We start from the raw sequence: 70,265 nt of genomic DNA on the forward strand, positions 1-70,265 counted from the left end.
GCTGACCTCGCACCCCTCCAAGCCTCAGCTCTCCCGCTGTGCCTCGTTCTGCCCAATGCAAACCCCAGCATCATGTTATTTATCATAAATATTTCAGGACATTCTCTTAAAAAGGGGGCTCTGGAAAGAGGTGCACTTCACCTAAGTGAACAATATTCATCTATATCTCACATCTGTTCATGTTTAAAGTTTCTGTTGTCATGCTGTGTATCTGTGCATGTTCAAGTTGTGTGAATTAGAATCCAAACAAGCCCAAACACTGGGATTGGCTGACATGCTTGTCTTCAAACTGCGCCGCGTGCACTATGCTCCATCTCTCTGGCTTTTCCTGAGAACTACCTTTTGAAGGAACCAGGGTGTCTCTCCGAGTCTCTGGCAGCCTGCCTTCGTTGGTTATTGGTGAAGAGACACAGAGGAGACATATGTGCGTGCCACTAAGTGAAAGAAGGCAATCTGAAAAGGCTGCCCTGTGTGTCCAACGTCCAACCACAGGACGTTCTGGAGAAACTATGGACACAGTCATATGGAGCAGGTCAGTAGTCTAGGGGCCAGGGAGGGAGGGATGAACAGGGGGGCATAGAGGATTTTTAGGGCAGTGAAAGCCTCTGAATGACCCCATCGTGATGGATACGTGTCATTACACATCTGTCCAAACCCACAGAACGTACAACATCCAGAGGGAATTTTAACATGAGCCGTGGACTTGGGTGACGATGTACTGATGTCCATCAGTTGTACAAACGTCCTGTCTGCTGGGAAAGCAGAGGCGGGGGAGGCTGTGTGCAGGGGAGATGCACAGGAAACCTCTGAACCTTCCCCTCAGCTGTCCTCTAGGCTTAAAACTGCTCTAAAAATTAATTCTATAAAAACATTATGTTTAAGAAACTAAAAAAAAAAAAAAGAAAAAAACCACTTTGAAATGTTATTGCGGGTGCACTCAGTGGACTGAAGCCATTTTCCTTCTCCGTCTTTCATGGTCGATGTTGTCATTGTTCTAGTGGCCAAGGTGTGTCTGACTCTTTGTGACCCCATGGCGTCCCAGACCCTCACCATCTCCCAGAGTTTGTCCAAGTTCATGTCCACTGAACTGGTGACGCCATCCAACCATCTCATCCTCTGCCGCCCTCTTCTCCTTCTGCCCTCAGTGTCAATGTTAAAAGGTCACAATCAGATTTATCTTAAAAAGCCAGGCACATGACCACAGGAAAGCGCCGTAAGTGCTGACTGTGACTGTTACCCTGCGTGTCTTTTGTTTCCTTTTTCTACTTGAAAAATTTTCCACCTGGGCAGCATTTTTTTTAAAGCAGGATTTTTAGTATTTACTTATTGTTGGCTGTGCTGGGTCTTCGTTGCCGTAAGTGGGCTTTTCATTGCGATGGCTTCATTGTTGCAGAGCACAGGCTCCTGAATGCACCGGCTCAGGAGTTCTGGCACATGGGATTAGTTGCCCCAAGGCACGTGGGATCATCCCAGACCAGGGACAGAACCTGTTGTCCATTGCACTGGCAGGTGGACAATTAACTACTGGACCACCAGGGAAGTAATGGGCAGCAGTTTCAAAATGGAAACACTTTATTTAGAGACCAGGCTGTGCCTCTGAATGTGTCTGTGCAGGATGAACCACTGGGAGGTGTCAGGATCCAGGAGAGAGAACCGCGGGGAGGGAGTGAGGATCCAGGAGAGAGAACCGCGGGGAGGGAGTGAGGTTCCAGGAGAGAGAACCGCGGGGAGGGAGTGAGGTTCCAGGAGAGAGAACCGCGGGGAGGGAGTGAGGTTCCAGGAGAGGACGAACCATGGAGAGGCAGTCAGGATCCCGGACACCTGAGCACCTGGTGGACTTTTGGATCCAGCTGTACCTGAAGCTACACCTTACTTCTTAGACAAGCGAGTCAATAGAGGAAGACAAGCCCAGTGGAGCGGTGACTGTTACTTACAACTGTTGCACGTGAGGATACAGCCATAGCCAACCCTCGCCTTTAACTGGCGATTACCCCAGGAAATGGGAAGAGAAAGGTCTGCTCTGCCTGCTGACTTAGAGGTGAAGCGGGCATGCTTTCTACGTCTGGTGGCTCAACAGTGCCGGCACTCATCCATGCCTCAGACCGGCTCAGCTGACGCCCCAGGCCCGGCTCTGCCCCACACACCAGGCTGCAGGCTCCTCAGGCCTTCCCGGGCTCTGTGCCTCCACCTGCAGGCCAACCTGGGGTCACCAGGAAGGGCCAGAGGGCTGTCTCAGGGGAGGCCCGAAGGGGAAATCGCCCTCATACTGCCCTGCGTGCGGAGGCTGAAGGCGAAGCGCCCGGGGTCTCGTGTCAGCGGTCCCAGGGGGCTCTGACTGGGGCCATCTGAACACACAGGCCTGCGGGTGAGACCCAAGATCCCGGGGACAGGACCACGCTGTCCATGCTGCTGGCTGACAAGCCGTACGTGACGAATTTTACAACCCTGTCAGCTCTGAGCTCCTAGGATCAGAATTGCTCTGCTTTCCTTCGGTGTTAGATCTAATTTTCATAAATCTATTAGAAATAGCAGCAGTCCTTAGCTTTTCTAAAGCTTTGGTGTGTATGGAACAAGCAACAGCCATGGGCAAGCTTAGGAGGACCCTGCTTCTCCATTCCAATGCCCAAGGCCCCGCTCACTCACCCATGAACCTCCCCACGTATCTGCCCACAACCTCCCTGACAGGCGCTGGGGTGGGGCGGCGGGTGGCTGGACTCTGAGAGGAGGGAACAGGGCAGAGAAGAAGGCTTACAAAAAAGAGTTTTATTAAATGAAAGAAAAATCTGTTCGGTGGGTCACATATGAAATAGATATACAAAACTTTACATCTGATCTCACGAAGGAGCCGAAGGCGGTGGCCTTTGTCCCGATGCCCGTGGGAGTGAGGAGGCGGCTTGGGTGCGGAGCCATGGGACCTGGTGTCAGGGCCCCCACAGGCCACAGCATGCTGGGCACCCCCTGGCCCATCCACGCTCTGCACAGGTGTGTGCGTGCCGCATAGCCTCACTCAAACCCTGCACACGCCGCCGCTTCCGTCAGGAGAGCCAGGACGCCGCCGGACTCCCACGCACCATCCCGAGTCTTGTCGGGGCCCCAGGCCTCACCCTAAGTGACGTGCTGCAGCACTGACATCACAAGCGCCCCCCAGCTCTGATGACAGACCCCACGCTCCAGCCCACACCCCTCCTCTGATGACAGACCCCATGCTCGGCCCTGCCGTGTGGCCCGGCTGACCTCAACGACGGTCTCTGGTGTGGCCCGCGCTCCCCACAATGCTGTCCTTAACAAGTTGGCCTTCCTGTGGTAACTTCTAAAAACATCTATTTCTGCAAAATAATGTTTCTGCAGGTGGAGCTCTGCAAACAGACACATCCTTCTGTGGGTGAGCTGCGGGCCGTCCCAGGTCACATGAGGTCACCCAGCTCGGCCTCCAGCGCAGCCGCCATCTCGTCCGCCTCTGAGCTGCCCCCCTCCTCATCCTCGCAGCTGGATGCCCCGCTAGACTCGCTGGCTGCGTCCTCTTCGTTCAGCTTCCTCTTGTGGCCCCTGCAACGGAAGCAGACACGCTGTGAGATGCTCCCAGCCCTGACGGCCAGGGCCCACAGCAGGTGACACAGTGCCTGTGACGCCTGAGGACAGGAGAGGGCAGGGCACGACAAGGCGCCGGAAAGGGACACGGCGACAGTCACCAAAAGACAGGTTCATGGTTCAGGCCTATAATCTACTTTGAGTCAATTTCTGGGTAAATTTCAGACTGTGGCCAAGATTATCTTACATTTGGACATCTAATTGTTGCAGCACCATTTATTGAAAAGGAAACTTCAGTTATATAAGAGTATGTACATCCCGACACACACCTCTGGTTTGGGAAAACCTTCCAAAGAGAAGAAAACCCCCAAAAGTGAAACTCTTAGAGACACAAAAGGCACTGTCAGCAGCCACACACACAAGGTGATGTCATCTATTACTCAAGCTCTATCACAAAGATGCTTCTACAACAGACAATAAACGATCTAATCGTGAGAAACACTCCCCAAACAGAAAACAACTGGCCCCCAAAAATTGAAAATTCAAAAAGGACAATAAACACTGAAAAAATAGTGCGACTTAACTAGAAAGTGAAACAGAAGTGCAGTTACGAAGCACCTCACCCCTCAGGCTGGCAGGAGCCAAGGGGAGGCCCTGGGCCCTGCGTGGGAGTGGGACTGGCTCTGGGAAGCGAGTCCCGGAGCCGGGATGTGCAGCAGGCACGTCTCTCCGTGAGAAGACATGTCCCCGGACGGCCGCCCAGCCGCGTCCAGCAAGGTGCCATGGGGTGGGCGCTGGACGGGAGCCTGGTGCCCTCAGCTCCTTGATCCGTCGACGCGCTCACGGCTTGGCGCCTGGAACCGCCCCCCACCCTGAGGTCACACTCCCCCACACCAAGCTCAGAGGCTGACGGTCCCCCACATCCTGCGCCTCCAGCCCCACCCAGAGGGACACATCCCAGAAAAGGAGCGGGCACTGGACACATGTGTCCAAATCACGGACTTTCATCTGCACCAGGTAAGCGGAGCATCACTCTGGACACTCTACTGTTGTCATGGTTACAAGAGCTGCAGGCAGAGCAGCCTTGGGGTGAGGCGCATCTCCGTTTAAAAAACCACTCTGTTTTACGCCGTCACTTATAGAGAAACGTGAGGTGGCGGGATGAGGAGACACGTGAACTGTAGGTCTCTGGGGCCTGAGCTCAGAGGCCGCGTGGAGCAGCCAGGTCTGGGAGGGCAGTGGGCCCCCAGGGCATCCTGCCTCATCCTAGAAACAGCCCTGCAGCAGCCGCACCCACCTCAGACAGGCTGACACGGGACAGGGCACAGCCACAGGCCACAGCCGCCTTTCCCCTCCGTGCCCACAGCGGGAACTGGGCGCTGGGCCCCATGGGGCGGGGGACAGGGAAGGGCAAGTCAACCGGAAAGAGCCCGTCCTCTCAGGACCCGGTCACACCTTGAGGGGGCTGGGCTGGGAAGAGGGGAGGGTGCCAGCGTCTGGACACGAGGATGGGGCTGAGTGGGTCCCTGCAATGCTTCCAGCAAAGGTGCCAGCCAGGCTGGGGTCCGGCGCCGGGTGGGGGGAGGTGTGGATGCAGGGCCGCAGCTCTCAAACCAAATCAGAGCAGATGCAGGGCCCTGGGCTGGCACCCCACACTGCAGCACTGACTCTGGATGTGCAGAGATGGTTGAACAGAAGTTGTTACTAAGTGTAATTAATCTGAGGCACGCAGATTATTTCTCTTTGTCAAGTGGTGAACATGCAGATACATTTAGAAATAACATGTAGAGACAGTTTTGAAAGACTTCTTTATCGTTCAAACCACTGCAAACAACCCTATTAACCACATTCCTCCCAGGGACAGAACTGGAGGTCGTGTGTGTGTGCGCACGTGTGCACAGCAATAACACATGTGCAGTGAACAGATGGCCCCAGGCAAGTCCTGCTCAACTGTGGATGCTGGCTCCCAGGCCCCACCCCTGGCTGCATGGCCTCAGCCGCAGCGAGACCGTGGGGACACCGGCTGTTCCTCCAGATCCTTCTCGGCCACCTTCCACTGTGTGTGCTGGGAGACCCTCAGTGAGTCACTGGGGAGGGGGCAACCTTCCCGGAAGTAAGAAACATGAGGTGCAGAGACCCTCACGTGCCCCAAGGTGTTTCGACAAGGAGCTGAGGCCATCAGTGGTGAGCCCCCTGGGGTGGGGGTGGGGCCGGGCAGGGCCCCGGGGCAGAAGCACAGGTCCCCACGAGGGGCACTCTGGGCCACTTGTCAATAAAACCTTCTGAAGTGCATCTGGAGACACTGCTGCCCCTCCCCTCTCAGGGCAACAGACCCTGTGGACCTCAGAGCTGGGAAGATGCAAGCCCCACGGAGACACCCGCAGCCAGCCAGGCGGGGGGACCCCGCAACCTACTGTAGCCTCCGCACAGAAATGAACGTCAACTTGCTGAACCCCGGGGGGGGGGTCCACAGGAGAAAGGCTCTGGGGGACCTTGGGGTCTAGTGGGAGGGCTTGCCAGGGACGAAGGTCAGAGGCCACAGAGGCAGTGCCCGCTGGTGGAACAGGCAAGCCTTCAGTCCCGGTTACACAATGTTTGGAGTAATCTCACATCCAACACAATTGAGTTTTAGTGCTTAAATTACCTCAAAGCCTGGAAACAGCTGCAAGCCATGGTTAATAAAGGCCTGTAATTGAGACCAGCTTCCTCTCCTCCCAGCAGAACAAGCAATATTTGTGTTTTGTTTCCACAACCAGCTGCACAGTTCCCTAGGGAAACGCTAACAGATTTAATTTGGAGAAAATTTAAGGCCTGAGAGTCATCTCAGATTTGATGTGGAATAAAGCAACAATGTGAACAGAACACAAACACACATGCAAATTTCCTCCCCTACAGTCCAGTGTCTGAGCACTTTGCTGAAGAAAAGCATGTAGACCCACATCTGAAGTCTGCTACTTAGTAAATACTAAATAAAAAACTATTATTTTGTATCAACACCTAACCCAGATTAGATAAAACCCATAAAGCACGTATGTTTGAACTGCTAGTTACAACCCACTGGGTATTTTTGGCAAAAAGAAAAGGGCAGCACTGCACATGGTAAGGTCACTAGTTTACCCATCAGGCCACGTCAGGTGCATGTGTGTGCATGCGTGTGTGTGTGAACAGGTCTGTATTCCACTGTCCCAGCTGCACTCATGGTGGAGTAGATGGTCATTTCCGTGCATGTGTGCATTAAATGGAGGTTATGATGGGGGCAGGGGGGTGCAGGGCAGTGTGCCGGGAACAGGGCATCGGGACGGATAGGCGACCTGGTGCCACCAGGACACGAAAGGACCTGAAAAGAATGTCTCTCTCATTTGGAAACATGGCCGTTATTACAAAAATGAGGAAACACCTCATCTGATTCAGCAGTTTTGGCAAACCCTGAGCTGAGCACCCCAGGAGCGCCTGCCCTGTGGTGTGGAAAGCCGCTGGGGCCCTGAGGCCGAGCAGATGCTGCTCCTGGGTGGGCTCCCGCCCAGTCCGGCCCGGCCACAATGGAGGCTCTGCGTGTCTTCAGGGACACACGTGTGGGGCGCGTAACATGGCACCGGGGCCCCACGGCATGTGATCCAAGGAAGGACCGCGGGGTGAGAGGGCACGCTCCAAGAAAAGCTTATCTAGACTTCATCTGCTCGATCGCTTCTGAAAAGTCCGAGTGCATTTCATGACAAAAGCAGCTTTCTGAGCCCTTGTGGGACGGAGCACTGGGCTCCCCTGCCCCCCACGCCCGGCGCAGATGCAGGGCCCAGGACGCCTGCACCCCCATACCCTCCGCCCTGATGGCAGAATTCCCCATGTGTGAGAACATGGAGTCAAACCATCCTGTGTGGCTGATCACCCAGAACAGAATTCACAGTTCTTGCCTTGACCCACGGAACAGTGTTTCTATGAAGCGGGGAAGCGCAGGGCGCCGAGGGGGCTCCTGCACACGGAGGGCGTGGTCCCGCGCCTCTGCCTGCTGTGGGGCTCTGGCAGGGCCCTGCTCTGTGCCTGCCTGAAGGGGCCGTACTTTCTCAGCTGGTCAGTTCACCCACAGGCCGGCCTGCGAGTCAGACCAGACGGCCCAGAGGACACAGATGCAGACACCCACAGGCGCTCACACAGCGAGCCTGGACCTAGCCGCCTGCTCAAAGAGCAGGGGGAGGCCTCTGCCCTCTGGGGACCCCCTCAAGGTTCCCCCCTCCCATCAGGGTCCCCGCCACCGGGAAGACCCAACAGGATGGTGTGCTCACCTGAGCCCCCGGCCATCTGCAGCGCTTCTCTCCAGTCGACGCCCCCGCGGCGCCCCCAGGGCCTCAGGCGATAGGCCGTGCCCCGGCTCCTCCTCCTCCGGCGGCTTCTTCTCACTGTCGCTGTCGTCGCTGCCCTCGCCCAGGATGTCGTCCACCTGACAAGGGGCCGAGCGTCAGCACAGACGCAGCACCTTCCTAAGGAACCTGCCCGGCGGCCCCTCCCCAAGGGCGGGTCTCAGTGTCGCCCGCTCCCCGGGAGGACAGGCAGCAGCTCCCTGCAGCTCTGATGTGGGGTCGGCCCCGGGCGGGAAGGGGCAGCCTGGGCTGTGCCCCCGCCCCCATGGAGAACTCCAAAGCCCAACAAAGCACCATTTCTGCCTGAGCCCTGAGTCAGGGAGGCCCAGAGCCCAGGATGACGGCCAGTGCCCCTGGAGCCCCGCCCCGGGTGTGTACCCCGCATGGCTCTATGGGGCCCACTTCCCTGCGCAAGTCGTGGACGCACAGTGGATGGTGGGGATGCCTTGGAGGAAAGCCCTGGAACCAGGCCTGGCCAGGATTAAAAACCCTCTGATGAAATTTGGGTGAGGGGGGACACCCCACCCCACCCCCAAGTAGAGCAGCTCTGAGCAGGGACCACCGCCACGGCGGAGGGCTCAGACCAGCGACGTCTCCAGTTGCAAACCCACACGTACAGCTGAGAAGGGACAAGGCACGTGCACCCGCGAGTTAAAGCGCGCACGCTGAGGCGACAGTTCAAGGCCTGGCTTTGTTGTTGGGCCCACAGGGTCTTCCAGGCGGCCCTGGTGGCGCAGATGGTAAAGAATCTGCCTCCAACGCAGGAGACCTGGGTTTGATCCCTGGGTCAGGAAGACTCCCCTGGAGAAGGGAATGGCTACCCACTCCAGTATGCTTGCCTGGAGGATTCCAGGGACAGAGGAGCCTGGTGGGCTATGGTCCATAGATCACAAACAGTCAGACATGACTGACCGACTACCACTTTCACAAGGCCTTCACACGTAATCCACCCTCTTCGGTTAAGCTGAAGGCCTCCATTTCTCCCATGAAACGTGAGAACACCCACAACAGGCGGTGAGGCAGGACGCCTGTGCTGACAGATGGCACTCACTGCCCCAAACAGACCCACACGTCCACAGACATGGAGCACCCGAACTACAAGAGAGTCTACCATCTCCTCTGAGAGGCTGCCTGCAGCGCACAGGCGAGCGCCGTGGTCCCCGGGTGGGGTCAGAAACCTGCCTCCTGCGCTGCCCAAACACTGACCAGTCACGTCCCGCCAAGCCGCCCCCAGGTGGACAGAGGGCAGTGCGGGCTCACCTCCTTGTCCATGCTCTCTAAGTCCTCCTTGCACAGCGTGTACAGTGGCATGGTTTCCGACATGCTGGGCTGGCGCTTCCTCCGGGAAGGACCAGGCTGCTCCCCATCCTGACTGTCGGGCAGGTCGTCACCAAACACCTGCTGGGGGCGTGGCTGCACCGCCCTGGAAGGGAAGTCACAGACCGTGAGAACAGCCGGCCTGAGCCCGCCTCTCAGGACAAGTACACATGCACACACACACACGGTATACATACACCCAGGGTGCACATACACCCAGGGCACACTTACACATACAGAGTATACATACACAGGTTATACACACACCTGGGGTAAACACACACACAGACGGTATACACACACACACACACAGGGCACACACACACCCGGGGTACACACACACACACACACAGAGAATATACACATACCCGGGGCACACACACACACACACACAGGGTATACACACACCCGGGGTACACACACACACAGAGAAAATATACACATACCCGGGGTACACACACACACAGAGAAAATATACACATACCCGGGGTACACACACACACAGACGGTATACATACATCCAGGGTACACACACACCTGGGGTACACACACACACAGACGGTATACATACATCCAGGGTGTACACACATACAGGGCATACACACACCCAGAGCACACACGCACACACAGAATATACACACACCCGGGGTATACACACACATACAGACGGTATACATACATCCAGGGTGCACACACACACATGGCACACACACACTTGGGGTACACACACACACACAGATGGTATACATACATCCAGGGTACACACACACACACAGGGCACACACACACCCGGGGTACACACACACACAGAGAATATACACACACCTGGGGTACACACACACACAGAGAATATACACACACCCGGGGTACATACACACATACAGACGGTATACATACATCCAGGGTATACACACACAGGGCATACACACACCCGGGGTACACACACACACACACACACACACAGATATACACATACCCAGGGTACACACACACACAGACAGTATACATACATCCAGGGTACACACACACAGGGCACACACACACCTGGGGTACGCACACACAGACAGTATACATACATCCAGGGTGTACACACACACACAGGGCATACACACACCCAGAGTACACACACACATACACAGATGGTATACATACATCCAGGGTACACACACACACACACAGGGCACACACACACCCGGGGTACACACACACAGAATATACACACACCCGGGGTACACACACACATACAGACGGTATACATACATCCAGGGTGCACATACACCTGGGGCACACTTACACATACAGAGCATACATACACAGGTTATACACACACCTGGGGTAAACACACACAGATGGTATACATACATCCAAGGTACACATACACACACACAGGGCATACACATACCCGGCGTACACACACACACAGAGAATATATACACACAGGTATATACACACCCCCCCTCAGGGTACACACACAGCATATAAATATACCTGAGATAAACACACCCACACCCACAGCATACACAGCGTGTATACACACCCGGGGTACACACACAGGGCAAACCTGAGCTGTGAAGACACATGCTGCCTCGTGGGTGGTGCCTACTCAGGTTTCATCAGTCTTTATTTATGAAACCAAAGCCCAGCAGGTCCAGCCAGAATGCGGTAGGTCAGGCTCTGCTGTCCTCGGGCTGAAAGCAGACACTGACCTCCTCTCTCATCAAAAAACCACACTACTCAGCGCTGGTCTGGTGGGGTGGACAGGGAGGGTTTGCCCAGAAGCCAGCGCGGGGGGATCTGCCCTCCACGTGAGGCCAAGCAGCCACAAGATCTCTGTACGGCTCCAAGTCAGCTCCCAACAGCCACAGCTCTTACCAGGGTGGAAAAAAGGCAACAGTATCTTTTTACTGAAAACATGCCTGTTAAGCCTCCCTCCAGATCGAGAAAGGGAAAGGAGGGAACACGAGCACCCTCCACGCAAGGCGGAGGCCCAGGGCTCCACTGGGGCGGCTCCCTCAGGTGCAGACTCCGCCCGGCGCACACGAGCACCTGCCCCTCACTGCCTCAGGCTGGGGCTCCCTGGACCCTGCAGGCACCACCAAGACGCTCCCTCCTCCAGGGACAGGACTGGCTCGGCCACCACTCCCCTTCATGGCCTCCCCTGCCAGAAGGCAGTCACGCCGGGTGGGCGAGCGGCACCCACCCTTCATCAGCCAGAGATTCCCCAAAACGCAAACAAGCCATGCTTCTCAGTACGTTTCTTTTCTACTTGGAAAACAGTCGTGTGTGACCCCATGGAGTGTAGCCCTCCAGGCTCCTCTGTCCATGGGATTCTTCAGGCAAGAACACTGGAGTGGGTTGCCATTTCCTTCTCCAGGGGATCTTCCTGACCCAAGGCTAGAACCTGGGTCTCCAACACTGCAGCCAGATTCTTTACTATCTGAGGCACCAGGGAACTGGAAAATAGTTGCTCTTCATTAAGGTGGTGTTAACATGCAGAAGTTTGCTATTTTAAGAAGAATGAAAAATGAGTATTTTAAAGACTTCTCCACTTTGTCTCCTAATGTGGCGACCACCAGTCACCAAAGCCCCACCACTCCCGCCAGCTCTTGGCATCCCACACTGCCTGCACGGCTCCCCAGGTGGGAACACCCGCACCACCTACAGAGACTGGGGGGGCGTGGGTCACATGGCCACAGACCACTCCCTGCCCCGGTGTGAGCAAGCCCACAGCAGCCTCCATGGTCGACCCGGGAGAAACAGAGACACACATGTTTACAGCAGCCCTGTCGGTCAGAGTGCAGAGCTGGACATGCCCCCGGTGTCCTCAGTGGGTAGACAGTCACAGAAGCTGCCACGGCTCACACCACGACGCCCTCTGAGCAGTCAGCACAGCGACGCTGGGGCAGTGTCTCCAGGGAGCGGAGCCGGGCAGAGCTGCGAGCCATCAGACCACCAGCCCGCGCTCCCGGACGACAGGACAGGGATGGGCACAGACTGGGGGGGAGTGTGCTGCGGGAGTCTGGGGGGCAAGGAGGGGTGGGGGTGGGGCAGGGAGGCTGGGGGGTGGCAAGGGGCCTGGAGTGGGTGGCCGCTCTGGGTCTGGACCGTTGGGGCGGGCATCTCGGCTTGACACGGGCTGCAGGTCTGGAGATGTGGTCACTGGGGGGAGATGGTTAAAGGGTCCCTGGGTGCTCTGCCATTTCTGTTAACTGCCTGTTCCCATACAACCATCTCCAAAGAAAACCTATACTTAAAAAAACAAGACATTCACAACCCGCAGCACACAGCTAACAGAGGGCACAGGAGAAGCTGTTTCAGAGGCTGACCCACTGGGAGACGCATGTGAGGTGTGCTGCTGCGGCCTTGACCTCGCACCCTGCTCTCCAGACACGGCCCTAGGCCAGCGACCCCGCGGAGCTGCGCCTGCCACATGGGCAGCCTGGACCTGGGCCCCAGCCCAGGGGCTCTGAACGGCAGCTGCTCTCCCCTCCACGGTCCCTGCGGCGACCTGCACGTGGGGATCCCGCATGAGACGTGCTCCGCCCATGTTCCCCAAGGACCTCTGACTCCAGGCCCCTTGTGGGCTGGCACCTTAGCCCAGAACCAGAACATCAAGGCAGGAGCTCCCGAGACTTACGACTCCCAAACAAGTATCAGACGGAAGCAACTGCCCAACGGCTGCGGTGTTTGGTCACAATCGGGTCTGCCCTGGGGTTCCGGCTCAGAACATGGCCAGCATGCTGCCCCCGGGAGTGCAGCCCACCCTGCCCTCCACACACACGTGGGCGAGGCGCCACCTCCAGCAAACAGGACCAGAAAGGGCGGATGACCCAGGGGGTGGCCTGGGCCGGGCGCTCGGAGGTTGAGTCCTGCACCCCGTCGGGCTCACCCTCACAAGGAGGAACCTCAGAGACGGAGCTCACTGCAATACTTTGGAGAACAGCTCGGTGTAAGGATGCACGCACAGTGAGCATGCACCACGCGGCGACAAGCAGGACGTCCCACACACGCGCGTGGGCAAGGAGCGACAAGATCAGCTCCACAGAAGGAGAGCCCCATGAAGCTTCTTGGATGACAGAATACAGAGCTGCACCCCAAAACCCAAACGCTGTTTAGGATAACCTGCACGAGTTACTCTAGAAACACTGGGCCGCTTTTGTCCAGATAGCGCAACCTCCACAAACACGTGCCGAGGCCAGCGCAGCTCCAGGGCCCCCCTCAACGTGCCACCCAAACACCTGCTCTCCGTCAGGAAGGACCTGAGAGAACACGACGATCACCGTAAAGAAAACCCCGGCAGGCCACATGTCCACGTGGACGAGGGGCCAGCACTGCTCGGCTGCCAGCACAGGGCCAGCACGTCCTGCACCCAGGCAGTGACGCAGCCTTCTGACAGTGACCGCCACCCTGGGGGACCAGGGCAGAGCTCCCAGAAGGCAGCCAGGAAGAAGCATCATCTCAGGATGCAAGACGACAGCCAGCGAAGTGGAGGCGGGTCCACAGGGCTGCAGAGGCCGGAGGTGCGTCAGAGCGCAGCCGTGTGTCTGAGACAGGCCAGGGCCGGGAGGCAGGGGGCCAGAGCCTGCCGGGTGGGACCACGGAGCTCAACAAGCCTTTGGCGAAACAACTAACTCCCCCATTTATCAAAGATGTCCATGACCTTTAACCCAGCTAGAAAGCAACTCCACGGGAACAAAAGCAGCACACAGGGTCACAATGCATCTATTTAAATGATTAAATATGTCGTCATGAAAAAAAAAAAATCAAAGCTCTATCAGTGACCACACTCTTAGTTTCAAATAACAAAACCGCCAACCAACACCCAACTGAAACTGGCCTCAACCACTGAGTGCGTCTGTCTGTCCACACCTGGAGCCCAGCATCAGGACAGACACACAGCCTACAGTCTCCAGGGCCCGTGTGTCTGCACAGGGTGGGAGCTGCTCCCGACAGGCCCACCCCGTGTCCTGGGGATGTAGTTGGCAGGGCAAAGCGGGAGGGCCAGGGCTGCCTCCTGCTCCCTTGCTGGCCCTGGGCAGAGGAAGGCTGCGTACCCGTCCAGGCAGAACCATGCCTCCTCCAGCCCAGCCCTGCACCCGAGACAGACGGGAGACAGTGCAGAAGGCCTGGCCCCAGCCTGCCCCACATGCAGCCTGCTCCTCGCGGCCGGCCGCGGCCCAGGGATACCTCCCCACAAGTGGGTGCAAGTACCTGAAGGAAGAGAGCCCCGCGTGGGGCAGGGCGCCGGGTGGCCCGGGGCCTGAGGCAGCTGTGCGGATGAGCTTGCCCGTGCTGGCGTCGTAGATCCGGACTTCAGGACCAGGTGGGGCCTTGGGGTGCACAGGAGTCGGGTGGAATAGGGCGGTGGGGAGCAGGCTCTGCCTGTCGGGGAAGGACGCGGGGCTGTCCTCCCTATGGGCGAGAAAGAGGGCCGTGAGAGGGGCTGGAACCAACAGGACCCCAGCAACCCCTCCTGTCGGGACCGTGACTCTGCACGGGAGCACGTGGTTCCTGGTCAGGCCTGGGGCTCAGCCGTGGCCTCGGACACAGGGCAGCGTTCTCAGCACCGCTGTCTCTTGGGCTGTTTGCAGTCCTGCCTCTAAACCCAGTGCTCGCTCTGACGGAGAGGGGCGCCCACGAGCCTAGTCCCCCTACACCATGGCCCTCGCGCCTCTGCACCCGCCCTCCCCCAGTGACCACCTCCCTCCATGCTGGACTCTGCAGAGACCACGGGACGCGACAGAAGCATTCCCAGCCTCGAAACACCTGCAAACCAGGAATCACGGGGGAACGCCGTCTCGTGTCTTAGAAGCAGTGATTCTGTCCCTGCTCCAGTGGTGCCAGGGAGAAGGGCTCTGGGTGACAACCCGCATGGCGGGGACAGGGGAGACAGGCGGGCGTCTCCGCAGACCGGCGGCCCGCTCACCTCTGCGCCCTGCCCTGGTCGTCGCGCAGCGGGAACAGCTGCTCCTCCACCCTGTCCCAGCGCTCCAGGCAGCTCCACAGCCAGTCGGGGTTGACCACGTGCAGCTGCCCGCACTCCTGGGCCTGGCGCACCTTCTCCGTGCCTGCAGGCAAACTCATCCACTCAGAGCCGCGGGGGGGTGATGCCGGGGTGGAGCCGGAGGGCGGGGCCTGTCCTGGGACGGTCCTGACCTGCCCAGGCTGCCTCTCGGCCCCCAACCAGAGCCTCCGGCCCGGGACTTCAGGACTCGGGGACACCTGGACCCCCCACTCGGCGGCGGGAGGGCTAAGGGTGACTCACCAGCCCGCGCGGCGATGAGGTGGGTGGGCCGGGCAGGGTCCTCGGGGTCGAGCACGAGCTGGGTGAGGATGCGCGCGCCCAGCGCCCGGGCGTGGTAGTGCTCCCGCGTGCGCTCCACGGGGAAGTTGGTGGGGTGCAGCCCGCTGAAGATGATGGCCACATCCGCCAGCACCTTGCTGCGCAGCTCGGGGACGATCTTTCGGATGTCAGGGGCCTCGGAGCTCTCGCCACTGAGGAAGCGGTCGTACTTGGCGTAGTAGTCGGAGTGCACGCGGGCGAGGATCTCCTCCAGGTGCACCAGGTGGTCGTCGTCGTCGGCGTCCTCCTCCTCCTCCTCCTCCATGCTCTGGTCCAGGGACTCGCCCACCGTGATGCCCGACTGCTCGCTGTTCTGGGACTCCGTCTCGGCCTCCTTGCGGTCGGTGCAGCCACCACCCAGCACGCACAGCCCGTCCCGCTCCCCGTCCTCCTGCGCGTCCACCGGCACACCAGTGCCAGGCTCCCCGCAGTGGTTGGTGCCTGTGAGTCGCTCCCCGGCTGGACCTGGGGTGCCTCCCTGCTGCATGGCCTTCCCGGCGTCGCGGGCAGCCTGGGGCTTCCTCCGGGTCCTCCTCTCCCCGCTCTCCCCGTCGGAGGGGGTGGGCGAGGGCTGACCCTCAGACTCGCTGCTGCTCCCGCTGTCGCTGGGCACGTCCGGGTCTGGGTCGGGGCCGGCTGGACCCCGCACAGGCCTCTTCTCTGGCGGCGTCTTTCCACGCAGCTGGGCGCCCGCCGAAGGCCCACGGCCGTCAGTCGAGGGGGTGCGGGTGGTGGGCCGGGCGGCCCTTTCCTCCTCCTGACAGGGCCAGACCCCCCGAGGGCCCAGGCCCCCATTGAGCTCCCGGGTGGGCCTCCCAAGGCCATTACTCTCCACTGCAGATGCTGGCCTTCCTTCCTCGGAGTCCCTGATGGACAGAGGCTGCTCTGCGGCGTCAGCACCTTCAGGAGGATCGACCAGGCGAAGACACAGGAGACAAGGCCACCGTTACTCAGCGAGCGACAGGAAGCCTCCTGTGGACACGCTGCCTGCCCGCGCCTGCGGCTCCAGCCACCTCTGGATGGTGGCACACACCAGGAGGTGGCCGGCAGGCAACCACTCCAGGCTGGCCGCCTCGTTGGTCACTGTGTTAGGGGCTCCACAGGGTCCGAGACATGCGGACCACTCTTGGCTCCCAGGCTGTGGTCAGACGGGCCCTGCCTCAGCTGTGCGGGGCACCCTGGGGCCTCCCTCCCCTTGCCAGGTCTCAAAGTTCTGCTTCAGCCCTGCAGCAATAACTGTATTCTGAAAATAATTTAAAAGCTAAAGATCATCAGAAACACTTTAAACCGAAACTTCAAACTTTCTCCAGACTCTGGGCTCAACTGGCCCGAGCGGCTCTGTGCAGGTCTGGGTAGGGCGCAGCGGCCCTGCCTCTGCAGGAGCCCCCAGACCGCACCCCTGGGCGGAGCTGTTCTTTCCAGGGACAACTAGGAGGAAAGGGAGCGTTCAGATGCATTAAATCAAGCAGCATTCTTCACTCTTGACTCAACAGGAAAAAACGCTCAGGCTAATACTGTTACACTGAAAGTAAATACTATCAGTGTAACAAACAAACCCACACAACCTCTCTGACACTGAAACACAAGTAACCGAACAAAACCAAATGGAGCCCGAAACGAGCAGCAGCCACAGCTGAGATGGGACCAAGGCTGGCACACTCCCCGACTGCCGGGGACCACCCACCTCTCTTCCTCGCTGGGGGCTCCCGGGGCGCAGATGGGGCATGGATGTCCCCAATGCCCTGGAAGTAGACGTACTTCTTCACGGTTATCAGGTTGGGGGCGAACTTCCAGACATCTTCTCGGTCGTCGATGATGCAAACCATGGAGTCTCCACAGGGAAAGAGGTTTCTGAAAGTAAACATGCATCACTAGCACCTCTTATGAAAGTCACCACCCACCAAACATTTACATCATCTCTCACGTGGAACCAACAGACAGCAGACTACCCAGGACCAGGCGTGAGCCGCATGGAAGGGCTTGTTTAAAACACAAGACTCTCAAGATTTCCAAAGAAAGTGACACTAAGATCGCTAACACTTCTCCACTGTGGCGCTCCTCAGGGCAGGAGCAGGAAGCCCTCTGCCCAGGGGAAGCTGGAGTGGACCAACAGGCCCGGCCGTGTCCCGGCCCAGCAGGCCATCGGCCCACGCCCCGTGAGAGCTACCGGCTCCAGGTGGGATGCAGAGCCCCACTCGCGTCTCACCTGGGCACGTACGTGACATCAGGACAGAACAGTGATGCTGGGGTGCCAGGGGGGCAGACCCGTCACCAAGGATCCAGAAAGCCCGAGGGACACAGGCCCGCTCTGGGGCCTCGTCACCTGGTTTCTGCCCCCAACACCGACATTTAGACAGGCAAGCGTGAAGACAAGAGAGTCAGAGGACGAGTTCTTCCTGCCCGTCTTCCAGGCCCGAGGAACAAACCCAGCAGAAGCGCCTGCCATTGCTCAGGTTTTCTAGCTGCCACTAAAGGCAGGAAAAACGTTTACGTGTCCGAAATGATTTTCTGTGAGTCTGTTTCCACAGGCACAGGGTACCGACAATGATCTACACTGGGGATGCTTTCAGCACGTCTAACTCCAGCGAGACCAGGAACAGCTCGCGGCCAGAAACCTGCCCTGCCAAGCACCCCCGCCTGGAGCTGCCAGGAGCCCTGTCCCTGGACACCCTGTTCTCAGGCAGCTTCTCCCCTGACAAGCATCGCACCTTCCCTGGTCCCTGTATCTGCTCATTCGGATGCTCAACTGGTAAACATGAGCACTGTTTCCGGACGAGTACTCTCAGGCTCTCTTATGTACTACAGACGTGAACAGAATATCCTAAATCTGAATCTTGAAATGTCAGCTAAGGGTGACCAACACTGGCCAAAAGACCACACCAAGACAGCGGTATGTACCCCCTTATCGGGGGGAGGCTGCCTCTCTCTGGGTAGAAACGGGGAAATTCCTTACACAGGGTGAGCAAAAAATTGGCAAAACAGGCCTTCAGTGAGCGGTCAGAGGCCAGGACGGGAGGGGCTCATGGGGTGGAAGGAGGCAAGACACTGATGTCAGGGTCAGCACATGCGAGGCCCTAAAGGAAAGAGGCCCTAGAGGTGGCCGGGGTGCCCCAGGTGCCCCACCCCAGGCGCTTGCCACACACCCCTGCCCCCTGCCCCACGCTCACTCCCACACGTGCGATCCCGGGCTCCAGCCCGAGCCCCCCAGGAGTCATCGCTGCCTGGACATTCAGGGAAAGCAGAGAAGGGAGGGATCTGGTTAGAAGACAGCGGCTGTGCACATGCCAGAGTGGACACTGGGGACCAGGAGAGGAGATATAGAACCAGGGGCCTGATGCTCCAGATGCAGACTTTACGACGGGAAGTACACAGCCAGGTACCTACCTAAGGTTCCCTGTTTTGGAAAACGGGTCAATACATTCGTCCCTTGATAATATTCGATGAGAAAACAGCTTTTTCTCAGGGTCTAAAAAGCCTTTGAAAAGAAAACAGGACAAGGTCACATGTCTGAGACGCGCTGCCGTCCCACCGCATGAGAGACGGGAAGACACGGAGCCCGCCCCCGCTTAGGGGAAGGGGATCGGCCCAGATGCTGACACAGTGCCCCCACTCGGATCCTGCTGGCTCGGCAGGTGGGGTGAGCACAGCTCAGTGCGGCCCTAGGAGCCCAGGGCCTGCTGGTGACCAGCACGGGGACCCCACACGCGCCACGGCTCCCGGGAGGGGCCCATGGCCTCTGTGCGTCCCTGGGCCAGCGAATTCGTACAGCAGAGGGGAGAGCAGGGCGTCCGGGCAGCGCTTTGAAACTCGCTCCCGACAGCAGAACCGCGTGGACATGGACGAGGAAGCACCTAACCAGCTGCATGCAGCACCGCTCAGCTGTTCCTGGGCTCACTGTGCGCCCACCAGACCCCCAGCCCTGTGACAGAACCCCGAGGTCAGACTCGACACCCATGCCGACTGCTGCCTGTGTCAACCGAGATGGATGTGTCCCCGGTGACCAGGCTGGCAGCCCTGAGGGCCTCTGCCTGTATAAGAAAGCCCTTACAGAGAGCTTCTCCTTCCCCACGTGTCTGCGATCCTGACCATCCTCTCCAGGGGCCCGCGGCGTGCAGCTGATGGAGGGACAGGGGCTTGCACTCAGGACTGGAGCGTGACTGCCGACTGGGCGGAGTGCAGGTTCTGGAGGACCAGCCTGCCCGTGCCCCCGCCACCACTGCGGGGCCGAGGCAGAGTCAGGCAGAGCCTCTGACCTTCCCTCCATCTGCAGGGCCCACCATTGAGAAGGAGAGGAGCCACACCCACACGCCGGCCGTGAGTGTCCGGAGCAGGACAGAATACCGTGGGCCGCTCACCTGCGATGGTGTGTGCGTACAGCCGGCTGCCAAACGTGAACACGTGCAGCTCGTACAGCCGGGCCACCTTCTCCAGGAACTCCTTGCAGTGGGGACGCAGGCGCGTGTGCAGCATGGGCTCGCCCCGGCCCAGCTGGAAGTGGAAGATGCCCTGCAGAGCGGAGGTCCGGTCAGAGGGCGGCACTGATGTGCGGCAGGTGACCGCTGCCCGGCCGGGGGCTACAGGGGGAGTCAGGGCAGCACAGCCTGCCGTGCCACACAAACGCCTTCCTCTCTCACGCTCTGTAAGGGGGCTCAGCCCTTTCCTGCAGTAACCGCCCGGGTGAGCACTCCGGACAATCACAGTGACTGCCCAGAACAGCCAGGTGACCTGCGATAGCTTCCTGTGACAACTACGGTGCCTCAGCTGTCTGAGGACCAGGCACCAGGGGCCTCACCAAGTGTCTCAGGACAGTGGTGGACACGCATGTCCTAACCATCTCATGAGCACCCTGAGTGGGTCACTTCACACGGGGCAGGCAGCCAACCACCGCAGACTCCAGGGTCTATCCACAGCGCCTCCCGGAGCCAGAGATGAAGGTAAGTGAAGAGCCCCACACAACTCAGCCTAACTCCCTTACGGCTGTAAGATGCAACTCCACTGACTTACAGCACAAAAACCAGGTCCACATTTAGGAGACAGATGAGATCAGTAACTCCAACCTGCTCACACGTGACCAACATGCACGAGAGCCTACTCTCCTTAGAAAGTTAAACTCTGATCCTTTTAATTCTGTTTATCATTCATTTTCCCAGTAATAATAAACTCAAAAAGGAAATGACCGAGGCATTGTTAAGTTTTGATTGGCTATAACTGTCACACTGTTCACGATGGGGCTACTCTGGTAAAACACTTGGGAGTCGAGATGGTACAACTGCCCCCGCCACCCCAGCCCCACGCTAAGCGGCAAATCGTCTGGACGCTGCAACAGAAAAATCCTCAAATCCCAAGTGAGGGTCTCCGAGGTTAAGGGTTCAACCCACCTCTCTAGGTGCTGCCCGCCAGGTGTCCTGCAGGTCTGGGAGCGGCAGTGGTGGGGGATCAGGGGGACACAGGGAAGCTGCCAGCAGTGGACATGGTCCACGCGGCCCCAGGGACACCTTACTACCACATGTGCTCTCACTGGGTGTGATGCAACCGTTCAAACTCTTACGAAATGAATGGAAATGTCCTGCTCCGCGGCGGACAAGCCCCAAGTGGCTGCAGTCGCCACCGCGGCACCCCATCCCTGCCCACCCAGCTCTGCCGCCCGTGAATGCGGTGGTCATGATGCAGGAAACCCTGAGACACATCCGCAGGTGACGGCACAGCCAACATGGAGACCTGGCAGGGGACAGAAGATCTCACAACGCAGAAACACTAGCCATCGAACCCCGGCGCTGCTCTGTGGGAGAGGGTCCACTCCAGCCCCCGCCAGCTCTCCACTGTCCCCCCGCCGTGGCCACGAGCTCGGGGCAGAGCCTGCTCACTTCCTGAGCCCAACACCCAGGCTGCTTCTGAGGACGCCCGCGGCCGCCCCGCTGGCCGCGCCCGCCCGCGCTCACCTTGTTGGACATCTGCTGGCAGTGCTGCTCCGTGGTGTGGATCAGCGTCTGGTCCAAGTCCACCATGAGCACCAGCTTCCTGTTGCGGTGCAGGCGCTGCTGGTCTTCCCTCCCCAGCTTTTCAGCTTGCTACAGCCGGGGAGGGAAAGAGAAATGACTGAGGAAGGCCGTGTGGAGGCAAGGTGACACTCCGTCTTCTCAGGAAACAGAACAGGAAGCCGGGGGTGCCCACCACACCCATGCGCCCAGCGGCCCGGAGTTGATGCCCTGGTGCCTGCAGCCTGTTCCATTTGCTCAAATGTCCTCAAGCCACTCTGACTGTGACTACTTCTAGTTACGTGTGGACCAGTGATGGGGGCAGACAGGCAAGAGGCTGAGTCTATACAGAGTTGCTCAGGGCGGAGCGCGCGAGGACTGAGATGCCGTTGAGCCGCGGGGCGGCTGCAGCTGTCCTGATGAGCGACAGGAATCCCACCTTGTGTTCCCCACAGAGTTTATGCAGAAAGGCCAAGAGCTACTCTGTTATAGCAGAAACAGCGGAAACACTTCCTTCTCTTTTCTACCTCAGACTTCCTTGTTTTGTCTTAAACACGCTTACGTACTTATGCTTAGATTTCAGTAATTCAGAGAAGGCAAAATCACGTCTCTGGTATTTTGTCTTTTCCACGAAACACAAAGTAGGCACATGTCGTTTACAAGCACAGTGTTTTTACTGACAGCTTACAGAAACGCAGAGCTCCAAGGCTCCTTCAACAAGACAAGAAGCCAGTCCTCACGGGCCCTGTGCTGGTGCCCGGTCCTGGCGATGCTTGCGCCCATGTGGGCCCTGACTCAGCATCAGGAGGCCTCTGGTCAGCATGGCCACATGACTCTCGCAATGTACACGAGGAAGCTTTCTGTTCCCAGACCTCCCCGCAGCACATGCACGTCTGCTCGTGAAAGCATGCACTGGGCCCCCACGCCCATGTGGCCAGCACCACTCAGCTGACACCGCTCACCTCCCGCACAGCCCTGCTCCCAGGCAGGAGCCTTCCGGTGCCCCCAGCTCACGACCCTGCCTGGCCGGGGCTCCCCGCCGAAGGCTGTCTTTCCCTCTGAGCCCAGGCTCCGGCGGCAGCATCCCGGAGACCTCCCAACTCAAAGGCAGGGAGACAACAGGAGAGGCGCAGCCCCCGTCCAGGGCAGGCCGCTTGCTTCACAGACCATGCGTGCACTATGGTCATTCACGACAGTGACAAGAACAGGCCTGCCATCTCCTCCCCCGCCCCCGCCCTGACTGAGGAGTGCCCCCAGGACCGCCTTCCCAGCCCCGGCCTGCCAGGACACCCACCTCGGAGCTCACCATGAGCTCGGGGACGCTGTGCACCATGGACACGGTGGCCGTGGACAGTGGCACCTGCTGCCGCCCGTTCTTGCTCTGCAGCCTGTGGAGAGAGGGGCTCTGAGGCCAGGGCTCTAGCTCGCTAACTCACACGGGGACTTCAGCTTGGTTTAATTCTAGTGGACGTGCACCGCGGGCCTAGTGCTGAAGTGTCTTCCCCATCTGGAAACACAGGAACACTGACGAAGAAACTAAGTCACACTCACAAAGTTCCCCTTGAAAATAAAGGTGGTCCCAGAGACCCCTAGTGTGAGAAACAGACGGGTCCACACTGCTCCACATGCGCCAGGGAACCCTCGACCATGGGAGCAAACCCGCCCAGGCTGGGACACGCCAGGCGGGGAGTCCAGGCCAGGTCCAGGCCGGCCGGCCCGCAGGGACGAGGAGGGCTCGTCACAGCTGCGCGCATCACAACGGGCACGCGCCTCCCCAGGAGGCAGCCCAGCCCGTGTCGTGTGGAGGACAGTGGCGCCGTGGCCTGCACCCCAGCCCTTGGCCCTCACCCCGACAGGCCCCGCTGCTCCCGAGCCGCCAGCACTTACTGGGTCAGGTCCTGGCCACACTCGGCGCACAGGCCCTTCATGACGACGGGGTGACTACATCCTTCTAAGCGTACCAGGACCGCCCTGGAAATGGGGGAGAACAAGCACACATCAGCAAGAGCCGCAACCCCTGGGCTCATCGGTGCCCCAGGACTGCAGGGGGTCACGCCGCCCCCAGGCCGTGTCTCTGGTGATAAAGTGAAGGGCTTTCCCCTCCGTGGGTCCTTCACATGAAACACAGCAAAACTACCTAAGGAACAACAGAAAGGACTCAGGATGTCCAGTCAGATAACAGAAAACTGTCTCAAAATGCATGAGAAGCTTACATGGGATTCTCCTATGGTTTCTGATAAACAGCTTAGAAAAACTGAAACGTTAATACGACAAAAGGAACAACTCATTAAAATACAGACAATAAATGATTCTTGTCTCCCATAGTCATTCCTGGTCTAGAGAAAGGCTGTGATTAATCTAAATTTTTCTGACAGGACTAATATCCCTAGTTTTCATAAACACAGAAATTGCCATTATCTTTGTACATTCACCTCAAGCCCTCGTGGCCTGGCATCGGTCTCTGAAGGGGGCTTCCAGCTCCCCAACCTGACGGCTGTGGGTCAGCGTGCCGCGCAGGTCAGCGTGGTCCTACCTCCCGACCCGGCGGGTGAGGGCCCGGGTGCCCGGCGTGCGGGGCCCTCGGGGTGTCTCCTCACAGACTCTCTGGGGCCTCTCCTGCCTCTCCCCGCCCCATCCCTGCTGTTCATGAGCCCCCCGCCGGGCCACCCCAAGGCCTGTGCCTGGCGGGCAGCATGGCCCCTTCCCTGAGGGCCCACCGTAGGCGCCATCTCAACCCCTCCCTGAAACTGCCCCCTCACCCTGACCCCAGACAGGCTGGGGGAGTGGATGAGCCCCTGCCCTAGCACACGCAGCTCCTCCAGGTGACCCTGCCCGTCAGCAGCGCCGGCTTGGGGTCCTGCCCGCTTCACCCTCGGTTCTGGGGTGAGGCCACTGCTGCCACGGCCCCCGCCCACCTTCCCAGATCCCTTCCTGCCAAGGACCCTCCTGCGCACGAGGGGGGAACGGGTCCAGGACTTGTCTGAGACCGCACAGTGGAGCCGGCAAGTGGACGGAGGTGCTCCGCTCAAGGTCGAGGGTGCCCTCCAGCATCTGCTCACGGGTCGGGGCGCTGTGGGCCCTGTGGCACCTGGGCACAGCCTGCAGCCTGCCTCCTGGGACACCCGCAGGTGGCAGGCGGGGGAGAAACAGTGACTGCTCGTCCACCATGTCACCAACGCTGCTCACGCTGTGGACACAGGCCCCACAGACCTGCTGCCCGTGAGGCCAGAGGAACGCAGCGGCTGGTGGGCTCCCAGGCTGGGGGCCCCCACACGCCGCTCCTCTCGGCAGGCACAGCTCGGGCTGACACTTGCCGGGTAGGTTGCAGGAACGCCCAGCCCACATTAGAGGGAAGCCAACCTGACAGTCACCGGTGTGTATCTGCGGGAGGCTGCTCCCAGGACCCATAGGTACCAGAGTCGGAGAATGCCCTAGTCCCTCACAGAAAACAGCCCGGTGTGTGCACACAACTTCCACACACCCTCCTGTGTACACACACCCTCCTGTGTACATGGACCATCTCCCAGTCACTGGTGACACCCACCACAAGGTCAGCACTATCACAGCTGCTGGTATGTGGCAAATTCAAGCTTTGCTTTTTGGAACTTTCTGAATCCCTACTCTCACTGCTCAGATGTTCTGACCCAAAATCAGCTGAACACACTGGTGGGGAACTCGTGGACAGGGAGGGCCGACTGCATTTGCTGTAAATTACAGGACCACTCAGATCTGCCCTCCAGGGTCAGAGCTGGGTATGACGCTATCTGTCCAGCTGACTTCTGCATCTCTGCTTGGGCTTAAAAAATATCCCCCCAAAGAGATGCAGTCCCCAGAGAGGGAAAGGGGGTCAGACAGGAGCAAGAGCCACGTCCTTTTAGCACGAGATGTCCTCCCTCTTCAACTCTGCAGACCTTGCCACGGGCAGGGTCTTTCTACCCTCAATACACTGCACAGTCAAGGGACTGACGTGCTGTGAACTCCAGAAACACTTCAACCAAGGAGACGAGCCTCAGAATGGCAAGCCAGTCACCAACACAGGCCAACCTCCCTGGCCGGTACCTGAGGAGAGGCCACAGGACAATCATCAGTGCAATCCCCACACAAGGTACTCCCCTCAGCACACAAGGACCAAGCTCTCCGGAGGTTTCTGTGCTCAGGAGCGTCTATCTGCTCTAACGGGGAGCTCAGAGGGCACCAGCTGTGTCGGAAGGAGCGCAGCGTCAGGGAGCGGGTCCCAGGGCGCTGCCAGCTGCTGGATCTGGGCGGGTCAGATGGGTGAGGGGTGAAGGGACCTCTTCAGAGCAGCAAACGTCTGACTACTGAAGAGCACTGGGTGGCGAGACATCCAGACCACGGTTCCACTGAAAGGAAGCAGGACTTGAGAAAGGCTGATTCCAGGGCTGTGTCAGGAAACAGGACCTGGAAGGGTGCCTGCTGCCCAGTCCAGGATAATCTGAGTGTTGAGAAAGTAACTGGAATGGACTATAATCCACTGAATAAGCACCCATGAGTCCACGCCAATAAGTTAGTTTTTCTTACAGTAGAAAGCCAACCAAGAAAGGAAGAAGAAACGAAGGAATTAAAAACATCACCACTGTACAATCCTAATACAAACAGCAGATTCAGACAGACAGGCTACCGGGCACAGATAATGCCAGTTGGATGTCAAGAAAAGACGCAAGCACGCACCTACACAGCCTCCTCCTGTGCCGGTCCTTATCCATCACCAGGCTTGTTTCCTTATTATTTTATGTGTATATTTTCCTTTCCTTTGGAGACTTCAATGTATCCACATGAATTGAAAAAAAAGCAGACAAGTAAAAAGAAAGGACAAATAATTAACAGAAATACTTTCTGCTAACAGTGCCTTGTCAGAATATTTCCAAATCAAAATAATTTCAATCCACATACGCATTACAAGAACAGAAACAGACCCTTATTCCATCTACTTCCCGCACGGGGATGCTCCGGGTGAAATGCAGCCTAAGCAGACAGCAGTGTGGAGGAAACCCGGGGAAGCCCAGCAGGGACCAGGCTGGTACGTCAGAACCTGCTGGGACCCCATTCCCTCCTCTTTCTAAAAGGTCAGAACAATCCCCGCTCTCCCCGACAGTGTGAGCGCTACAGAAACACGCAATCCCATCACAGGTCAAAAGAGCGTCTGCCATTTCCACTACATCCAGAGACAAGGTCTCTGTGTTCCTGGAACTGTTCACTGCTGGAGAACAACCTCTGGTGTGGTCAGGATGAGGCCAGCTGGTGACAGTGATGATGGACACAAGGACAACTCCGGCCACAGAGCCTGGCTCCGGGCTGGTGCTTTACACACCCTCTCACACCTGCGTTCCAGGAGAAATGCTACCACTGCTCAGAGTCTCAAAAGGCCCCGGGACGAACCACTGCAGTAAGATACCCCAAGACCTGAAACGCCAAAAACACACAGAAAAGAAAATTATGCACAGCTGGGAACTCGTCACTAGGCCAGCTACTGGGCTGACTGGCAGCATTACCTGACTGGGCTCCTCTGCTCTGCACGGCGGCTGCACGTGAGGCTCACTAGCTGCTGTGACCAGTGACCGGCCTGCCTGGGCCTCGGGGTCGTTTCCATGCAGTCAGAGTAACAGAACAGCATGGAGCAGAGGTCTTTCCCTCAGGGGTTTTCTACCCAGTGAAACGGCAACATCAAGCAGCATGTCCATCGTCCAGGTGGTGGGTTTACAGGCTCCTCAGGGCCCAAGCAATGGTCAAGGGAGACCTGACTTCAAAGCAATGCTGAAAGCACACCGGGGTGTCACACACAGCGAGCCTCTCCCTCGTAAGGCCAGGAGGATGGCTCTGGCGGTGGCAGATGAGAGTGCAGCCCAGCCACCTCCCCTGCACTCTGCGGCAGGTACGGATGGCTGAAGACCTGGCTCCGTCTCCAAAGATGAGAGAAGGGAACTGGACGCGGGATGAGGTGCCCCGGACTGTGAGGCAGGCAGGCTCTAGCCGTGTGGAACCAGGTGGAAAATGTTCAACAGTCAGAGAATGAACCTGTGCCACCGGGAGAGCAGCAGGGGCCGGTGCCCACCTCTCCAGGGGAGGGCCAGGGTGGGGAGAAAGGGAACTGAGTGCCCAGGGCACTGGGCCCCACAGAGGGACACTGCACCCCAGCCACTGAACAGGAGGCAGGGATGCTCACCTGCCCCAGGTTTCCGTCCCTGCAATGGAAACAACCACACCAGTCATGTGTACACAACTTTGCGCACAACACTGGTCAACTTATAAAGAGGTTCATACACTTCAAAAAAGAAAAAAAAAAATCCCTTCACAAGGTTAAAACAGGGGTAGGACAGCAAGAGCCATGGTAGAAGGAGACACTACTGCTTGCCCTGACCTACCTGTGCCAGAGCCACACCCCCTTCCTGAGCTATGAAGCAGAACTGCCAGGTTTTACAGCCGCGCTTCACAAGGTTTAATTTACTAGGACCTTAACAAGTGCACGCCTCCCAACAATTAACGCTGCGACAACAAGCAAGGAGCACGCCTGCTTTTTCCTGTATGCGCTATGAACCCTAGTTTTCCTGACTTATAAACGTGAAGTCTTGGGTGGAGACACCTGTCACAGACAGAAAAGAACGCAACTGTCTTTCAAAGAGTGCAATTTCGGTGACACAGGGCTTTGTTTTTTTTTTTTAAGTTTGCTGCCTCCGATCAGTAGATAACTAGCAGGGACTGTCATCCAGCCTTAGAAAAACAGGCAGAGGCGCAACTGTGCGCCCTACCTTCCAAAGTTCTCCCCGAGCGTAGCTCCTTCAGCTGCAGCCCGGGAGACCCTGTCCCACCCAGTGCCCAGCCCAGGTCCCCCTCCCGGCCCAGGCCCAGAGCTCCCTCCAGACCTGGCTTCCTCCCCCGTTACCACTCACCCGGGGGCCACCACCTGGCCCGGCTGCGCGCACAGCTCTCGCACCACGCCCGCGCGCTCCGACCTCAGCCTGCGCTCCGCGCGCACGCAACCTCCGGAGCCGGTGCGGACAGGGGCGGGCCCGGAGGGCTGCGTGGAGGCGGCGGCCTCGCACACAGCCAGCACAGAGCCGATGCGCACGGCAGCGCCAGCCGCCACCCTCCACTCGAGCAGGCGCAGCGGCCCGGGGCCGGGGCAGCGCACCTCGGCTACGGCCGGCGGCTGGGAGCCCTCGGCGGGAAGGCGGCCGCCGGGCGGCGCCTCCATCGCAGCCGGGCGGAGACGCTGCGGAAGGGCGCCGGCAGACGCTCAGGGCCCGGCGCCCCTCGCCGCGGGCGGGAGACCCCGGCCCAGGAGGGGACAACGGCGGTAACGCTGCGATCCTCAGCCCCGCACCGGCTTCCACCCGCCGCCCGTCCCGCGCCGACTTCCGGGACAGCGTGCGGAGTCACGTGTCGCCGCGCGCGCGCGTGCGCCGGGGGCCGTGGCAGACGCACGCCACACGGGGCCTGAGAGGCCGCCCGGTCCCCGGAACCGGCCGCTGCCTGGAGGGCGCGGGCGGGGCTGGCCCTGCTGGGAACGAGGCACCCTCGCCGCGTCCACCCCGTGAGCACCAGCATCCGGGACTGGCGACGGCAGGCAAAGCGGGGCCCCCGGGCCGCAAACCGTATCAGGCGCTGCGGCTGGACGTCCTGGGACTACGAGTCCCGGCGTCCAGCGCGCCCCGCGGGATCACGAGTCCCCGTCTGGCGCCGGGAGTCCCGGCATGCAACAGGGGTGTCTGTCCCGCAGCTCCCATCGCCGGTTCGGGGCCGGTGCCAGGAGAACTACAAGTACCAGCATGCAGCGCGCCCCTAGGGATCACGAGTAACCATCTGGCGCCGGGAGTCCCGGCATGCAACAGGGGTGTCTGCCCCGCAGACCCCATCGCAGGCTCGGGGACGGTGCCAGGAGAACTACAAGTACCAGTATGCAGCGCTCCTCGCCGCCCTTTCCGCTCTGAGGGCTGGCTGGCGTCTCAGGACGGCTCCCCGTTTGGCGCCGCGGGTGTCGGCACGCAGCAGCGGCCGTCTTCCCACGACCTCTCCCATCACCCTCGGAGTCCGGCCGTCCGAGGCCCGGCGTGCAGCTGCCCCGGGAATCCCAGACTGCGTTGTGCACCCCGGCGTGCGGAGCGGGCGTCGTGGACCGCTGGCCCAGCGTGCCCCGTGCGGCGCCGGGTTGGGGCTTGGTCGCCAGGTCTCCTCCTCGTCCCGGAGTGCGTGTTCTGGGGTCTCTTCCGGCTGAAACTTCACTGCACTGCCCGCCTCGCCTTCACCCCGCCTTGGGAGACCTGGTGCTCTGCCCGGAGACAGCGGGAGCCGCCGCGGAGACGAGCTGATTCAGTCCGGGAGCAGTCGTCTGCGGAGGCATTCAAAAGGTCTTTCTTGATACGATTTCTGAAGAGCTGCTTTTTCTCTGCTGAGATTTGGACAGAAGCACCTGTCCCAATAGCAAGAGCCCCCCCACCCCCACCGCAGGTGCATGAAGCAAAAACTGACACAATTTAAGGAAGGCGGACAACTCAGTATCCGCATACTGTTGTTGCATTTTATTATGCTTCCCAGATCATGTTTTTTGTTTGTTTTACCACTTGGAGGTTTGTGGCAAGCCTGCATGGAGCAAGTCTATCAGCACCAATTTTTGCAACAGCATTTGCTCACTTTGTGTCTGAATGTCACATTTTGGTAATTCTCACAGTATTTCAAACATATTTGTTCTATATATTACAATGATCTGTGATTCATGGCCTTTGATGTTGGCAACTGTAATTGTTTTGGGGTGCTGACAGCTGCGCCCAGGTAAGACAGGGAAATTAACTGATAAACGGCTGTGTGTGTTCTGATTGCTCTACCAACCTGTGTACCCTGTCTCTGTTCCTCTGGCCTCCCTGTTCCCTAAGCCACAACAGTATTGATATTAGGCCAATTAATAACTTTACAATGGCCTCTAAGTGTTCAGGTGAAAGGAAGAGTCGCACATCTCTCACTTTAAATCAAAAGCTAGAAATGATTAAGCTGAGTGAAGAAGGCATGTCGAAAGCTGAGATAGGCCGAAGGCTAGGCCTCTTGCGCCAAACAGTTAGCCAAGTTGTGAACGCAAAGGAGAAGTTCTTGCAGGAGATTAAAAGTGCTACTCCAGTGAACACACGAATGATAAGGAAGCGAAATAGCCTTATTGCTGACATGGAGAAAGTTTTGGTGGTCTGGATAGAAGATCAGACCAGCCACAACATGCCCTTAAGCCAAAGCCTGATCCGGAGCAAGGCCCTGACTCTCTTCAACTCTATGAAGGCTGAGAGAGGTACGGAAGCTGCAGAAGAAAAGTTTGAAGCTAGTAGAGGTTGGTTTATGAGGTTTAAGGAAAGAAGCCGTCTCCATAATGTGAAAGTGCAAGGTGAAGCAGTGAGTGCTGATGCAGAAGCTACAAGTTACCCAGATCTAGCTAAGATGATTAAGGAAGGTGGCTACACTACACAACAGATTTTCAATGTTGATGAAACCGCCTTATATTGGAAGAAGATGCCATCTAGGACTTTCATAGCTAGAGAGGAGAAGTCAGTGCTTGGCTTCAAAGCTTCAAAGGACAGGCTGACTCTATTGTTAGGGGCTAATGCATCTGGTGACTTAAAGTTGAAGCCAATGCTCATTTACCATTCCGAAAATCCTAGAGCCCTTAAGAACTATGCAAAATCTACTCTGCCTGTGCTGTATAAATGGAACCACAAAGCCTGGATGACAGCACATCTTTTTACGACATGGTTTACTGAGTATTTTAAGCCCACTGTTGAGAACTACTGCTTAGAAAAGAAGATTCCTTTCAAAATATTGCTGCTTATTGACAATTCACCTGGTCACCCAAGAGCTCTAATGGAGATGTACAATGAGATTAATGTTGTTTTCCTACCTTCTAACACAGTGTCCATTCTGCAGCCCATGAATCAAGGAGTAATTTCAACTTTCAAGTTGTATTATTTAAGAAATACATTTCGAAAGGCTCTAGCTGCCATAGATAGTGATTCCACGGATAGATCTGGGCACAGTAAACTAAAAATCTTCTGGAAAGGATTCACCATTCTAGATGCCATTAAGAACATTCGTGACTCATGGGAAGAGGTTCAGATATCAACATTAACAGGAGTTTGGAAGAAATTGATTCCAACCCTCATAGATGACTGTGAGGGGTTCAAGATTTCAGTGGAGGAAGTAGCTGCAGATGTGGTGGAAATAGCAAGAGAACTAGAATTAGAAGTGGAGCCTGAAGATGTGATTGAGTTGCTGCAATCACATGATAAAACTTTAACAGATGAAGAGTTGCTTCTTATGGATGAGCAAAGAAAGTGGTTTCCTGAGACAGAATCTACCGGTGAGGAAGCTGTGAAGATTGTTGAGATGACCACAAAAGACTTAGAATATTACATAAACTTAGTTGATAAAGCAGCAGCAGGATTTGAGAGGATTGACTCCAATTTTGAAAGAAGTTCTACTGTGGGTAAAATGCTATCAAACAGCATTGCATGCTACAGAGAAATTGTTCATGAACGGAAGAGTCAATTGATGTGGCAAACATCCCTATTGTCTTATTTTAAGAAATTGCCACACCAACCTTCAGCAACCACCACCCTCATCAGTCAGCAGCCATCAACATCCAGGCAAGACCCTCCACCAGCAAAAAGATTACGACTCTCTGAAGGCTCAGATGATGGTTAGCATTTTTTAACAAAGCATTTTTAAGGTATGTACACTTTTTTAAAAAAATAGACACAATGCTATTGCACCTGTAATGGACTATGGTATAATGTAGAAATATGTTTATATGCATTGGGAAGCCAAAAATTTGTGAGACTTAGCAATATTCACTTTTACTGCAGTGGTCTGGAACCAAACCCTTCATATCTCCAAGGTAGACCTGTCATGGTCTTTAGTTGGATTTCTTTCGCCCTTTGTTCTTCCCTCCCCTTATTTAATAACTGTAAATTATGTACATACCAAAGATGATGTAATCCTAAAATGAACCTATCCGTGGTCTGAAAATGTTGAACACGACCAATATTGTTACAGCTACCTACATGTTCCTTACAATCCCATCTCATCCCCTTGATTCCCCACCAGAGGTATCGGCCATCCTCAAATTCATGTTTGTCTTTTTCCTGTTGTATGATGTTTTGCTGCATTTGTATTAAGTGTATGCACAAAGATCAGAGGAGGCAATGGCACCCCACTCCAATACGCTTGCCTGGAAAAGCCCATGGACAGAGGAGCCTGGTGGGCTGCAGTCCATGGCCTCGCTAAGAGTTGGACACGACTGAGCAACTTCACTTTCACTTTTCACTTTCATGCATTGGAGAAGGAAATGGCAACCCACTCCAGTGTTCTTGCCTTGAGAATCCCAGGGACGGGGAGCTTGGTGGGCTGCCGTCTATGGGGTCACACAGAGTCGGACATGACTGAAGTGACTTAGCAGCAGCAGCAGCATGCACAAAAATACTGTTTAGTCATGCTTGTTTTTGATTTTATAAAAATGCATCATATGTTTTTAAATCTGTGAATGGTTTTTTCATTCATCACTATGTATCCAAATTTTATTTGTGTTATTTTATATGGGTACAGTTTATTGTGACTTCTATATAATAGCTCATTGGGGGAATATCACAGGAGTTATTTATACATTATTTTATAGAAGGACATTTAGATTGTTTTCCCTTTTTGGTAATATGGAAATTGCTACAATGAACATATTTCTGCATGTTTCTTAGTATAATGAGTTGAAATCTGGAGATATGTATAATAATGTGGAATTGCTGATCAGGATATGCAAGTGTTCAGATTTATGAGATATGTCAAAATTGTTGTCTCAGCTTATATTCTCACCACATTTTCAATGACTTGCTATTATGCTACTTAATCTTTGCCAATCTAAATGAAAATTGTTAAAATGAAGTTGTGATTTTAATTTGTATTCATCTGCTAGCCATTTTGACTTAGTATCTTCCTATTTTTTAAAATAAATGTGCCTTTTGTGTTCAAGTTTGTCACTCATTTTTCTGTTGGGTTGTTTGTCTTTTTCTTGTTGAGCAGTGGTAGTTCCTTGTGGTTCCTGAAACAGATCTTTTATTGTTTATGTTACCTATATCATCCACCAGTTTTTGACTTGTATTTTTCATGGTCATTTGAGAACAGAAGTCTTTAATTTTAAGAATGTATCCCCTAACCTGAGAGCATAAAGATGGCTTCCTTTTTTACTCCTTAATTTTATAAGAGTTTGCCTTTCACAGCTCAGTCTTTAATAAGAAATGGATGTTCTGTATATGGTGTAGGGCAGGGATATGGCTTCTTTCCCACATGGGTTACCAGTTGACCGAGCTCGACTGGCTATTACTACCAGCCCTACTGCTGCTGAACGGCTTCTCTTGTTCCCACTGAGCACAGTGCCACCTCTGACACTCAGTGAGCCTCTATAAATACATGGGCTTGTTTGGGACTTTCTATTTTGGGTTCTTGTCTTGTCTTCATTGCTATAGAGTGATAGTAAGGCATATTATTTGTGAGGGCAATTGCCCCTAGTAGTTTATTTATTTAGAAAGAAGTTTTGTGGCTATTCTTGGCCATTGCTTCATAAATTTTTAAATTAATGTGTCAAATTTATTGATTATACCTGTTAAGAGTTTTGCTCAGAACTACATGGAATCTATAACTCTGGTTGGGAAGAAGAGACATCTTTGTGATTTGAATCTCCCCATCTATAAAGAGTATATCACTCTAGTTAGTTCAGTTCAGTTCAGTCGCTCAATCATGTCCGACTCTTTGTGACCCCATGAATCGCAGCAGGCCAGGCCTCCCTGTACATCACCAACTCCCGGAGTTTACTCTAGTTGTTTAGGCCCCCTTCAAAGTCTTCCAATAAGAGTTTATGATTTTCTGCATGTAGGATTTGTATATTGGTTACATTTATTCCTAGTTACTTTATTTTTTGTTGTTGACACTTTTGTCCATTTTTTTCATTGTTGATACTTTTGCCAATGCATGATACTTTTAAAAATTGATACTTTCTAATTGACTGGTGTTGGTATGTAAAAATGCAGATTTTTGTGCAATGATCCATTTACTTTAATAAATTATTTTAAGTAGTATATCAGTAGATTCTTTGGAGTTTTCATATAATTTACAAATTATTGTTTAATTACTTCCTTTCCAAGTTTTATATTAATACCTGCAGGGCGCATGCAAACTTCACACCCCCTGCTCCCCCGCCATGCCTCACCCTGTGTCTCTCTTCCATCCGATGCCACATCCTTCTAAAACAAACTGGTAATCCAGTAAGAAAGCTCCCAGGTGCTGTGAGCTGTTCTAGCAAATTAATCCAACCTGAGGAGGGGGCTGTGGGAACCTCTGATTCTAGCCAGCTGGTCAGAAGTGCACGTGACAACTGGACTTGTGATTGACATCCTGAGTTGAAGAAGTCCTCGGGATGAGTCTGTAAGGAGGACAGAACCCGGGCTTTCGACTGGAGTCTGAAGTGGAGGGCTGTCTTGTGGGACTGAGCCTTTTAAGTTGTAGTCTGATTCTGTCTCTAGCGAGACAGTATCAGGACTGAGTTGGATTCCTGGATATCCTGCTGGCATCCAAGAATTGCTTTTTGATGTAGGGAAGCCTGCACACACACACACAACTGGAACTGGGTTCAGGAACCCAAAGAACCTGCATTCCTAACTTACTAAATGTAAAGTTAATATTCCACTTTCCTTCCAAACAACATATAGATCTCAAAACACAATACCTCTGTTCTTCAGACTTACACACTGTAATTATCTAATATTTTAATTCTGCATTTTTTTTACAACTCCCAAGTTAGTCATTGTTTTATAGACTGTTTTTCTTTAACCTATGTTTACCAATTGATGGTTCAGTCGGTAGAGAATCTGCCTGCAATGCAGGAGATGCAGGTTCAATCCCTAGGTCAAGAAGATCCTCTGGAGAAGGAAATGGCAACCCACCCCAGTATTCTTGCCTGGGAAATCCCACGGACAGAGGAGCCTGAGGGCTACAGTCCGTGGGCTCGACTTAGTGACTGAACTACCACCATATTAATTGATTTGTTTCTCACCGTTGTTTTTACATTTCATAGCTTCCTTTTTTGGGTAATTATTATGAAAGAGCTACATTCCAATGAAAAGAAACAGGTCCAACCACTTGATGGATATCTGAAATATTTGCATAATATATAATCAGTAGTTGTGATATTGGCAAGTTCCCTGAGGGCCACTCTGCTTCTTGTATTTTCTTACTGGACTTCCCTCCCTGGGTCAAGCTCATTAGGCTTTCCTTGGTTTGAGAGACTTCAGGATGTCCCTGGTAAAGAATCTGCCTGCAATGCTAGAGACCTGGGTTTGATCCCTGGGTTGGGAAGATCCCCTGGAGAAGGGAAAGGCTACCCACTCCAGTATTCTGCCCTGGAGAATTCAGTGGACTGTATAGTCCATGGGTTGCAAAGAGTCAGACATGACTGACCGACTTTCACTTTCACTTTCAGGATGTCCCTTGCTTCCTTCAAACCTGGTGCTGGCATGGAAATTCATGTCCTAGACAGAAATCTAAGTGTTCTTAGTGTGGGGCCCCTAGAGTCTCCAGACTGCTGTCCCACCCAAAGTGGAAACCTCTTAGATTTTCTTCTGTTTCTAACTGGATCACAGGACAAAAGTGATCCCTCCTCCCCTCCCCCCCTCCCCCCCCCACTGCCTCCCCCCACTCCCTGCCCCCACTCTCCCCTCCCCTCCCCTCCCCCTCTCTCCCCTCCCCACTCTCCCCTCCCCCACTCTCCTCTCCCCTCTCCCCTCCCCCCACTCTCCCCTCCCCTCCCCTCCCCCTCTCTCCCCTCCCCCCAACTCTCTCCTCCCACTCCCTCCTCCCCTCCCAGGAATCTCTTTTGGGGGGGGGGGCGGGGGAGGGGGGGCGGGGGGGCCCAGACATGTCAACAGTGCTCTCCCACTAACAGGAACCATCTCCATCTCCAGCTTTCCCTCTGCCCCACTCACCAAAACAGAAGGGGCAGTGAGCACATGACTCCTCTAAGACCAGTACCTTGAAATACAGACAGAAAAGGGAGAAAACCAGAGGGAAAAAGAGAGGGAGGGGGAAAGGAACAGCGACTTTCCCAGGAGCATGTCCCGGCCCTTCAGGGTGGCTGGGTGATCAGGAGAGTCTCCCTGCTCTCTCTATGGTCTTACTCCCCAGTAAAGGGGGATGTTGTGGTGTCCCCTTGGATCTCCTGGACCAACCACAGTAAAATGCTGTCTGTGCAGCCAAGCCCATGGGAGCAGAGAGTCAGTGTTCCCTGGGTTAAGCCAGAGTAGTGTAGCACTCACCACTCACATGAGGGGATGACTAGTGGCGGGTCAGCAGCACTGATCTCCTGGCATCTTCCCGGCACGCTGTCTGTTATGGTGGGGAGAGGCGGCCTGGAGGCAGTTACATGTGAAGGTGTGCTCAGCTGCTCAGTCATGCCTGACTCTTGGCGACCCCATAGACTGTAGCCCGCCAGCCCTGTCTATGGAATTTTCCAGGCAAGAATATGGAGTGGGTTGCCATTTCCTACTCCAGGGGATCTTCTGGACCCAGGGATCAAACCCACACCACCTGCATTGGCAGGTGGATTCTTTACCACTGAGCCACCTCGGAATCCCTTCCCACAAGGCTTGGGTTTAATTTTTTAAATTATTATTTCAAGTCAGATGTTGAGAAAAGATAGAGTGAATTTGATTCACATCTCTAAGCCAGCGGTTTTCACTTGAAGTTTCTCTTTATCAGGTTTAGAACTAGGCAGTCAGCCCTTGTTCTGGACTGAGGGTCCACTTTCCTAGGTCCGAGCTGGGCCTGGTGTGCTCCCATAGAAGGGGGTGCGTCGGCTGGCACTGCTGTGTCCCCCTGGGACAGCAGGCTCCTGACCACGGCACGCTCTGCTGTTTACTGTGCTGCTCGGAAAAGTTTATTATTTTTGGAAAAATGAACATGAGACTCATTTGATTTTACATCATCAGATGGGTATAAAAAGGCTGTTTAAAGAGAGCTAGACTTTATAGGCAGAGTCTGTGCAGCTTACAGAGGATTGCTTCCTTTTACTGTTTCAATTCCTGTAGGAGACTATTGTTCAGTCGCTAAGTCGTGTCCAACTCTTCTGCCATCCCATGGACCATAGCCCACCAGGGTCCTCTTCCATGGGATTCTCCAGCAACAATACTGGAGTGGGTTGCCATTTCCTTCTCCACCTATAGGAGATTACTGGTGATTTATTTGAGTATCGTTTTAAGAACAACCTTTATCATTTAAAGATGTGTGATGAAATATTTATAGATGAAATAATAGGATACCTGGGATTTATTTCTAATCAATCAGGCCTACTAAATGGGAAGTGTGATTGAACAAGGTAGGTTCTGTCCTGATCAGAGGAATATCAGGAACGTTGGTATTTTTGCATATCTGAAAACTTTCCTAATAAAAAGTACGATGTTGTGTGATAGGAAGTAATGTTCCTGCATGAATTCCACATGATTTTATGTACAGATTACCTCCTAATTTGCTTCTCATCTTATGACCAAATTTCCATTACAGCTGCTGGAGAGAGAGTTTCTAAAAAGCAGGTCCCAAGACAATCACGTTCGTGTAATTCACAGCAGAGAATGGGTTGGAGTCATCTCCTGCCGGTCCCTGCTCTGAATCCAGCACAAGACAGACATGAGAATAAACTATGGGGTTGAGAGAGTCCTTAATAGGAAGAAATCTCTCTCCAATGACTCTTTAAAATGTTATTTTGTGTTAAATTTTACAATACAGACCATGAACATCCTAGAATTTCAAGTTCTGTTCCATTGATCTTTATGTCTGTCCTTATGTTAACACCAGCTGATCTTGATTTCTATAGCTTTATAGTGAGTTTGAGATCCAATAGTGTAAGTTCTCCAGCTTTGTTCTTTGTCAAAATAATTTGGCTAGTCTAGGTCCTTTTCATGTCCACATATTTACTAGGATCGGTTTGTCAATTTCTACAAAAACATGATGGGATTTTGATAATGACTGCATTGTTTCTCTATAATTTGTAGGGAACTGACATACAAATAATATTGAATCTTTCAATCTGTGAGCGTGGGATATCTCTCTACTCAAGTTTTCTATAATTTCTCTCAGTGATATTTTATAGTTTTCAGTGAATAAATTTTGAACTTCTTTTTTTCTTTTTACATTCAATGCTAGGTACTTTATTTCTTTTTGATGCTATTGTACATTGAATTATTTTCTTTTTTTTGGGAATTATTTTCTTAATTTCATTTCAGGTTATTTGATGATAGTACACTTGACTTTTTAAGAACAGGACACTGACCCCTCTGTGCAGTCAAGAATCTGTGTATAACTATTGACTCCCCAAACTTAACTACTGAAAGCCTAAGGTTGACTGGAAGCTTTACTGATAACACGAATGGTCGATTAATACATATTTTGTATGTTGTAAGTATTATATACTGTATTCTTATAAAATAGAAGCTACTCCATACTGTTGCTATCTCAGCACCCATATTGTTTGGCCAAGTGGCTTGTGGGGTCCTTAAACTGACACTAGCCCTCATGCAAGAGCACACACCACAAAACAGCCCGAAGAGTCATAATCAAATATAAATTCCTAATATGACTTCCCCAACAGTTGTTCAGTCACTAAGTAGTGTCTGACTCTCTGCAACTCCATGGACTGCAGCACACGAGGTTTCCCTGTCCTTCACTCTCTCCCAGAGTTTCCTCAAGTTCATGTCCACTGAGTCAGTAATGCCATCCAACCATCTCATCCTCTGTTGTTTCCTTCTCCTCCTGCCCTCAATCTTTCCCAGCATCAGGGTCTTCTCCAATGAGTCAGTTCTTCTCATCAGGTGGCCAAAATATTGGAGCTTTAGCTCCAGCATCAGTCCTTCCAATGAATATTCAGGGTTGATTTCCTTTAGGATGGACTGGCTTGATCTCCTTGCAGTCCAAGGGTTCTCAAGAGTCTTCTCCAGCATCACAGTTTGAAAGCATCAGTTCTTCGGTGCTCAGCCTTCTTTATGGTCCAACTCTCACATCCATACATGACTAACTGAAAAGACCTTAGCTTTGACTCTAATGACCTTTGTCAGCAAAATGATGTCTCTGCTTTTTAATAACCTATGTCTAGGTTTGTCATAGCTTTTCTTCTCAGGAGCAAGCATCTTTTAATTTCATGGCTTTTCTCTAAATATTAATGTATGATGGGATTCACCATTGAAACCACACGGGACTGAGTTTTTCTTTGTTGAAAGACTTAAAATCACCAATTGAATTTCTTTGCTTGTTGTGGGTTCATTCCAGTTGTCTGTTTCCTCTTGAGTCAGTTGTGGTCATTTGTGTCTTTCTAGGGATCTGTCCATTTCATCGTAACATTTCTTTATTTCTGGCATGGTTTCTTATGAAAGCTCCTCTTCCATTATCAGTTTTGCTCACTGTCTCCTCTCTTTTTCCTTGGCCAGTTTAGCTCTGGATCTCTCAACTTTATTAGTTAGAGAATTCTAACTAATGAGATCTCTCTCGTTAGTTAGAGAACTAATGACGTTTTGGGCTAAATAATTCATCCTGTACATTATAGGCATCATGTGCACACGGGCCTCGGGGTATGAGATGTGAGAGGAGAGGAGAGGAAGCAGGACTGAGGTGGGGGGAAGTGGAGTTGGGGCAGTGAGAGCTGTTACCAGACCCTGCTCCGGCTTCTCCCCCTGTCCTGACAGCTCCGGCTGAGGCACTGAGGTTGGAGGGGCTGCCTCACTCCTGCAGCAGCAGGGCAGGCAAAGCCCTCTGGGTCAGGGGGAGGAGGGGAAGGGGGTGGGCTGGGGAAGGCACCTTCTCTCAAGCCTCCCAATGAGGGAGACCTGCTTAGGGCGTGAGGACGTGAGCTGTGGCCGGTGCGGAACTGAGCTCACGCTGGCTTGTCTGGAAGTCTTGGGACCACCTTCCTACACACTGCAGTGGGAGCATGTGCCCGGCAGGGTGAGAGGCCCTCCCAGAAAATGTGCTGCACACAGAAGGGTTTGCTATCTGCTTTATCCACACCTGTAGCCGCGTGAGGCTAAGGCTGCATCTCAGCTGGAAAATCAACACTTGAATCCTAAATAATAATAATTACTGTTTCTGGTTATTTTGAATCCACTGACAAAGACCTTTACAAAATAATTGCACTGATCAATCCCCTACGAGTTACAGGGGAAGATTCTTGAGTTGGTGTGTGACGAGAACATGAGTGGGAATTCTGTAACGGGTTCTGTTTAGCACTTGTAATTGTAAGGGATACATCGTATTAAACTGCCTGACGTAGTGTCTTGCAACAACACATGGTTTCCATCAAGGAGCAGATGTTTCTCAGCCTCCCCTTAGAATAAAACATCATAATTTAACCACACCCACCAACTCCACTGTGAAGTGAATGTGAAGGCACAGGCTGCACATTTCAGATCTGTGTAATTGCAGCTTGAAAGCACTTTTTAGGGTAAAAAGGCCCTAAAGAGAGACAACTTTTTAGAATATCAGCTAAAGGAATCATGGGAAAATTGTGTTTAATAGGCGCTACAGCCGTGGTTTACAAACAAACAAATGAAAGAATCTATTTTTGGTAGGACTTCTGGCCCCTGGATGTAAACGTCACATCCCAAGACAGAGCGAAGAAAAAGACGCCCTCACTGTCACGCTTCAGATGATATAATTTCACCAGGAGAAGGCACAGGAGTGTTTTCTCTTTCTGTTCATATTGAATCCTCCCGTAATCGTTCTGTTTTTGAAAATTGAGATGCAATTTTTACCAGGCAATTCACTCCTCTAAAGTGTACAGTTCAGAGGGTTTTAGAATATTCAGTGAGGTAAGCAGCCGTCCTCACTCTCCAGAACTCGACCCCCCTTCAAAGGAAACCCCCGGCGCCTTTTAGCAGGAGCTGCCTTCCGGCTGTAATGAGAGGTCTCTGCCACTAGATGGAGACGTTCCTTCAGCGAATTTCTCTGCGAAGTCGGTCCAGCACTGTGCCGGGATGGGGGTGGGGACAGAGGCGCTCCGGCGCGGGGTGTCTGGGCTCTGCCACGCCCTCTCGCCCTTCCCCAAAGGCAAACGGGGTTCTTTCAAGCGATTTTCCCAGACTGAAACGCTGAGACTTTTTAGGTAGCGTAGGGACAGTCAATCTTAAAGAAAATCAGTCCTGAATATTCATTGGAAGGACTGATGCTGAAGCTGAAACTCCAATACTTCGGCCACCTGATACGAAGAACTGACTCATTGGAAAAGACCCGGATGCTGGGAAAGATTGAACGCAGGAGGAGAAGGGGGCGACAGAGGTTGAGATGGTTGGATGGCATCACTGACTCAATGGACATGAGTTTGAGTAAACTCGGGGAGTTGGTGATGGACAGGGAGGCCTGGCGTGCTGCAATCCAAGGGGTCGCAAAGAGTCGGACATGACTGAACGATTGAACTGAGCTGAGGGACAGACATGTTTTAATTTACTCATTACATGGTTATTATGTATTTGTCTGAATGTGTAATAGAAAAAATACAACAAATATATTAAGCCTGTGATGTTATTCATTTTACTTAGGATAAGGACAAGTTTTTTTTTTTAAGGGTTACATTTAAAATTAATTCAAAGAAAATTATTAAGTAACTAAATAGCACGAATGTTGTTTAAATATGGCAAAGTTGTGTGAGCGCTCAGAGTGCTGAGGTTTGGGAGGATTCGGTAAGAACCCCTACCCACCATGAGAAGGGGAAATTTCATTTCCAGAAACGAAAGATCCTCTCATGTCTGGAGGGGCGTCCTCCCCGTGCTGGTCAGGGGGAATAATCCCAGGTTATTTGCCTGGTCCTCCCAGGCCCGACAGCAGGAGGCCTTTGGTTTCCTCTGTGCTCTGGGATGGCCCTAGATGGGGAGAGCTGCCCTCAGACATTTGGACAGCCAGTTGGAAGCCGACCCTTGTAGAATGAGAGGCCACTTGTGTGTGCTTGGGGTCCTGACTGTGGCCTGCACACGCTAGAACCAGGCAGGACAGCAGTTATCCAGGCTCAGCTGCAAACCAGGATTTGGAAATACCCTGAGCAGTGGTACGGAGTGGGTGAGTGGCTCAGTGCTCTTCAGTGGCTCTCTGCCCAGGTTTCACCTCCCTACAGTGAGCTGCCTGCCCCCGAGGTGTCCTCAAGATGTGCTCACCCCCTTTCTGATTTCATTTCCATGACATCCATGAGAGGCAGGAGGTTGCTTCATCCTTGTTTCCTAGACGAGGAAACTGACATCCAGAGAAGCTAGCAACTTAACTGGTCCCTGGAGAAACGGTGTTTGAACTTTGGTCTTCTGACTCCAGGTTTTCATTTACTGTATTATTCTTTCTTAGGTTTGTTTCCACCCTAGCACAACAATGCACTTACACAAGTACCTACATCACTCGCCTGTCATGGTAACTGCCAGCTTTTTTGTGGGGAAAACACTTGTAATGAAGAAGCATTTCTTCTCATCATAAAGTGTTGCAAGTTTGAAGAGGGGGATTCATGCAGTAATCGCCTTTGTGAGAACGAAATGTTGAACTGGGTGATCATATTCCATAAAGGGGTTATTCTCGTGCTAGAGAAAAGTGTCTGCCTACCATGCTGGAGAGGGTGTTAAACACGCATAAAGAGCAAATGAATGAATTAATAAATTAGATAATAAACACAGTACCTGGTCTGAAGGAATTAACAAGCTAACAAAATCTATCATCATTGCAAAATGCAGGGTTCTGCAGGGAAGCCAGGCAGCTGCCCATCCCTGGTGGGGTCCCCTCCTGCAGCTGCCATCAGACCTCGAGCCAGTCGTCACAGGCACGTGGCAGTGAGGCTCCCTGGTTTGCATTCTTGCCTGTCACCACAGTGGGGCACAATTTGCCTTTAGAAGTACATGTGCAAGAGGAAATCTGTACTTCTGTCATCAGTATCCGCCACGTGATAATGGCAAAACCCCGTCTGCTTGGCAAGGGGAGGAAAGGCCGGGGCCGAGGAGAGAGCCGTGCTCTCGTCTGGATGGAGAGCAAGTGAGAGGGCTCTGGGGAGGACCTGGAAGGCACGGAGCGCCAGGCGTGTGCAGGGCCCAGCACGGGCGGGAAGCAGAGCCTGTGCCAGCTGCACAGACCTCAGGCGCTGACTCCTGTGCCCAGGCCTGGCCACTGCCCCGCGCGGGGTGCCTATCACCAGTTACGGAGAACGCGCGAGTGCCCTGCTTGTAACACAGCAGGATGTGGGGGAGGGGGTCTTCAGGTGAGTGTCTTGGTGGCCTCACGAGGGCTGCTGCATCAAGCCATCAAAACCTTAGGGTGGCGGTTGGTACCAAGGGGCAGCAGGGCTGGGAGGCTTGGGGTGAGGATGTTAGAATGTGCCTGGGCGTTGTGGCCACCTGGAGCCTTTGAAGGCTCTCTGCGTTACCCTCCACTCAATCCAGATGGGGGTCTGATAGTCTTCACCAGTCATTGAGATGAAAAACCTGGAACACAGGTCAGGTGGTACCTGAGACTCAAGAGCAGGGTCTGTGTGAGTTGGGGGGGGGTGTCCAGGATGTGGGGGCTGCAGAGGAGGAGGGGACCACGCCCACAGGAGCGGGTGAGAGACGCTTACCCGCTGGGATGGCCAGGGATGAGGCCTCGGTTGGGAGCTGACAAGGGCTCCAAAGTCCCCTTCGCCCCCTTCAGGTCTCTCTCTCATCACAGATTTTTATTAGCAGAAAACTTATTTGCAGATGACATTGGTCATCAATGTCAAAAACAGTCATTACAGATGTATCTGGGGGCACTAATAGTAAAGAACCCACCTGCAAATGTAGGCTGGAGAAGGCAATGGCACTGCACTCCAGTACTCTTGCCTGGAAAATCCCATGGACAGAGGAGCCTGGTGGGCTGCAGTCCATGGGGTCACTAGGAGTCGGACATGACTGAGTGACCTCAATTTCACTTTTCACTTTCATGCACTGGAGAAGGAAATGGCAACCCACTCCAGTGTTCTTGCCTGGAGAATCCCAGGGATGGGGGAGCCTGATGGGCTGCCGTCCCAGAGTTGGACACGACTGAAGTGACTTAGCAGCAGCAGCAAATGTAGGAGACGCAAGAGATGTGGATTTGATCCCTGGGTCGGGAAGATCCCTGGAGGAGGGCATGGCAATCCACTCCAGTGTTCTTGCCTAGAGAATCCTGTGGACAGAGGAGCCTGGTGGGCTACAGTCCATGGGGTCGAAAGAGTCAGACACAGCTGAGGGGACAGCACACTGTATTGAATGAGTTGTTTTACAAACCTGTGTCACAAGTAGCTTAGAGAGAGATGGAGTCACATACTGAAATACAGCTGGGTGTCACTGTACTGTGATAGGGCTGCTCGGAAGGCTCGATCTTCAGGCAGCAAAGACGCATCTTTCCAGCTTCACAGTGAGGTTCCCGGACCAGCACTTGCAGCAGGTGTTTGAGGACCTGCCAGGACGCGGATTGCAGGGCCCTGGGGAGAAGCCGAGCGCCTGGCATGGCTGCCTCCCCTGGACGTGCGCAGGAGCCGTGTCCTCACCCTTTCCCCGCCCTTTCACTCCGAGAGTGTGGCTGGCCACATTCTGTCCATCTCATGAAAGGAATTTGTGACATGTTTTAAGTGGTTGTCATTCTTCTTTTCCAAGTCCCATAAAACCTGCCCTCTCCTCCCACTCACACTCCCAGTGGGAGCATCTCCACTGGCAGGAGCCCCTGCCATCTGAGGCCCCAGTCCTGGCCCAACTCGGGCTGGGGCCTGCCCTCCCTCAACGGAGGGCAGCCCAGTCTTGCAGACACACGGTGCTGCAGTGTAGGGAGGCGTCCTGAGAGCTGTCCCGCTTCTCAGAACGGCTCTCAGCCCAAGTTACTGGTTGGAGGCTGGAAAGCCCAGTTAGAACAAAGAGCCGGGGTGGTGGGGGTGGCACGGGGGTGGGGGTGCAGAGCCAGGCAACCCGCCAGCAGAGACAGAACCAAAATAAATGCTCTTTTTTCTTACAGAAACTTCTCAAGAAATGTTACTTCTCAAGAAATGTTTTCACCGAAACTTTCAAGCCTATTAAAACATTTTAGGTTGGAGTTTCATATGTACAGAGTCCAAACGCTGGCAGTTTGCCTCGGTCTAGATGGCTGCCAGGGGAGATCAGAGCTGGACAGAACCTCCTCTCTTCAGAGCAGAGACACTGGAAACCGCTAGCCTTGTGTACAAGGTTGGTGCCAACCCCAGGTGGATGCGCACTCCACCTTCTCTCTGACTCCGCCCAGAGGGAAGCAGAGCGGCCCGGCCACCAGCAGGAGGCTTGCAGAGGGGGCTGCAGAGCCTCAAAAGAAAGGCCTGGAGTCCACCAGAGGCAGAGACTGGAGAGGCACAGGCAGCTCAGACGCTGAGCTTTCCATGGAGCTCCTCTGCAGACTCCGCTGTGATGCGGGTGCGGGTGGGAGCCTGGGGGCCCTACTGTCTTCTTGGGGGGGTGGGAGGCGCTCTCTGAGGCCCTGTCTAGCCTCTGTCCGCATCACAGCGCTGGGGGTGCTTTCCTGCCAGAGGCCATGGGCAGCCCCAGGCCCGCCCCGGGTAGATGCCGACTCGCCTGTGTACACGGGTGTTGTCAGCAGCGGCTCCTCCGAGTGGCATGATCCTGCAGATGCAGCTTCACAGCTCAGGGGGCCAGAAGCTGGCCCCTCCCGAGAACAGGGTCTGCGGGCGTGCCTTCAGCGGCTGCGCTTTTACCCCCTGGGCTGCAACAGGAAGGTGGGCCTAGCCTGGTGCTAGGCGACCCCAGGCCAGGTGTGGAGTCATATAAGCCAAGCAATGCCTGGTGGGAGTGCTGTGCCTTCTGGGGGCTCCACCCAGGGGGATGGAACCACAAAGGAGGGGCTGCATCCCACCTCAAAGCATGACGGCTCCTGTCCCAGCACCGGCACCCTGACCCCTGGCCCAACACAGGCACCCTGACCCCTGGCCCAGCCCTGGCCTGTGATAGCTCATACACCTCCAAGAGCGCCCCCTTCCTGCTCTCCCGAGCCCCCTGTGGAGGTGCTCCTCTGGGAGGCAGTCCTGGCCGGGGCGGGAGCAGGAGCCCGTGGCCTACCAGGGCCCCTCGGGCCTTTGGGTCCTCAGAAATGCAAGCAAGGGGTGGATTTAAACGACCATTCACCATGTGGCTTTTTTGGGGGAGGAGGCAGAATCTTTAAGAGGCTGAGTGAGGCTGGGAGATTGGGATCAACACATACACACTAGTAGGTATGAAAGAGGTGACTCATGAGCAATGGGAAGCCTACTCAGAGCTTGTGGTGACCAAACGGGAAGGAAATCCATGGAAAGGAGGGAGGTGCACAGAGAGCTGACTCCCTTCATTAAGCAGGGGAAGTCACACAGCATTCTAAAGCAACTGGAGGCCATTTTACTCTTGAAGATTGTTTCACTTGTATTAGATACTGAAACAGCACGGAAGTTACTTTGAAACAGCACGGAAGTTACTTTGAAATAGCCCGGAAGTTACTTTGAAACAGCGTGGAAGTTGCTTTTCCTGAAGGTAAAATTTCGATTAGAGATGGCCTGAGCCTTGTACCTGAGAGTTTTGCCCTAAATACAAGTCGCTCTGCATCTCCTGCCGCTGTGGTGTCCCGAGGAGGCTCCCCCGCCTGGCCCCCGGTGGTGCAGACCCACCACAGAGACAGGATGTGGCCCAGCCCCGCGTTCATGTGCGTCCCACATTCGTGTCTTCCTTTGGGTTTTGGAATTTTTTCAGTGTCAGAATTCTCATGTAGTTTATTTGACATACTTATGTTCTTTTGCTTCGGATCGTTCATTGATCTGATGTTACCTAGACGTTTACAATCCCTAGAGTGTCCTACAAGCTCTGAGGACCCCATGGTGCTAATAAAAGTGTTTACAAATACCACTATAAACGAGCATTGAGTGGACTTGGCCTTTCCCCCACCCTGTGGAAACCTGCTCTCGCGCTTCATCATAGGGAAAATGCCGTGAAGCCTGGCAGATGAGCGTGGCATACACTGCTCTTCGGGCCCCGGCTGTGCCACCCTCGGGAATAAGGGGTGTGAGGGGCTGTGGGCTGGGGTCCAGGGAGGTGACTCACCCCTGCCTGGGCCTTGGGGCCCTCCGAGGGTCAGTCCCAGCACAAGACGCTCTCCTCATCCTCTGTTCCATTCCATCTTGAAGATTTTCAACCCCAAAGGGATTAAAAGCTTGTAATACCAAATACACACATAAAAAGACAAACACGATTGAAATTCAACATTAACAAAAATTAATTTAGGGCTCGATTCTACATCCCTGACCTCGGACACTGGTTTCAGGTCTGAGCATGGGTGCCGGGGCCAGAAGCAGAGCTGTCCCCTGGCAGCTCAGGAGGGTCCCAGGGTCCCAGATCAGAGCTCTCCCCTGCGAGTCCACACAGGGCCCGCTACAGAGGGGGCACTGACCGGACCTAGCTTCCAGTTTTCCCTGCCTTCTTCCTCTTCACCCCTGGGCCCCTGTCACTGAACTGTTGGCTTCGGGTTCGAGGAGGAGCTGGGTTTGCTGCCTGGTTCATGTAGGACTAAACGTGAGTGGAGGTCCGTGCTGACCCTGGGACCCGGGGGGAGCAGCCCACCCCCTCCTGAAGAGTTAGAGACAACAGAGTTTCTGTCCCAGCCACTGAGGAGGGCTCTGCCACTCTCCCCTACCAGCCAGTGTCACCTAAGGGCCAGAGAGGGGTGGTGTCCAGGAGGGGAGACTGGCCTGACTTTCTCAGCAAGGTGGGCCCAGTGCGAGACCACTGAGGGCAGGATCTCCATCCCGGGGCCTTGAAGGGTCTGCCCCCAGCAGGGCACGCCCATGGCATCTGGATGAGCAATCCAGGCCCGCATGTGCGAGGCTCTGTCTGCAGCTGCGGCCACACCAGAGGACACCATGGGGACCTCGGGTCCAGGACACAAGCCTGGAGCAAAGAAGATGTTTGTCAGGTGCGAAGCAAGCCACAGGGGAAAGAAACCAGGAGACTGAAGTGCTGGGGTCAGGCATGCAGGTTTAAACAGGACAACAGGGCAAAGGTAACCTGGAAAGTGGGGAAAGCATGTGGGTGTCCTGAGCAAGAGGGCCTTCCCAGGATCTCTGGTGCCCTTGGAGCAGCTGGGGGAGTGGCAGGTGCAGGGGGGCCATGGAGGGGTGGGTCCAGGGAGTCTTGGGGTAGGCAGGGTTCAGGGGGCCATGGGGAAGGGTGGGTGCAGGGCGTCTTGGGGAGGGGTGGGTGCAGGGGGGCCATGGGGAGGGGTGGGTGCAGGGGATCTTGGGGAGGGGTGGGTGCAGGGGGCCATTGGGAGGGTGGGTCAGGAGAGGGCCATGGGAAGGAGTGGGTACAGGGTGCGGGCCCCGTAAGGATGATCCACAGGTGGGAGGCACTCGAGGGCTGTAGGGGGCGATGCTGCAAGCGGGCCTGGGAGGCACTCAGAGTCCCTGGAAACTGGGAAAGGCCCGAGGCTGACCCTCCTCCTCCAGCAGAGGTGTGCCTCGCCTGCCCCTGCTGCGGTCAAGGCCCTTGTATGGCCCAGGTCAAGGGTCAGTGTGCTGGCCGTCCTAGGGTCACCTCCTGTGTCCTGGCACCTTGGGCAGGGTCAAAAGCCAACTCAGTGGTCTGGGAGCTATTTAGGCCCCTCGGGGGTCAGGGTGCCTGTGATGCTCACGGGCCCCTCGCAATGAGCGGGTGCAGCCCTGCAGTCGGATCCTAAGCAGGGTTGCTCCTCTGGCCCCATGCGCCACATGCCCTGAAACATCTTTGCCCTCTGGTCAATAATTCTGCATCCAGAACTGACTCCTGGGAAAGGTCAGACACCCTCACGCTGACCCCTGTGAGGTGTTCTCTGCAGTGGTGTCCATAACCTCATAAAAACCAGTTTCAGAGGATGGGCCTGCTGTGGGAAAGAGTGCTGCTGCAAGGGAGTCTGGGGGCCAGCACCTCAGACCCGCAAAGGACGCCCCCGTTTTGGGGCTGAATTTTGGCCTAGGCTACACTGAGCTGTTGTCCTGGCCTCCACACGCACACACATATGCCTGCATGCATGCATGCACATGCACACACACACAATCACATATATAAACGCACACATGTACACACACACACCTGTGCACACATATATGCACACACACATATACATGCACACACACACATACACACACATGCACACACACACACACACACACACACACATGCACAATTGAGAGGAATCATGCAGGGGCATTAACCCCGGTCCTCTCTGAAGTGAGGCTCTTGGTGATCCCCAGTTCCTTCCATTTTTCTGTACTTTCCTGTGTTCCTATAATGAGTTTGCCTTCTTTTTTCTGAGAAAAAAACCCCAGTATTTTAACAAAGACTTCAATGAGCACTTGGGTTGGACATTGAGAGGTCTCCTGACCTCACGTCTGGGCACTCGGCCCTGGGGACTTCTCGCCAGTGGCTTCTGGTTCAGCTGAGCTTTTGAGGTCAGCGCTCGGGTTGGAGTGATCAGTAGGTCACCACGAAGGTTTCCCGAGGCACAGGGGCCTGGACCCACCCCCAGCACCCCGCCGCCTCTCCATCACCCAAGTCTCCAGCTAGCACCAGGGGCCCCTCAGGCCCGGGAAACCACTGGGCCACCAGATGGGAAGGCTCTGGAGGCTGTGGTTTGTTACTGATGTGACCTCGTTCTCAAGCTGGAACGGTCTGTAGCCCTCAGCTTTTGTTTCTTAATTTTGTGTTCAGTGTTTCAGGACATGAACATTCAGAAAAGCTAGTTCTTTTTCTCCCCAAATGACTGTAACTCAGTATTCTCTTGCATGAAAAGTCAACAACAAAGGGTTCCACCAAGGCAGCTGGGACAGCTGAGCCCGGATGTGGGGGGCAGCAGCAGGAGGCGTGCCCGTGGTCCCGGCCCAGCTGGTCTCGTGGTCATGCAGCCCCGCGGCCCTCCGTTGGTTTGGAGGCACCAGCTGTGCTGGTGGGTGTGTGTGCGGTTCTCATCTCTCACAGATAGGATGGCCCTGGGACAAGGCCTGAGGGTCCCCCATCACTCTAGCCAGGTGGGCCATGACCTTGGGCCTCATCCGGTTGAGCCTCCTGCCCAGCCCCTGGCTTGCATCCTTTCAGGTGAGGCCAGGCAGAGACCTCGTCGCCGTCAGGTCACCAGGGGTCCTTGTGTTCCCAGTCTTCCTTTCCGAGGCATGGCTTCCAGGCTGAGATCACAGGCCCCCCGATGGGTAGCAACGGGCTGCCAAGGCTCCAGCAGATGCCTGGTGAAGTCCCTGAAGATGGGGACGTCCAGGTCGATGTGACCATCCCCTGCTGCTCGCAGGCTGAGGAAGATGGCTGGGGAGGACGTGAGCTGGGCGTAGAGGCTGTGGCCTCGCCTTCCCCTCCTCGGCCTGCGGTCACCACTGGTGGACTCTGGGTCCTTCTCCTTCCTCGACTCTCCTCTGGTAAGTCAGGCGTTTCCAGGAATAGTGCACCTGCAGGACCTCATTCCTGGGACACACGCACAGAGGGCCAACGTGCTGAGGGCGGTGAGCAGGAGGAGCTGGCCCTCCACCTGAGGCCCCTCCAGGTCCTATCCTACTTGGCAGTCCCACCTCGGTCCAGCCCCAAGGTGACGGCCGTGCAGGGGAGACCCCCGGGCGCCTCTGGTGTCCAAAGTGGTCCAGGCCCGGCCTCAGACTATGGCCCGGACTAGTCAGCTTTCACTCTAGCTGTCTGTGTGTCAGCATGACGTGACACACACATGCACACGCACACACACGTGTAGCAGCTGTGTGACTCCCGGCCGTGTGTTGGGAGCCCGTGTAGTCACAAGACTGGCCTCTCAGGGTGGGCTCACAAGCCACACTCCCCTCTTCTCAGTCACTTTTTATTCCATCAGCTTAGCTGCCTGTCCTCACGAGGACAAGGGATCAGGGGTCCCGCGGCTCACTTAGGGGCTGCTCTGGGACCTGGGCTGGCCTGGACGGGTCTCGGCGCAGCACACGTGGAGCGTGCTGGCCAGGCAAAGGTGTCAACGCCCCTCTGCTGTGCGTCTCCTGTGGGACCCGAGCTGCTCTGCCCATAGACCCAGCCGACGGTGGGCAGCCTGCATGCCCTAGACGTCTGCACAGCCTACGGTCCCCAGGTCCCCAGGAGACAGAGCTCAGAGACGCAGCAGATGGATGGTGTTTTCCTGGACCGAGACCTGGGAGGCGATTAGACTTGCAGTGACGGATGAACTTTCCACATCCTCACCAGCATCTTGTTGTCCCTGGGAGACACACAGAAAGACAATTTGATATTAATTATTAATATACTAATTTGCAGTGAAGGCTCCCTGATGATAACAGTAATGATAACAAAGGGCGCCTTTATTGAGTTACGTGGCGGCACCACCGTTCCAGCTCCGTGAAGTTCAAGGGAAGACTCCGTCCAAGGCGACGCCCCCAGGTCAGCGTTTGCCTAGTCTTATTAAGTGTGTTCTGAAGCAGCAGCCCCTGAACGTGTCCCCCGCCTGCCCCCTCTCCGGGGCACTTGCTCCCTGATCTCTGAGCTGAACTTCAGTGGTTCCCCAGCCTCTCAGCCACTGGCTACCATCACTGTCTCTTAGGTATTAATTGTTGGCCCCTCTGTTCAGCCCTGGGCCCTCACCGCATGGCACGCTCCCTACTGGTCATGTGAACAGCATCACGAGACCTCAGCCTGAGCAAACTGACCGCTTGCCCTCAGTGTCCACCCCTTGAGAATTGACGCTTATTTCTGGACCCCCTGAGGCCCAATCCTGGGGTGCTGCATTGACTCCCAGCCCCTGTGGTTGCTCTGGGGCCCGAGACCCCCCCGCATCCTCCTGGTCCCTGGGTCCGTTCCTTCTGGCTGAGTGCAGAGTCCATGGGGGATCGGCAGGGACGGTCTGTGCAGGATCCTCAAGGTCTCTGCCTGGAAACTCACGCCGTCAGGTCTGGGAAGCTTTCTCCACTACTGGCTGATTTCATTCCATCTGAACTGCTCATCGTTCCGGGCTCCAGGTAGCCAGTGTTGGCCCTCCGGACACGCGCTGTGGCTTTCTGATCCTCCCTTTCCCAGTTTTGATCTTGTTATCTTTCAGCTCTAATTTCTGGTAGACTTTCTTGACATTTGTCACCATATTTCTCATTTCTAGGTTTCCTTGTGTTTGCTGTCTGTTTTCTGTTGTAAATACTATTTTGGTTACATTTCCCGCCTTTTGAAGAAATGATGTTAAGCTTTCCTTTCTGCACAGTGTCTCTTTGTCTGCACAAGCTGTTACTGGAAGTTTGTTTCTCACAATATAACATTTGCTCTGATGTTTGTCTGATTCTGTTTGAAGAGGAGGAATCCAGAGGCATGACGGGGGGTGTGCTTGCTGTGATCTCCCCTGTTGGGGAAAGTCAGGGTGGCCGGGCCTTGAGACACGGGTCCCTCATGGGTCTTGGTTTTGTGTCCCACTTGTTAAGCTGAGATTTCCAGACTGACTGCCAAGTGCTCCTGAGTAGAGGTGCCGGGATAAGGTGGGGAATCAGGGTCACGGAGGACAGAGCGGCTCCCCTGGCTCCACCTCTCTGACCTCGGTCCAGAGTGCAGGCTGGAGCCCCCGGGGGGCGGACACAAGACCCGCAGGACAGCACCGCCCAGTGGGAAGTGATGGGGCAGTTACCAGGGCCCTCACCACACTCAGGGGCCCCGACAGGAAAGAGTGTACCCTTTACCTCACGTTTGTCTGAAGCCCAGTGATACAGTGAGGATGAGGCCAGGACTTTGTGGACAGGCTCTGCTGGAACCCCCAAGGCCTGTCTGTCCAGGGAGCCATTCTCAAGGCCCAGGGCCATCAGAGTGTCCCCTGCGAGCACTGTCCCAGCACAGAGGCCCCGGCTGCCCGCCTGCTTTCTCCCGTCTGGACTCCTCCTGCTGGGCCGGACTCACCGGTTTCCCCGGAGCGTGTTCTGCTGGCTCAGTCTCTCCTCTCACTGCGAGGTTTTCACCTTCTGAGGTCCGAGTCACCTGACCTCCCCTGAGCCCCAGCCTGGCTCTGCATCCCTGGGAGCTGATTTCAAGCAGAAGTTGTTGCTGTTCAGTCGCTCAGTCGTGTCCGACTATTTGTGACGCCGTGGACTGCAGCACGCCAGGCCTCCCTGTCCTTCACCATCTTCTGGAGTTTGCTCAAACTCATGTCCATTGAGCCGGTGATGCCATCCAACCTTCTCATCCTCTGTCACCCCCTTCTCCTGCCTTCAATCTTTCCCACTATCAGGGTCTTTTCCAATGAGTTGGTTCTTCTCATCAGGTGGTCAAAGTATTGGGACTTCAGCTTTAGCATCAGTAGTTCCAGTGAGTATTCAGGGTTGATTTCCTTTAGGATGGACTGGTTTGATTTCTTTGCTGTCCAAGGGACTCTCAAGAGTCTTCTCCAGTACCACACTTTGAAAGCATCAATTCTTCATTACTCAGCCTTCTTTATAAGAGAGGAGGTTAAATCTCCAGTTTAGAATTCCAGTGGATGCCTGACACCTGCTTATTTGGGTGTTAGAAACAGCAGCTTCACTGACTGGTCACTGCACTGGCTCCTCACAAATTGGCTGTCACCCCGAGAGGTGGAGCTGCTCTGCATGGCCAGATGGCCAGTGCCGGACCCAACGAGCCTGTCAAGCTGGCTTCACGTCAGGCCAGCCTGGGGACATCCACGCTGCCAGCTGTCTGTTAGGGGCCTTTAAACACAGGCTTCTCTCAAATGCAGATCTCAAAAGTGGGTGGAAAACTACAGTGATTTCCTGATGCCTGTGGCCCCAGGCCGCGGGGCAGTTATACTTAGCTGGGGGCTGACAGCTCCCTCTCTGGGGGTCATGTGAGTGCTAATGGGGACCAGCTGCCTCAGCGGAGCCCCTGGGGGACTGGTGTGCCTCAGAGGCCATGTCATGAGATGAAAGAGCTCTAAGAACTCTCTGGAGTCTGTCCCCTGGCCTCTGTGGCCTGGAGCTCCGTCCACCTGAAGAGGCCTTTCAGAAGGTGAATGGGACCAGATTTTAAAGATGCCACATTGTTGACTGATTTAAATCCTGCCTAATCCCAGAGAGGGCCGAAGGTATATCTTCTGTCCAGGCCTGGGCTGGGCCCTCACTCATTCATGGGCTTCGTGCGGGCTCAGTCGTGTCCAACTCTGTGCGACCCCATGGACTGTAGCCTGCCAGGCTCCTCTGTCCATGGGATCTCCAGGCAAGAATACTGGAGTGGGCTGCCATGCCCTCCTCCAGGGGATCTTCCCGACCCAGGGATCGAACCTACATCTCTTGTGTCTCCTGCACTGGCAGGTGCATTCTTTACCACTAGCACCACCTGGGAAGCCCCCTTCATGGGTTGCATCTATAAAAATCTCCAAATGTGTTGGCAGAACTGAGCATGCCTATAAACATGGGTTTTTTCTTGATCTTGCTTTGCCTTTCTTGTACTTTTCCAAGAGGAAAAACGAACGTTCTCAAGTTCCAGCACAGAGGGATGGGCTGAGTCAGGGTTTAATCACCGTCTCCCCAGGGTGCATGTGCAGATTCCTCGTGGGGGCCCGGCTGTGAGTCAAGGGCAGCAGGGCCTCCACAGGGCATCTGCTCCCCAGACCCCGGCCCCATGCCCCCCACCTGCCAGGGTTTCCACAGGAATGCGGAAGGGGGACTTCCGGTTTTTCTCTGAAAGGGGAAGCTTGGATCAATCATGAGTATTTTTGGTTGGTTTATTGTTTGTTCTTTCCCCAGAAGCAGCTCTCTGCTGATGAGACACATTAGCAGAGTGGATACTCACCCTGGAAAATCCCCTGGGACCCCAGGCCTCCTGGAGTTCCACATTTTAATTAAAAGCTCCTTCATAAGTGTGCAGATTCAACATTTACCAAACATGCCATTGGCCTCTGGCAGCTGTTTGCTCCCCAAAGCATGATGTTTTTGCTTTTAATATCCTAAATATTCTCTGTAATACTAAGACTGAGGCTTTGGATATGAATCTCATAAAAGGGGGTTTCCTGTGGTGGATCTGTTGTCCTGAAGTCTGTAATATCTACTGTGGAAAAGCAAGGTGGCGCTGCCGCGGCTGCCCCGTGAAAGCCATCCACCTTTGATGATGACACCAAACATTTGCTTTTTTCAAGCCTCTGGATTCTACCTCATTCTGAGGCTGGTTCCACTTGCCATCATGAGGGGGCTTCTGACAGCACCTGGCCTTGAGAGTGTAGGTCTCTCGGTAGTGGAGAGATCTAGTAGGCACTCTCCTGGAAGAGGTTCCATGTGGAGCCTCACTGATGGAAGGGGAGCTTGTGCACCGGGCTGGCTCCCTGCCCAGGGGCTGGGCCAGGCCAGGCCAACCTATCCCGTGGGCACAGAGTCTGGACCGATTCTTCATCTCCTACTGTGGAAAGTGATGGTGCTGGACTCACTGCTCCCTCAGGGCCCTTCACACCCAGTTTTCATTCCCAGCCCCATGCAGGGGTCTGCCCTCAGAGCCAACAGGCTGACAGGACACAGGCCGGGAATAGGACACCTTTCTCCTCTGCACACAGGTGAATCTGGAGAAGTCCAGAAACCAGCATCCGCCCACCCCCAGGGCCAGGTTCATCCGCACGTGGACATGATGGGGGGACTTGGCGCTGCCTGAAGGTCACTGAGAAGCCCCACAAGGAGAGATGGGGTTCCTGGACCAGCACCCCCCTGTCTGCCCCGCCTCCCCTCCCCTCCCAGCTGCCAAAAGACAAAAATCATAAAATCAAGCATATCTGTCATTGTAATGACAATTGTGGTTATCAACTTTTGCTTAAAATAAATAAGAATATTCCTGAATTTACACAGTAACAGTATCTTTTAAAACCAGTTCGAAAGTAGAAGGTTGCTAGATTGTCTTGTTTAGCTACAGTCTAACTACTCCAGAGACTCTGGGAGGAAGGGTGGATGTGTTAGGAAAACAATGAAATTCCGTAATTTCTATGCTCCGTTCACCGAGATTTTTGAATATGAGACTTCCTTAAAATGAAGTCTCATCAGGCAATGAAAACCAAATTTAACTGGTGTCAGCAGGTGGGCATCTGTCTTCTGGTTATGAAAGCAGTCCTTCTGGTTACGAGAGTGTTTAAGACCAGCAGTGGGGCTCCTGTCAGCATCGTCCTGCAGAAGTACTGATAACGGTGCAGGTTTTGGAGTCCCATATACTCGTCAACTTTAAATTTTTTCCAGGTTATGGAAAGCTCTCTGCCGTACCGCCAGAGGTTCCAGACGAGTCCCGTCAGCTGCAGTGTCATCAGAAAGTCGCTGGCAGCCGGAGCAGAGAGGGCCGCCCTCGTGTTGATCCACATAAGATTTTCCACATTTTGCGGGTCCTCCTCTAATGCTGGCGACGCCATGGCCAACTCCCGTCGCAGAGGTAATGGTGGACAAGGCTCTCATGGGCTTGTCCCCTGGGCCCCCCTCGCTGACTCCAGGCCCCCTTCTAAGAAGCACGCTTGATCCTGTGGGGCGACAGTCTGGCTGGAGGCCAGACACTGGGCCGCACAGGCTCCGGGTCCCCGAGACGGGCCTCTCCACAGCCTCGCACCCTGCTCCTCACACCCTGGTCCCCGAGGTGCCGGCACGTAATGTCCCCGCTGACACTTGGCCCCAAAGGGAGGGCCTGGGTGGTGAGCAGGCTCGCCTTTGTTGACAGAGGGAGCCAACAATAGATTATTTACTTTGACCCATTTGGGAAATATGAATAACTCCTCTCTCAAGAAGACCAACCACACCCCACAGCCTCTCCTCCATCAAAGCTGAGCGCAAACGCCCCGGCCGGCCTTTCCCCTCGCATCTGAGATCCTGGTCGGGACCTTGGTTCCACTGCTCTGTGGGCACTTGAAGTGCCCGCTCAGGAAGGACGGCGACCCCTGGAGTTGGTAGGAGCAGTGCCGCTCTGTGCCGCCAGACACCTGACTGCGGCCGCCCCTGCTGCTCTGCTGGCGGTGGTCTAATAAACTCAGAGTGGAACAGAGGACAGGCCAGGGCCCTGGGGTCAGGGGTCAGGGGTCACAGGGCCTGGGCCTGGTAGCAACCCTGATGGTCATTGGAGCGAGTGGCTTAGCATCCCTGGACCCTTGTTCCTTGTTCATGAAACACAACATCTCAGGTCAGTGCGGGGGAGCCCCCAAACCCCGTGATGTATAGAAACCCTCGGCTCTCTCAGGGTTGACCCCCTTTCTGTCACTGGACCAGACCCCGCGCCCCCACTTTTCTGGGACAGCAGGCGCTGAGAAGGCACTTATTCTAGACAGGCTGCCTGTGACTTTAGCACATTTTGGGAGAAAAACCTTCATGTCATTTGAAATATACTGGAGGCTATTTAGGGCAGACTCAGGCCACCTGATGTGAAAAGCCAACTCTTTGGAAAAGACCCTGATGCTGGGAAAGACTGAAGGCAGGAAGAGAAGGGGACAACAGAGGATGAGAAGGTTGGATGGCATCACCGACTTGATGGACATGAGTTTGAGCAAGCCCTGGGAGATAGTGAAGGACAGGGAAGCCTGGTGTGCTGCAGTCCATGGGCTCACAAAGAGCTGGACGTGACTGAGCGACTGAATACTGACAGGCATCCTAGACCCAGGCTGCCATAGCCTGCTGCCAGCTCTCTGAACCTCTGTCTGAGCTGCAGAGTCGGTGAGGCCGTGGGAGGCGTGCCCAGCGGCCCTGGAGCTCCTCTCAGGGTAATGGATGCTGGTTTCCTTTGAAACAAATAAACCCCCTGCAGATGGGCCCTCGGAGCTCATCTAAGTTCATTAACACACTCTTGCCGTCTTATTATTCGTAGATACAAGGCTAATTTGGACAGATGCATTCTTCTTCTAAAGTTGCGTGGTTAAAAGGATTTGGGAGCTGAGCTTAATTAAGAGAGAGCAGCTCTTAGCGTGCGATGGCTGTAGCCAGAAGGGAAAGATTAGATTATGGTATCCGCTCGCTCCCGCCCACAGTTGCTCCTGGACCCCGGGAGGCCGAGCATCGACCCGAGTAACCCGCCTCTGGGCTCCGTGGGCCCGAGGGCCTGAGGCCAGTGTCCACCAGGCACCACCAGTAGGCCCCTCCCTTTGCCTGAGCCCACCTCACTGGTGACTCTTGGAGGGTCCCTGGGGGCTGGGTCTCCCGGCTGGGAAGCTTGGGTGGGGGCGGGGGCGGGGAAGGGGGAGGCTTGCTTGCCTTCCTTGGGTCAGCCCTGGGGCCTGCTTATCTGAGCGGGAACTCCCTTGTAGGTGGGCATGCGGGGTGTCCCTGGGCTGAGGCCCTGGGGTGAGCAGGCCCCCACCCTCCACTCTGGACCTGCTGGGGCCTGGAGTGGCTCTCCCATCAGGGCTTCTGGGGAGAGGCCCTGAGGGAGCAGGCAGAGCCCAGGGAGGCCCTGTCTTCTGACATCTGGGTCCCGGTGGGGCCCCCATCCCTCCGGGTGTGCTCAGCGGGTGGCCTCATCACAGGTTGCAGCTCCTGTCCCCATGGGAAGTGAAGGCACATCTCCCCATGGTCACCTACGTCCCTTGTAGGACAGGCTCCCCACTCCACAGGCTCTGAGTCCTGGGGGTCCTGGCGAGGGTGCCTGGGGCGGAGCACGAGGTGACCAGTGACCCCACTTCAGTGACTAGGACACCTAAGGAGAACTCGTTTTTCTGTATTTTATGGTAGAAAAAAATAAATTACCTTTATGTTTCTAATGAAGACTACACGACTTTCTAAAAACGTATTATTAAGCCAAAAACTAAATTTAGGTAGAGAACAGACACATCTCCTGTGCAGAAGAATTCCAAAGAATTTCCGTGGATTCTCCCCACCCCCTCTCAGGAGGGAGAGTGTTCCTCCCACCTGGTCACGGCTCCCGGAGACACCTGACACCAGGGAGCTTCACCTTTGATACAGTCTGACCAGAACTTGTCCCCAAACCCATCAGCCCAGCGTCATCACAAGGAAAACAATAGCCAGGTCCCAAGAGAGGGACTTCGTACCAGATAGCTGGCCAACTCTCCCCGAGGCCAACGGGTCATTGAAAATGGGACATCTCAGAAATCGTCTCGGCCCACATGAGCCGAGGACATGTGAGGACTCAGCGTCCCGCAGTGAGCTGGTCAGGACCCTGGGACCGAGCGAGGACATGAGGGGTCACTCCGTGACCTGAGTTAGGGGAAGGGTGGGGGTTTCTCACCATTCAGGGACCACCTTGGATTCCCTGAAGCACCTGGAGTGGCCGGGACCTTTTAGGGCTGGGCTGCCCACGCTCTTGGGGTCCTGGCTTCTGTACAGACCCAGGGCCAGGCTGGGATATAGACAGTACAGGCTGCTGCAGACCAAGGACCAGAAGGCCTTCCCCAGAGTGTGTTCGACCCCAGGCCTCACAGAGGAAGAGAGCTGTCCCACAGATGAGATTTGATTTGCTGTCATCCGATGGGGCAGCTCCTGGCCCAAAAGCCCACCTGTCACAGAGGCCAGGGACCTTGCCCAGAAGTCAGCGGCCGTGACTGGTCCAGGTGGGACAAGCGTCCAGAGATGAGTGTGGCCTGTTGAGTCTTTATTCACGTTCTGTGTGTAACAAAACTGCTTCATTGCAGAGATGTTGATGGGTTTGACCACAGGACTTCCCACCCCCGAGGATGTTGGACAATGCACCCCTCGTGTGTGTCTTCCTGAGCTTTGTGGGCATCCAGCTGGGGTTTCACTTGCAGTTGGGGGTCATCCAGGCGCTGAGGGGACAAGCTCCTGTCCGCTGGGACTCAGGGCTAAGGCTTCTTAAGGAAGACAGGCCTGGATGGGCGGACATCCCTGGGAGCATGGACCTTCCTGACACAGGAATGGATTTGGGCAGGCAGCGTGGGCCATGGGTGTGTGCTGCAGGGCCTGCCTCGAGGGAAGCTGTTTGATAATATGACAATTTGCTCCTGTGGCTTAGTTATGGCTTTATTCACACAAAGGTGTTCGATTCACGCCATAAATCATCCACTGACATGCCACCTCCTGCATCCCATTTTGTTTACCTAAAGCCATTTCACAGAACCGACTTGGAGGTGAGGAATGTGTGCATGTTGCTGGGTGTTTAGAGGGAGATTAATAGATTATTAGCAACTCCTGTAATGAAAACATTACGCAGGTCTTGCAGTTGGCCATGTCCTGCTCGTTTGCTGCCTGCTAATTGCTGTGGTACACAGGGTCTGTTGTGAGGTGAGGTGCCATCCATAACCCTGGCCACACTGATTAACATGTAATTGCTTTAATGAAATTCTTATGGAATAAGGCACAGTTCAAACAAAACATTGGCTTTACAGGAGTTGATTTTCCTGGCCAATTATAGACATAACTATGGAATCTCTAGGTGTTCCTCCTGGTGAATTCACAGAGGGAAGATTCCAGGAACCGTGCTGGGCTTACTCTGCTGGTTTGAACCCTCCAGTCTGACCATAGAATCTGCTCAATGGTTAAAAAAAAAAAACCAAAATCCACAAAACTATGCAAATCCTACCCACTCTCTGGCATCCTTGGTAGGCAGGGGCGCTCCTGGGGGTCAGGGTGGAGAAGGGAGGCCTCTGAACCATAAGTTCCCAGGGCCAGCTGCGTCCTGACCCCTGGCCTAAAGAGGCAGGACGCTCTCCTCCCCACTTGCAGCTGTGGGTGTTGTGGCCGCTGGGGCCAGAGAGCAGCCGCCTCTCTCACCAGCATGGCTTTTAGAGCAAAGAAACGTGAACAAGACAGCTGGGTCTGGGTTACAGCACAGACCTTTCACATCTGACAAAGCCCTCTTTTCTTCTCAGCTTCAAGCAGGCACTGGGCTCCTCTGGGACTCAGTCTCCCCATCTGTAAAAAGGGGCCACAACATGCTGCCCTGTGTGAGTGACTGTTGGCCTTGGCCGCTGCTGGCCTGGGCAGTTGATTACCTTTGCCGGGGTCCCAGTTCTAAAAATCTGACTCTAATGGTCGGCAGATGAGTGGACCGCCCTCCTCTGGGGATCCCTGCCCTGCTTCTGCTGGTGGGTATGGACCACATGTTCCCTGGCCACCCCCATGCTTGTAGCTCAATTCACGACCCTCCATCTGTCCCTGGGCAGCTGGAAGCCTGTGGACAGGGCCCACCTGGGTGGCCCTGGCTCTGCAAGAGGTAATGGTGGTGTCCGAGGCAGGGTCTGGGGCCGGAGCAATGGCTGTGAGTGTCCACCCCATGAGTTACCTGATGTTCCATAGGAAGAATGTCAAGTTCACGGGTGGACGTGTGGTTACTAGTGTTTAGTCCATCACACTGTGGACATGTTGTCCATACAAGTTTCTCCATCTTAGGAAGTCAGGCCTCGCTGGTCCTCACTGGACCCTGAATGCTGGCCTGAGGTGGGGCGGGGAGGCAGGGAGGGCCGGGTGCACAGTCTACTCACTGATGATGGAGCAGGACTCTTCCTGGGAAAACCCGGGATCACTGCCCTGGCCACTGCCCTGGAAAGTTCCCACCTGTGAACAAGGAGGCCCCTCTGCTCCGTGAGAGGACATGGTGGGTGTGGGGTGCATCCCTGAGGGCTGCCAGCCCAGCCTCTGGACGTGGGGTACACACTGCACACAAGGCCCCCAGCCCTGTCCACCCTGACCTTGATGCCCTGGGATCCCACGTCCACGGGCTGTGCCGAACCCCAAACATCAATTCCAAAGGACACCTTGGGAGCAGGGCGGGCTCCGCACAGCTGGCACTGGGGCACTGGGGCCAGGACGGCAGGTGACGTGACCCCCCACCCCCAGCCCCAGCCTGCTGTCCGCTGAGGGTCTGGGGCACCGATTCTGGCGGCCCGAGGCCAGGTTTCTTCGAGGACAAACTTGAGGCAAAGAAGGGGTGTCAAGGCCCCCACGAAGGTGTATCGGGGTCTGTGGGTGGGACAGGCAGGTGAGTCTGGAGCTGGGAGCACTGGGTCCTGTCTGAACACAGCTTCTGGGGCCTCAGGTCTGAGTCTGGCCAGGGGTCTGCAGGCCTCACTGGCCCCCAGCGGCTGGCTTGGGGCCACCATTTGCATGACCAGCTCTGTGAGATGTGTCCGGCGGCTGCGTGCGTGTGTCCATCAGCATGTCCCCGTCCTCCTGGGCCCAAGGTCCCAGGGGCTAGCCCCCAACTGCCACACCTGGCTGCTCTGAGCCGGCCACCCCATCACCCACCCCCTTAGTGGGGAACTGAAGCCTGGGGAAGTTGCCCAAGGTCACGGCTAATTAGCGGCTGAGTGCGCCTGCGGGGTTCCATTACGACACCTGCCTCCCACACGGACAGTAATTGGACAGCTCACTAGAGGCCCCGCCGGCACCGCTCAGATGTGCCTCCCACCTCCCTTGTTCCCCGCCAGGTGCAGGCTCCCCGGCATTTCTGGGCCCTGGTTACACGTCTGAGGGCTGCGTCCCGTCCCGGGCTGGTTCCCACCTGCCCACCCTGGTCTCAAGGGGCCCCAGCCCCTTAGTGCTCCCTTTCAGAGTCAACAGAGTCGGGGCTCCTCGCTTCTCCTGGCAGAGGTACCTGAGGGGGCGTGAATGCAGGCAAGCATGCAGGGTCTCATGTTCTGGGGGCGGCCAGGGCCGCTGGAACCATTGACTCGACGGAAGCCACCCAGCTGGGCCCTGCAGAGGTGTGGGGCAGGCAGGGCCTCCAAGGCGAGGCAGGCCCCACCCAGGCCCGCTCCGCCCCAGACCTCTCACAGAGGGCATCTGTGGGGCAGGGGGCAGCCTCCTGGAACCCAGCTGCCAGGCTAACCACCCCCCCCCATGCCAGCGGGGCCCACAGAGCTGCCTTTGTGTGGCTGCAGGGCGGGGCCTCGGGGGCTGCTGGCAGGCTTGCCTGGAGCTGACCTCGTGCCCGCCCGAGGGGCACAGGGATGAGGGAGGGCCCTGGGGGGGGGGGGCGGGGTGATCAGCCGCCCTGGCTTCTCTTGCTGTACATCCTCTGCCACCCAGGCCAGTTTCTCTTGAAATGGCTTGAGATGAGAACCTGGATCGCTCAACAGATGCCCAGCTCTGTCATGGGGCCTGGGTCCTCAGTTCGGCGGAGGATGAGGACAGGCAGGTGGGCCCTGTGGACGTGGGGCACGGGGACCCGCCAGGGGAGGTGTCACAGGGCTCCCATCCCTCGGGCCCAGGGAAGGTGTTGGCTGAAAGAGGACCTGCCTCGGAGCCTGGCCACCGGGAGTGGCCCTTGCACCTGTCAGCACGGGTCTGCTCAGAACAGCACTGGGACCGCCGTGGGCAGCAAGCCCGCCCCCAGGCTGTGACCCCGCCCCCAGACTGTGGCCACACCCCATGCTGTGACGTAATAAAGTCAGACTGTCTCCCTCTGTCCTGACCTTCAACAAACAAATTTCAGAGCTGCGTTAGTCCAGGGCCTTTAACAAGTGAGTGTGGAGATAGGCTTCAGTCCTGGATTTACCAGGATGGGATGGACACGGGCATCACATGGGACATGGGCGGGGTGAAGCAGGTTCCAGGGGTGCTTGTCCATCAAAGACAGGAGGATGCCAGAGTCCTGTGGGGTCCTGGCTGTGACCTCCCGAAGAGGGGGTCCAGTCGAGTTCAGTGGGAGTGCAGTTGGGGACAGGGTGCTGTGGGGTGCAGTGGATGCTTTGGAGGTGCAGTGGTTATAGTGGGGTCCAGTGGGGTGCATTGGGGTGCAGGGTCTCGTGGGTACTGGGGTACGGGGGCACAGTGGGGGTCAGTGAGGTATCTGGGGTGTCCCCATGGTGCTTCTCTGTCCCTCTGTGGCTGGCTCGCAGATGCTCTGCTTCACTGCAAACACGGTTGGAAGTGGGTCTCATTTCCACCCTGAGCAGGTGACTGAGCCCCCTTCCGACTCCTCCTCTTCCCACAAACCCGGGAAGCAGCCAGAGGAGCCCCTGGCGGTGGGCCAGGGGTCATGGGCGCCTCAGAGGGACTGGGACATCACAGACAAGACAGGTTCTGTTCACTGTTCTTTAGGGTTTGTCTTCTATTTTCATATTTTCTCTCTGATCTTTTCATCTCCTCTGTTCAAGGCGGGTTTGTTTTGCTGACTTTTCCATGTTTTCATCAGCCTAGTTTCCTATTTTCAGCTTCTCTGGGTTCTAACCCTGTGACAGTTTTATTTTCCTTTTCCATATCTTTCCTAAATTCTGCTACTTAATTTTTCCTTTCCTTCGGTGTCTCAGCAGTTCTCCACGAGCTCTTGTATCTCTGCTTGAGCTCTTATTTAAAGTTGAGTGTGGCCCTCATTGCGTTTATGTCACTAAGTCAACATGATTTCACCCACCCTGGGTATTCTTTGATGGTACATGTTCCTTGCCGTTTGTTTTTTTATCCCTCTTCCTTGCTTCCTGCAGTATCTTTGAACGAATGCTTTTGGATCATTAGTCCTCACTGAACATGGTGAGCTCTCTGCAGACTGTCCATTTGCAAGAGGTCCGGGCGGGAGGGGGTCAAAGCAGTGTCCTAGGACTGACGGCGTAGCCTGGTTCTCAGCAGAGCCTCACAGATCTGTGCATCTGGCGGGACCACTCGCCTGGCTGTACCTGGACCTCTGCCTGCCGGCAACAGAGATTAGTCCTGCAGGGGAATCACTGTGTGGGCTCCTCCCTGCTCACCTCACCGACAGCCCCCTGCATGGGTTTCCTTGTCAGCCCCGCATCCCTGTCCCCTGGCATTAAATATGGTCAGGGATGGTCCCTTAGCCAGCCCATGGCCCTGGTCCCATTTTCCATCCCAGGATCACGAGCTCTGATGTCAGGGTATCTACCTACGTGCAGAATTCAGTGTCCTGCATTCTCTACCTGAGTAATCCTGCCCCAGGTCTCTTCTGAGCCTGTTTGCAATCCTGCTACAATCTCTGGACGGTGGTGTCTCCCCATGTGGAAGGTTTAAGATTCCCAGTGTCTGCAGTTTGGTCAAACACAATGTTTGTATTTTGTGCTTGTTTTCCTTGTTTCCAAGCTATTTTGGTGAGGACAAACAACTGAGACCTTCTACTCTGTTTTAAGCTGCAAGTACCTAACATTTTTTCAGCAGTTACCAATTTATGTCTAATTCAGTCTATGACATGAATTCCATGGTTGTCAACAGAATTTGCATGGTCTGTACAAAATGCTCAGATGAGAGAAACCTGTTTGGGCAGAAGAGTGGACACTGGGGGGCTCTGATGTGACCAGTGCACGGGGCAGTTTGCACACCCCAGGCCCTCCGTCAGGGACTCTGAGTTCATGGTATTTCTGCATCGTCTCCCTGAGCCGCTCTTTGGGTCAAGCTCCACTTCCCGTGGTGATGACTGACCCAATAAACGCACCCTCTCTGCTCAGCTCCACACCCTTCCCATGCTCTGCGGGGTGGTCTCCCAAATCCACTTTGGTTCTAACTTGGTCTCACGGTCCAGTCTGCGGGGTCCAGATCACAGGCGTCTTGTGCGTTTGCTCCTTCTGAGGTGGACAGATCCCGCCAGGTACAGGGGATGAGCTTGGTGTTGACCTGTTTGGCGGCCTCAAGTGACACGAGCAGTTGTTCAGAACCTGAACCCCAGGTCCCGTGGCCCCGTGACACCGGACCCACAGGAGTTGCAAAGGAGGACGTGGTGGCCGTGAGCCAGTGGCCAGGTGGACTGGGGCCCTGCTCTGAGGTTTCCAAAGTAAGAAGGATGCGTTGCAGCCCCGCCCGGAGATGTCTGGGGAGCTGTCTGGAAGAAAGAGTGCGGCCCGGCCATTTGGGGAACCTCCAGAGAGCAGCCTGGTCCATGTGATCAGGAAGCCAGGGCTCTGAGGAGTGAAAGCAACCGGCTTGCACCAGCCCCGCGGAGCCCGCGGGAGGAGCCTGGAGAGGGAACCTGGAGAGGGAGCCTGGAGAGGAAGCCCAGGGAGGCGCGGGGCACGGGTGCTGGTGCCCGGCTTGCTCATGCCTCAACCACAGTCCTGCCCTCGGCTCTCAGCGGGCGGGTGTGGCTGTGCCAGGCCTCCCTGCTGCCCTGAGCAAGGCTTCGAGGGGCAGAGGAGAGACAGGAACGAGGCGGCGACAGCGCCAGCAGCAGCCTGTGGGACGGTTCTCATCGCCTGGCTCTGATGCTCCAGAGCAGCATCTCTGACCCTCGCTCCACGGCCCTCGGGCTGACTCTGCAGTGTGCGTCGTGCTTTCGAGCGTGCTGGGTAGCACCCTGACCTGCAGCCTCCAGACACTGGTCTGCAGAGGTGCCTGTGTCCAAGGGGTCAAGGGCCATGGGACAGGGTGTGGTCAGGCCTCCCAGAGCATGGGCCGGGGACGCAGCGGGTGGGTGCAGCCCACAGCTGCCTGTTTTCCTGGAATCCTCTTCACTCTCCCCCTGTCCTCGGCTCAGGACGGGGCTCGGGCAGTTAGAGGCCTGGTTCCATGTGAGATTTCTTGTCCTCAGCTCTCAGAAGTTCTGCTCTGAATCTGAGAGATGACTAAGGAGGGGCCAGAAACAGCCTTCCATTAGGCCTGGAGGGAGAACAGCCGCTCCTGCTTCTTGGCGTGTTTGCCTAGGAGCCTTGGACATGCTTCTGGAGGGCCTGGCCTCCTCCCAAGTGGTGCGTCTTTTCCGGGAGGGAGCCAGGCGGGAGTGGGGCCTCCCAAGGGTCTCCCTCCAGCTTCTAAACTGAAGCCCAGGCAGCCTGCGGTCGAGAGCGGGGCGGGCAGGTTGGCGTGCAGACAGAGGGGCCCTGTCGCAGGAGAACAATGCATTCAAGATGTCGCTGAAAGACGGTGTTTGCAAAGGTTGCTACAGGACACGCGGCGCGGAGAATCCAAAATAGAGCGTCTAGACAAACTCCTACTGTCTGACCTTTCCCGTGTTTCCTCATCTGCCCGTCTTGCCAAGAGAATGGGTGACTAAGCAGTGGTTCTGCGGACGCCCTGTCACTGGCCTGACGAGGCCCAGGTCGCTGTCATAAATTTCAGTCTGGCTGCCTGGCGACGGGGCTCCTCCACCGGCGGGGCTGCAGTGCGGGTTCCGAGCTGCCATGTGTGTCTGGATCGTCATGAACTAATTTCAAGCCTGCTGCATCCAAGAGCCACAGGGCGGCCGAAAGTCAGAGCTTGCCTCCCTCCAGCACGACCCCTGAGTGTACCTAAGATGTGAAGAGGGAGGCGGGCAGGCCAGGGAGACAGAAGGTTGGTGGCCACCAGGCCTGTCCTGGGTTGGGGAGGGGCTGCCGGGGCGCGGGGTCCAGGCCTCTGCACACCAGCCTGGAATGCTGTTTCCCTCCCAGGCCCCACTGGCAGCTGCCCTGGGCCTCCGAGAGCAGCCGCTTCTGGAGCTCTGAGGCCAGAGGAGAATTCGCTCCACAGGCAAATGCTCGCCTTGGCAGAACTGGAGCCTGACCAATGCTTCCTGAACCCGAGGGCTTCAAGGGTCAGGGCTTTTCGGACTGGGGCCAGTGGGCATTCACCCCAGGATTCCCTGGGGCCGGGGATGTGGACCTCAGAGGACAAAGGTTTGAGAAAACAGTTGCAAGCCTCCCGTGGACACATAGCCTGGCCACCCCTCGGACCATCTGGCCATGCAGGTGGATGCAAGTGCCCTGCAGACACTCCGTGGGTGCTTCTGCTGGGATGGGCCTCTGGCTTTAACAGTGGAGACTGAAGGAAGACTGGCCTTGTTTTGCTGGAAAAGGTGACATCTTGCCAGAACAAAGCTGGTGCGTGAAGCATGCGTGGGGCAGCTGCATCCTGGCAGTGGCACCGACTGGCCAGATGCTGTGGACCGTCCAGAAGGGAAGAGACACTTGACACAGACGGCGTCATGCACGCTGAGGGTGGGGGCAGTGCTCCTGAGCCTTCCTGTCCCGCGCCTCAGTTCTGGGGCGAGTGTAATCTCAGCTGCGGGTGTTTTGTGGCCAATGCGTGTCCTGAACACGTGTGATCTTTACATTGATTTTCTACAGATGTAGGAAAGGGAAATTTCATGGCATCTTGGAGCAAAGTAAGCTTCATGAGTGCCATGGTGGGAGCCCATTAAGAAGTCTGACCCTGACAACAGAGAAGTGGGAACAAGCCTGAATTTCTCACAGGCTCCTGGGGTGAGGCCTGGAAGGCCTGCGGGAGGAGAACGGGAGCCCGGTAACGGGCCACCCGTAGGGGCGGTCAGGACCTTGGCAGGCGCCCACCTGCCTGCCTGTTCTCCCAGCGCTCAGGAAAATCAGAGCCACGCTTGGAGCCAGGGTCAGCGCCACGGGGCAGTGCTGGCCCTTGCAGTGGGGCCAAGAGGCTCTGGTCAGAGCTCTGGGGGGGCTGCTTTCACCAGCAGACCAGAGGCCCAGCGACCCCTGCAGCCCCGTCACCACACTGCCCTTGAGTCAGCTTCTCCACATGCCTTTCCCAGCCCACCCGGAGGACTGCCCGACTCTGGGCACTGCGCTCAATATGCTCCCCAGTTCTGTTCCCTCAGGAGATGGACTTGACTGGCACACCAAGGTCACACCTCAGTTTCTGGGACAACAGTCCCACATGGCTTTAAAAATGACTAAGTAACTTCCTGATTCCCAAATGCACCCTGAAGCTACAGTTGTCAAAACAGAGTGGTCCTGGCACAAAGCCAGCCATGACGACCCGAGGACAGAACTGAGAGCCCAGAAATAAACCCTCGTGTGAGGTCACATGGTTCTCAAGGAAGCTGAGGCCATTCCTTGGGGAGGACAGTCTTTTCAACAAGTGGTGCTGGGAAAACTAGACATCCACATGCAAAAGAATGAAGTTGAACCCTTACCTCACACCATATACAGAAATTAACAGAAAACAATCAGATCTAAAATCGCAAAAATCTTGGAAGAAAACAAGACAAAAACGTCATGACATTGGGTTTGGCTGTAATTTCTTGGATATGACACCAAAGGCAGAGGCAACACAGCAAAACGGACAAATTGAACTTCAAGAAAATTAAAAAAAAAATGTGCATCAAAAGAATATTAACAGAATAAAAAGACAATCCACTGAATGGGAGAAAATATTTGAAAAAGGATTAGTATCCAGGACATAGAACTCCTAAAACTCGCTGACAAAAAACAAGCAACTGGATTCAAAAGTGGGCAAAGGACCTGAATAGACACTTCTCCAACGAAGTCATACAACTGGCAATAAGCACATGAAAAGATGCTCAACATCTTTCATCAGGATGAGATACCACTTCACACCCGTTAAAATGGCTATTATCCCAGAGCCAGAAACCAGTGCGGGCAGGGGTGTGGAGAGATGGAACCCTGTGTGCTGTTGGTGGAAGTGTAAAATGGTGTGGCTGCTGTGCAGACAGAATGGCAGTTCCTCAAAAAATTAAACGTAGAATAACCCCCAGAAATCCCACTTCTGGGTTATACTCAGAAGAATTGAAAGCAGGGTCTTGAGCATATATTGTACACCCGTGTTCACTGCGGCATTACTCACAACAGCATTACTCGTGGAAGCAAACCAAGTGTCCATCGACAGGTGAACAGATAAACAAAACATGGTAACAGACACAGTGGAATATTATTCAACCTAAAAGGAGGCGGAAAGGGACTTTCCTGGTGGACCAGGTGCTAAGACTCCATGTTCCCAATGCAGAGCCTGGGTTCAATCCCTGGTCAGGGAACTAGATCCCAGGTGCTGCGACTAAAAGTTCTCACACCGAAACTAAAGACCAGCACAGCCAAACGAACAAATGAAAATAAATATTAAAAAAAGAAGGAGGAAATTCTGACTCAGGCCACAGCAAGGGTGAACCTGGGGGACATTGTGCT

At 55.1% G+C, this 70,265-nt stretch overlaps 2 protein-coding genes across 4 annotated transcripts; one reads left to right on the plus strand and one right to left on the minus strand.

Moving 5' to 3' along the window:
* Positions 1-2,748: 2,748 nt before the first annotated feature.
* Positions 2,749-28,946, minus strand: CTDP1 (CTD phosphatase subunit 1). 3 transcript variants are annotated; one of them, XM_043443910.1, is made up of 14 exons: positions 28,421-28,517; positions 26,205-26,293; positions 23,403-23,486; positions 22,810-22,903; positions 21,480-21,608; positions 19,896-20,046; positions 18,925-19,015; positions 17,225-17,391; positions 15,463-16,440; positions 15,124-15,265; positions 14,409-14,609; positions 9,141-9,303; positions 7,806-7,960; positions 2,749-3,546 (listed from the first exon to the last, which is right to left on the minus strand). In XM_043443910.1, the coding sequence occupies exons 2-14, from the start codon at positions 26,237-26,239 to the stop codon at positions 3,405-3,407; spliced, it is 2,532 nt and encodes an 843-aa protein (XP_043299845.1). In that variant the 5' UTR covers positions 26,240-26,293; positions 28,421-28,517; the 3' UTR covers positions 2,749-3,404. The 3 variants fall into 3 exon arrangements, with proteins under 3 accessions (XP_043299845.1, XP_043299846.1, XP_043299844.1); XM_043443911.1 differs by lacking the exons at positions 26,205-26,293; positions 28,421-28,517 and adding an exon at positions 28,663-28,946; XM_043443909.1 differs by lacking the exon at positions 26,205-26,293 and having other exon boundaries at positions 28,421-28,946.
* Positions 28,947-30,434: 1,488 nt separating this feature from the next.
* Positions 30,435-32,822, plus strand: LOC122425488 (tigger transposable element-derived protein 1). Its single transcript, XM_043443913.1, has one exon. The coding sequence runs from the start codon at positions 30,441-30,443 to the stop codon at positions 32,205-32,207; it is 1,767 nt and encodes a 588-aa protein (XP_043299848.1). The 5' UTR covers positions 30,435-30,440; the 3' UTR covers positions 32,208-32,822.
* The last annotated feature ends 37,443 nt before the right edge of the window (positions 32,823-70,265 follow it).

Source organism: Cervus canadensis, chromosome 23 (assembly GCF_019320065.1).
Source record: "Cervus canadensis isolate Bull #8, Minnesota chromosome 23, ASM1932006v1, whole genome shotgun sequence".
NCBI classification, from domain to species: domain Eukaryota; kingdom Metazoa; phylum Chordata; class Mammalia; order Artiodactyla; family Cervidae; genus Cervus; species Cervus canadensis.

Coding starts and splice junctions, on each gene's coding strand:
- CTDP1 (XM_043443909.1), bottom strand. CDS start 28,725: ATGGAGGCGCCGCCCGGCGGCCGCCTTCCCGCCGAGGGCTCCCAGCCG. Junction 19,016..19,895: donor GTACGCACACACCATCGCAG/GTGAGCGGCCCA, acceptor TTCTTTTCAAAG/GCTTTTTAGACCCTGAGAAA. Junction 17,392..18,924: donor TCCAAAACAGGGAACCTTAG/GTAGGTACCTGG, acceptor GTTTACTTTCAG/AAACCTCTTTCCCTGTGGAG.
- LOC122425488 (XM_043443913.1), top strand. CDS start 30,441: ATGGCCTCTAAGTGTTCAGGTGAAAGGAAGAGTCGCACATCTCTCACT.